At 42.4% G+C, this 72089-nt stretch overlaps 1 long non-coding RNA gene across 2 annotated transcripts; it reads left to right on the plus strand.

The window, feature by feature from the left end:
- Positions 1-6006: 6006 nt before the first annotated feature.
- On the plus strand, positions 6007-58407 carry LOC310703901. Of its 2 annotated transcripts, XR_014524451.1 has the most exons (4): positions 6007-6483; positions 33872-33991; positions 56483-56647; positions 58288-58407. It is a non-coding gene; the product is annotated as an uncharacterized lncRNA (long non-coding RNA). The 2 variants fall into 2 exon arrangements; XR_014524450.1 differs by lacking the exon at positions 56483-56647 and having other exon boundaries at positions 33872-34057; positions 58292-58407.
- The last annotated feature ends 13682 nt before the right edge of the window (positions 58408-72089 follow it).

The following is a 72089-nucleotide window of genomic DNA, read 5'->3' on the forward strand; positions in this document are numbered from 1 at the left end:
TCCCTCCCCCTTGCCGGGGAACCTCGAAGCTTTGGGGGTGGGAGGAGGCAGCAGAGCGAGGGACTGAGGGACGGCGGCAACTGAGGCGGCGGCGGCTGTTGTGGTGGTGGCGGCGATAGCGGGCGGAGGAGGGGGCGGCGGCGGGGCTTGAGGAGCCGTCGCCGGGAGTTGCTGCTGCTGTTGTTGCTGCTGCTGCCCGGACATGCCGGCCTCCTCCTCCTCCGCTGCCCCGCCGCTCGGCACCACCACCGCGGAGCCGCCCCCGGCTCGACGCGGATCCTCGCCGCCGCCGCCTCGCACCGCCCGACTCGCCCGCCTCCCTCCCACGGCACACCAGCCAATGTCTCACGGCACAGTAGTGTGCCGCGGAACACCGGTTGGGAAACACTGATCTAGTCCAAACCCCTGAAATGCAGGAATCACAGCTAAGTGATTCCAGCATGATGAAGGAACAAAGTTATGCAGATGAAGAGATGCTCAAGGGCATCCTGATCAATTTTGCAGATGACACCAAACTGGGAGGGGTGGCTAACACCCCAGAGGACAGGATCACACTTCAAAACAACCTTGACAGATTAGAGAACTGGGCCAAAACAAACAAGATGAACTTTAACAGGGAGAAATGTAAAGTATTGCACTTGGGCAAAAAAAAATGAGAGGCACAAATACAAGATGGGGGACACCTGGCTTGAGAGCAGTACATGTGAAAAGGATCTAGGAGTCTTGGTTGACCACAAACTTGACATGAGGCAACAGTGTGACGCGGCAGCTAAAAAAGCCAATGCAATTCTGGGCTGCATCAATAGGAGTATAGCATCTAGATCAAGGGAAGTAATAGTGCCACTGTATTCTGCTCTGGTCAGACCTCACCTGGAGTACTGTGTCCAGTTCTGGGCACCACAGTTCAAGAAGGACACTGACAAACTGGAACGTGTCCAGAGGAGGGCAACCAAAATGGTCAAAGGCCTGGAAACGATGCCTTATGAGGAACGGCTAAGGGAGCTGGGCATGTTTAGCTTGGAGAAGTGGAGGTTAAGGGGTGATATGATAGCCATGTTCAAATATATAAAAGGATGTCATATAGAGGAGGGAGAAAGGTTGTTTTCTGCTGTTCCAGAGAAGCGGACATGGAGCAATGGATCCAAACTACAAGAAAGAAGATTCCACCTAAACATTAGGAAGAACTTCCTGACAGTAAGAGCTGTTCGACAGTGGAATTTGCTGCCAAGGGGTGTGGTGGAGTCTCCTACTTTGGAGGTCTTTAAGCAGAGGCTTGACAACCTATGTCAGGAGTGCTCTGATGGTGTTTCCTGCTTGGCAGGGGGTTGGACTCGATGGCCCTTGTGGTCTATTCCAACTCTATGATTCTATGATTCTATTCTATGATTCTATGAAAATGGGCTATGGAAAATGGGCAGGCTGATTCTCAGTGGCTGGAGGAAGCAGGGGCGGGGACCAGGCCCCACACCCATGTTTCCCTGAACCACATCCCTTGGTCCTCCGTACGTAAATTACTGTCATTCATTTCAGTGGAAAGAGAGAAAGAACAACAACTGCTGCACTGGACAATCTGCTCTCTGCACAGAACATATAGAGAACACCCAGTCCTGGGAGGCTTTGTAGGAGAGCTGCTCCAGAGGAAGAACTGTGAGAGGAGAGAGAATTTCTGCCAGCCACCAGGCAATGGCTTCTCCACCTGCCTTGCCCCAGCCTCCAACCCTGAGAGCCTTTCCCTGACCATGACTTTGAGAACAGCAGAGGCAGCTGGGAAAAGAAGAGTTCAGGGATATATTTTTTAAAATAATTTTACAAGTTGTGTGTCCTTGTTTCTCAATTTGATCCTTTTACATGGTTTTGTATGCTTTGTGGTATTTTATGCATTATGATTTGCTGTTATTTTTATTGATTATAGATTAGTAATTCTTTATTGTAACTGATAAGTGCAAACTGTTTAATTATTATTTGCTGATGTTGAATTTTACTGTTTACTATCAGATTTTAATGGAGTATTGAATATTGCTTTATTTGATATAAGTTCCTTATTTTAAAGTAATTGTGACCTTTTTTAGTGGATCAGATTATTACTATTGTTTGATGTTTTATTATGTTTTTATATGTGCTGGAAGCCGCCCAGAGTGGCTGGGGCAGGGCATAACAAAAATATTATTATATTATTATATTATTATGTGTTGTAGCCTGCACTAGTGGGGCAGGAGAGCTGAAAATAATGGCAATATATTTCACATCTGGCAACCAATGCGCCCCTTTGCTTTCAGATAGCACATGGGTAGACGAGTCTAAATATCCTGGGACATCAATTTTTTCATCCTTCTAGTGGCTATAGCGGCTCATTTACCAGAAGTAATGTATTTAGTGTTAACTCTAGAAGTGTATACTCAATTCTGACCAAACTAAGCCTCCTAGGGCACAATATACACTTCCAGAGTTAATGCTAGAGGGCTGAGAAAATTTGTGTCCCTGGCTTTTTAGACTTGTCTACCCATGTACTATCTGAAACCAAAGGGGTACTTTGGCTGCCAGATGAATATTTTTTCAGCTCTCCTACCCCACTACAATAGAGTCCTTATAGTACGTAAGGTGGTCTTTAAGGTATTATTCACAGCTTTATACACTAGTATAAGAACTTTGAACCTGACACGGTAGCAGATGAGAAGCCAATGCAGCTCTTTTAACCCCAGTGTCAGGTGTGGTCTGTAGTCTGTTTCCATCACCAGTCTAGCAACAGCAATCTGCACTGGCTGAAGCTTCTGGGCCAGACCCAAGAGCAGCCCAAGAGTATGCTATAATATCAGAGTGTGTTATAATAATAGATTCAGGTAGGTAGCTGTGTTGGTCTGACGCAGTAAAAATTTTTTTTAAAAAATTGTCCAGTAGCACCTTAGAGACCAACTAAGTTTGTTCTGGCTATATGCTTTTGTGTACCTGCATACTTCTTCAGATACCTCTAAGGTGCTACTGGACAATTTTTTTTAAAAAAAAATTGTTATAATAATAATTTAGCTGTTTTAGCTCTTTTAAGTTTCAGAACAATTAACATGCATTATCTGAGTTAAACACTAGAATGGTTAACAGTCCCTATAGAGAGAGCAGACCACATCACTTCCACAGCACCTTGCAGCACTGAGGTTATTAAACAGCACCAAACAAATCCATAATCTCAACCACAAGCCCTTTGCTCAGCTTCTGGTTCATCTGGTGAGTTTTCTTCTGATACTAGGAGCAGGAGGTGGTTGTTTCCAGAAAAGCCATACTGGAATCTCAAGAGTTAAGCATTCTCGGCGAGCTTAGAAAAATGGCTGGAAACCTAAACTAAGCAATCTCCACCACCAAAAAAAAAGAAAGAAAGATTGATAATAAAAAAAGACATTTGGGCCATTTGATCATAAATAGTAGAGTTCACTAGCACAAGAAATCATGCAGACTGTGCAGGGAGACATAAAAACCACTGAATTATGTATTAATATGTCATATAAAAGGAAAAAGCACTAAAGAAATATTGTAGGAAAAATAAATAAAACAGCATTAAAAGTGAACATGTCCCATTTGGTCAGTTATTCCAAACATAAAACAACAAAGAGCACAGTTTGGAAGTTAACAACACTTTTAATTTTAGTACTGACTTCCCCCTTGCAAACCGTGCGGAGGTGTGGTCAGAACGTAGTTCTGAGGATTGATTTTCTGTCAGAGCTCATCTAAATCAGTGTGCATTTTTTTCCTGTTTTTTTAATACAACTTGGAAGCCGAGAGATGTATGAGCTTGCTGACATTAAATTAGAACTGACACAACCACAAAGGGGATTTCTGGATGAAAATAGCCTCAATTGAAAACTTCTGGCACCAGCGTGGAGCTTGGCTTCCCCCACCCCCGACGTAAGGTTAGCTGTGTGGGGAGGTGTTCTGAATGGGCGGGTATGAAAAACGGCATGCAAGTTTATCCAAGGCTGTCTGCACAGAGACAATGATATTAATGAGTTCCTGTATACCAGTCACAGATAAAGTAGCACTGGAATAACGGAGTATGACTGATGTTGCTGCATCATGTCTATGCTTGTACCCCAATCCAAAGCCCCACTAGTGCTTGAGTGCATATGCAGATGTTCTTCTTGGTGGATGAGGCAATTTGACAGGCATGCAAATCAGGGACGGGGTAACTTTTTTTTTTACAGCCTGAGGGATGCATTCAAGGTTGGCCAGTTCTTCTGGGGCCACATGCCAGCGGCGATCGTGGCCACAGTTGTCACATGGCCGTCATGACACAGAAGGATTACATACCCCTGTAAACCACATGTGCACACTCACCACACACTCTATACACACAGAACCAGAAACAAGACACACACAGCACACATTATCAGAGAAGCAGGGGTGTGTGTGTGTGTGTGTTTTCCTCCCCATTGCAATGCTGGCCTGAGAGAAGAGGATCCTAATCACCCAGCATGATGCTTTGGTGAGCAGGGAAAATGTTGCCTATGCCCTTCCAAGACCAATCTCTGACAAATGTGGACTATTTCCTCTGTTTCCAGTCACAAAGCAGAGACCACAACTGGGTCCCTAGGTCTGGCCTGAGGATCAAAGGGCCAGAAGCCAATGGCATAATTGAAAACAGGCTGGTGATCAGGTTTTGGATCAAGCAGATCAAGAAGACGAGGACTCATCTGACTTTGGGGCAAAAAAGGCCTGGCATGTCACAATTGGCTCATAGGCCAGCTGACAGTATTCAGACTGTATTCATCTCATTTTTATTGTAAACTTGTCCTGTGATCCTTGGATGAAGGGTAGTACAGAAATTTACTGGTAATAAATAATAATAAATGCATAATTGCATTCAGGTAAAAAATTCAGCGTCTTGATCCACAGAGCCTAATCTGCTCATGCCCTGCCTAAATCTGTTCAAGGGGTTCGCCCTCAAACCTCCAGAGCACATTTGGGGAGGGATCACCAGGAAAGCTAGTTGAATACAGCCCCCAGATTAATTTTACAAGCAACCCCCCCCATTCATGCACAATCAGTATGCACATGGCTATGTATACGTACATTGCGCTGAACCTGGAAGTGACCCAAAAATGTTACAAAAAGAGGCAGAATGGGGCAGGGCAGGGTGGAGGCGGAATGGGGTGTTTGCAGGCTTTTTTATTGGTGTTTCAAATATACACAATTTCACTAACGTTTGCAGTGACTCGGAACATTTAATATGGGGGTTGTCTGTATGTTTGGCAAGCAGTCGTCATGCAAGTTCAGTACAGTCTACGTATTAGTAGTGGAGGACCTCTGCCCTGCGAATTTCCCCAGTTTTCTGAGTGGCCAGATCCAGGAGGTAAGGTGTAAAGAAGAGGCACGGATGCATACAGACTGGCAACTGGAAGCCCTGGTTGAGTGCCCTTCCCTCCTGGTGAAGCTGCTTACTGACTAGCTCAAATCCATGCAATGAATTCTGTGAGCGGATAGGATTTTAATTCCAAATTATGGATGTACATCACCATTTCAACTGAAGTTCAGGAAACAACATTCCCTGGCCCTCTGAGTGTGTCTCTGCAGCACTGAAATTGGAAACGGAAGAATCAAATTAATTTGAACAATCTGTTCTTGTCTCTTCATCTGTTATGGCTAATGCTGAAGGTAATTTAGGCAGGGATCATTCAAATAAGGCAAGCGCTTGTTAGTTTGTGTTTCAATCGGAGTGGCACTCCTGTCTCTCCTCAAAGGGGAGAAGGTGGTGATTTATAGGGAAATGGAGATGTTCATGTGGGAGGGGCTGCTTTCTGTCACGCGTTCTCTGACTCATCGGGCTTAGGGCTGTATAGGTGGGAGGCATACAGATTCCCTTTCTAGACTTGAGCTCATAAGTGTATGTCTGCCTGGCTCTGGCATGGAGCCGGTGTATTTATTATTGCTCTCTGCACTTCCTCCTGGAAATGACTCTTATTTTTAACTTTGGCAAGGCTGACTCTCTACCTCCGGAAGCAGATATGTGGGTTGCCGAGTGCCACTGGACAGATGTCAGCATCTATTGTTATTCCACTCTAGCTGCCCCTGGGATGAGATTAGGGGCCATTTGTGGATATCCTTCAAGAGGAAGTTGCTGGCTTACTGTCTGGATTCAAGGAAAACTGGATAGGGCCAGGCATCGATAAAATAACTCGGTTGTCTTCAGTCTTTGTTCACTGAAACAGAACTGGCAGGGTTCTTCACCATATGGTGTCTTCCTCCAGTTCTTCCACTGGCCTGTAATTGTCTTTCCAAGTAGCTTCTGCTGTTCTGTATTCTGGTTCATTTGACAATCTCACTCCAGCACTTTTCCAACTCAAGTCTACAATTCACCAATCTGGGCCAAGTTCATTTAGGGAAGAAAACTAGTAAAATGCCTGGCTCTTTAAACTTGGCATTTTACACTTACAGATGGAGGACTTCCTGCAGACTGCATCTGGCTTGATACTCTTATTGCTGGAGTGAGGCCTACGTGCAGTAAGTATTACTTGGCATTCTTTCTCGCTCGTTGGAAATGTCTTTGTGTCAGTGCAAGAAAATGTTCAGAGTCTTGGTTTTGATCAGAAACAAAGCCTGGGTTTAGAAATGCCTTGCCACCGTGAGTGGCCGGAAATGGTGATTCTTTTCAGCTTGTTGTGGAAGTCCTGCAGAGGGATGACTCAATGCCTTTCAGTAGTCAGCAAGTCCTTTCCCAGTTCTGGCACCAGACTTCAGGAGCAGCCAAACTCAATGAGTAAAAAGAAGGCAGAGCCGTTGCCATGAAAACTAAGTTTGCCTCAAAAGCTGCCTTGGGTATTGTAGTGTGAAAGGCGAGAGGAAAGATGTGAAACTGAAGGTCATAAATCAATAAAGAAGAAGATAACCATCTACCAAGACCAGGGGCTGCAGAGGATATCAATTCAGGTGCGGAAGCTAGACGCTTTGAGCGCATCTATAGGGCTGGCCTGGACATTAGGACCATAGAAGACTGCTTTATCAGACTTAGCTCTGTATTATTTACAATGATTGGCAGTGATACTCGAAGGTTTCATACAGCTGTTATGAGGTGTTTTTTTTTGGGGGGGGGAATGGAAATGCATAGGCTGTATGCCTGAGCTCCCTTCTAATTCCCGAATCCAGCAAACATTCAATTCCTGAAATAGCCAGGCTAGCTTCTGGTTCAGGTTATGGCCCTCTAGGTATGGGCCATTAAGGCAACAAAGGAAGTGGCTCTGTGCTAGACAGCAATTGGGTTGGTCCTGCTCCCTCACTTCGCTGGTAGTTTAAAAAGGCCAGTGTTGAGAGCTGAGGTGTGTGTGTTAGAAGATAGAAGTGAGGCTGCTGGGAGACAGATGCATGCCTAATTTTTGCTGGAATCCAAGGCTGTGGCTATGGGAGAAGCAAGACCCTGTTGGAGTGCTCATTCTGTGAACCCCTTGTATTGTAGGCTCAGGTTGTATATATGTGCAAACAAACCATATTTCCTAAATACACCACAGTCTCCGCTGTCCCTTATTCAAAGGAAACTGAACCCTGAATAAGCACCTGGAACCCCTGGAATCTCACACCGCTCAGAGGTTGGGTTGGCATGCAACACAGGGGTCTCTTTGAGCCTTACTTGGATATGCCATTGTTTGAACCAGGGACCTTCTGTATGCAAAGCAGATGCTCTGCCACTGAGCTATGGTCCTTCTTCTAACATTGGGATGCCATGCAACTTAGTCTTCATTATGATGTATGGAAGTGAGAACTGGACCATAAAGAAGGCTGATCGCCAAAGAATTGATGCTTTTGAATTATGGTGCTGGAGGAGACTCTTGAGAGTCCCATGGACTGCAAGAAGATCAAACGCATCCATTCTTAAGGAAATCAGCCCTGAGTCCTCACTGGAAGGACAGATCGTGAAGCTGAGGCTCCAATACTTTGGCCACCTCATGAGAAGAGAAGACTCCCTGGAAAAGACCCTGATGTTGGGAAAGATGGAGGGCACAAGGAGAAGGGGACGACAGAGGATGAGATGGTTGGACAGTGTTCTCGAAGCTACCAGCATGAGTTTGACCAAACTGCGGGAGGCAGTGGAAGACAGGAGTGCCTGGCGTGCTCTGGTCCATGGGGTCACGAAGAGTCGGACACGACTAAACGACTAAACGACTAAACAACAACCACAACATTGCTTTCCCCCCTGCAGGCATTCCTTATTTTTCTCGTCCTGCCAATGCTGCCATCACCCCAGAGCATAGTTTTCTTTACTTCACCCACCACCTCACCTTTGAAAAAGCACAATGAACCATGAATATTTTCAAGAATGGAAGTGGATCAAGGTCACTCGGATGCCATCTTACTTCTGACCATAAGCACAAAGTAATGACGCAGTGGGGTTTTCATGCTTTATTATAAATTCTATATTAAAATATTTTTGGATTCATATACTTTTGGTTGTTGTTGTTTGAAAAACCAGATGCCGACATTCTTTCGTTACAATGCAGAAGTGATCACCATCATGTGACACAATTGAAGTAGTCACCCGCCAGCTGTACTGTGTGTGCTGTTCCTAAATTAGCACAAAATGTTGAATTTGCAGCATTTAATGTGCGATGATTGTATTTCCTAGAGACATGTGACGGTGGAAGGACATGCTGCAAAAAGACGCCAGCAGTCTGGAATTACAGTAAAAGCCACAGTCCAGTATCTGCAGAGTGCAGAGCATGACCTGGGCAACAGGGAACCAAAACCTCAATTAGTTGTATTGGGGAGTCCAAATTGAGCAATGCTTTAAAAATCAACAGGATCTTAAAACGAATTCCACACATAACCTAGCAGCGAGCAAGAAAAACCCTTAGACGCAGCAAATAAGTTGTTTGAGAAGCTTCAGATTGCATTAAAGCCAGGACAGCTGGATCCTCTGCCACTTTCCGTCTGCACAGGAAGGTATTTGAGCAATCTGGTAAATGCTTCTGCCTGTTTCTTTTGCTATCTTTAAATAAATATTGCCTCAGCAACCTTTTTACCCACCAATTTAATAGTCACAGAGGGCCAATTTGCACAACTACTTTCCTCACTTCCTTTTTGGGTCCAGATTCCATTTTATTGGCAGCTTGTCTAAGACAGTGGTCATCTGAGGGCACAGAATGCAATTTGGCTTGCTGTCACTAGTAAATTCTTCCAAATGTCAGTTGAGTGATGGTTTTATGCACGTGAGCGCCATCTACAGGCTAAAGATGGGGACAACCCCTATCCATGTCGTCTGGATTAGCATTTAGAAAAAATTCTAACTACCGTATTTTTCGCTCTATAACACGCACCCGACCATAATATGCACATAGTTTTTAGAGGAGGAAAATCCGTAGGCATGCCACCCGTAGGCATACCCTCCATAACACACACAGACATTCCCCCTTACTTTCTAGGAGGAAAAAAAGTGAGTGTTATGGTGCAAAAAATACGGTAACCAGCAACTAAGGAAGAAAATCTTGTTTCTCACTTTAGAAGTTGTGTAAGAAAGATTCAAATCACAAAACCATAGTGGGTCAACATTCAAGAGCCAGGATTCAAATAATTGTTTGGGCATCAAGATTAAGCAACAAAAGGGGTTTTTGTGTGTGTGTTTACCTTGTTGGAGGGCCTTAGTCTGTGCTGGTATACAGTGCATAGTACTGGGGGAAAGGCTGAAAAGGGTAACCAAGATGATTAAGAGGTTGGGACATCTCTGCAAGGATTGTTGTGGGCATCCGTCTGTCTTGGGAGACAATGGAGGAGTGCACTGTTAGGGATGAAGTCAGACTGTTGCAAGGTTCTAGCGCCTGCAGTGGCTGTAGAGACCAATAGGGGAGAGACATGTTTTGTTGCAGTTGGGGCAGATGAAGGCTTCCAATTGTGCTGCTGCAGATGCACCATGGCGTTTCTTCTCTCTCTCTTCAATGAAAGGTTAAAGCATTTAAAGAAAAGACTTTTTAGAAAGAAAGATGAGTAAGAAGGGATGTGATAGATGTCTAAAGGTTTATGCATGGTGTGGTGTGGAGAAAAATGGATAATCTTCTTCCTCTCTTATAATATTAGACCTTAGGGTGACCCAATGAAATTGAGTAGCACTGGATTTGAAGAATACGTATTCACAGGTCCACATAATTAACTTTCTGAATTTGCTGCCACAAGACAATAATGGCCGCTCCACTAGCAAAGATGATCTTGAAAGGGGATTAGAGAAATTAGAGAAATTGATGGAGGAGAGGTCTATCAGTGGCTGTTAGTGATGATAGCTGATTGGTTCAGAGTCCATTGGCCTCTGAATACCAGTTGCTGGGAGGCAAACAGCAAGGAAGGAGGCTGCCTTCCTGCTTATGGGCTCTATACCAATCTTGGTCCAAGACTGCTAGTAAATCAGGGTGGCCAGTGTTGGAAAGAGAATGATGGACTTGATGGGCATTTGCACTGATCCAGCAGAGCTCTTCTAATCGTCTGTTTATTCTTGCACAGTGACAGCACACAGGGCACCTGTCTTGGCTTGCCAGTTGCAGAGTCTGTAGTCAAAGTATGCAAAGGTTAGGGAGTACAGCAGTGGGTTCTAGCAAACTGAGGCTGTATTGCATTGGTAGAACATCTGCTTTGCATGCAGAAGTTTCAATATGCATATTCTCCAGGCAGAGATATACATGTCCAAAACATCTGTAGAGTACCAGGGCTAGATCTAGACACATCAAAGACGTGCTTCCAAAAAATGTGTTGTAACCTTTATAATGAGAAATCGTGTTGGCAAAAACGGAACTCCACAGCGCTGTCTGGTATCACATATAAAACACATATAAAGCACTTTTTCTTTACCAATCTAGCTGTGCAGCATCCCACACTATACAGCTTTCTACAGTATAACAGTTGCATACAGCAAAACTAGCCATTCTGGCTCAACATCTAGAAGGCCTTGGAATAGGTAGGTTTTTTGTAGCCCTCAGAACGTCTTGCCCATTCACTGCTTCCATGTCTCTTCCAAGTCTGCATAAAAGCTTTACATTGCCATTACCCTGCATCCAGTAATGATGACGCATGTTGGGATGTTTCACTGGCATGGTAATTCTATTATCTGACCCGGCACATTTATTTCCCACTATAAAGGCTCGATTTTCAGGTCACAAGATCTCATGCTTACTATAAAGTAATGCGTTTATAGCAGCATATGAAGTGATATATGTGCAGTTGAAGCTCCATACCCAGATTTATTAAGAGACATTAATTTTTTCTGTAAGAGCATGGAATATGGCCATAAAGGTCGTGTTCCACATCTCTCTCTTTCTCTGTGCTCTATACCCCCTGGTGATGCAGGCTTGGGGAGAAAAGGGCATAAGACACAGCAATAAATCTTTAAAAATGTGTGTGTGTGTGCATGTGCATGTAGAAGAGCTAATATATTATATTGTTTTTAAATCAATTTAAAATTGATTGAACTTCAGCTACAATTCAAAGATCCTCTATGCGAACAAATGAAATGCTGAAAAGTTCCATATTTAATGCTACAAAAAATTCACTTAAATGTGTTTGGCAGACTTTTGCTCTGTACAGGAAAAAATACATTAGAATTTGAGCACTGTTTGCTTTTAATCTCTCGGCTGAACTGCTTCAGTGACATGGCCAGAAATCACTATCTCGTTTTAAACACAAAGAACTGAAATTGACAGTGATCACGACATCTCTGTCTCCCCCTACTTACCTGTATTTTCTCAACTAGACTCTGGGGAAAACATTCAAATCCAAGGGAGAGAGAAAAGGGAAAATACTTCTCATTGATCTGCACTGTAAAAAAAATCCCTGTTGAATATGTAAGGTGCATTAGGTATATGAAGCTTCCATTGATGGAGAAGTTCTGAAAACAGTGTAAGGGTTTCTGGCATCCCACACCCTGTAAAGACAAATTCTGCCCTTGCAAAGGGTCAGATAATAGAATTACCATGCTAGTGTAACATCTTATCGTGTTTGGTCAATATAAAACATACATTTGAGCTCTCCTAAAAAATATATCCTTGATCTAAGAAAAAGTGTGACTTGTAGATACAGTGGTAGCTCAGTTTTTGAATGTAATCCGTTCTGGAAGACTGTCCGAGTTCCGAAAACTCAGTACAGAAGCCATGTGGCATGTTCGACTTCCGAGGCGAGTTCAACAACCGAAGCATCTACTTCCGGATTTACAGCGTTCAAAAACTGCAATGTTTGTCAACCGAGGTACCACTGTATATAAATATAATGAGATAAAAAATGATTGACATACTGTATCAAGTTTCTCATTTCATGGGTGGAGGAAGAATGTATAATTAATTCTACATTACTGATGTGGTACTGTGATGTACAATGATTTTGCATTTGATGACCTTTAGTGAAATTATCATTATGAACAAAACATAACTGACCAGTTTCTACATAGTAGATAAGCTTAATTCCATAAGAAATTATTCAAAGGGAGAAAATGTAGACCGTGTATTTTATTGAAAATGCTGATATTACAGTACTTGACATGCAGTGAATGTTAACAGTATGCTTGGCAGTAGTACACAGAGCAGTGAAGTGACAAATTCTCTGCCCCAGGGAGTCTGCAAATCACAAAATAAGAAATGGCACACATTCAACAAGGGTGTTGTTGAAATTAGGCAACAAGACTTCAAGCTCCAAGCAGACAGATATAATATGAACTGTTTCATGGGCCACATTGGCAAAATTTTCATCATCCATCTCAGCTGTTTCATATTGGGCTCTATTTTGCTAGCTGTCTAGTTCATTTTGAGGCCTGCTGTAGCCTAAAATCTGCTCACTCTTGGAGCATGGGACTTACGCCTAAATGCATCAGGGCAACTAAGCCAGATTGCAAGATAATGCAAAATAGATGAACGCACATCATGAGTACATGCTTGTGAAGGAATGGACCTGTACAATCAGTTAAACTGCACAATACTTATTCTGACCTTCCTTCAAGAAAGAAATTAAAGTTCTGTTAATGTACAACACGTATGAAATATACTTAATCAGGCTTTTTGTCATGCCAGAGCTGAATTCCTGAGTTTCAGGCCTGAATGAATTCATTTTTTATATCTCTGTTGATTCAGCTAATGGGTCAACTATTGAAGGAGAGTTTGGAGCTTAACTCCTGGGGGAGGGTACCTGATTGGGCCAAATCAGTGGTCTAAGTTCATATGAAGTGTGAATTAGGTAGGGTCTCATTAAAATGTGAACCAAATAGAATTTCCCTCCGCATGCCTACAGGATATGTACGGTATGTGGAGGGGCTGTTAGTAAGGAAAAAATGGCGCCATCTTGTCAGTTCTTGGAACTTTCTTAGAGATCCTCCTCCTACTTTGAGAATCACACACCAATCCTGAACTCCAGAGTATATTTCTGCGCTATTTGATCAGCATGAAATAATGTCCACTTTGCCCACTAACCTGCAACTAAACGGGAAACTGTCTTTGAAAAAAGGGGAATTTGGAATTGACAGAATTATAGGCCCCTGTGTGATTCTTTAGTCAGTTGTTCTGTGTTAAACCTTTTATGATTCTTCTGAAAAATAAACTGCACACATTTATAGTGCCATGCACTGGTGAATACTTTTGTCAGAGTTTAAAGCACATAAAGTGATGTTTGGGATCAGGTTACCGTTGTGAGAGTACCCTGATCAAGTAACCCATGTGAGAGTGTTGTGAAGCGTATGTGAGTTTCTATGAGGTGAGACACATTGATAACAGCAAGGGACTTTATTGAACTAACAGAACTGAAGAACAGGGGTAAAGCAACTGCTTATGCGTTTTTTGAAAGCCTGGACCACACTCTCTCTCTCAAGATGACTGGCTGTCTAAACTCCCAAGCTGCGAATCATAACTCAGGGCTTAAGAGCCAATGCCAGTAGCCCAAACCGTGAAATGTTCTGTGATTGGATATCATGAATCAAATCAGAACACAGGAGCTCAGAATCTTTAGTCCAGACTCAAGCTCAGGCAAACACAGACCACTGAATACATAACAAAGTGACTAATTATTGTCGACCCCCATGACATGCTCTCTGTATGAAGGGAGTGGGTGGCGCTGTGGTCTAAACCACTGAGCCTCTTGGACTTGCCAATTGGAAGGTCGGCAGCTCGAGTCCACGTGACGGGGTGAACTCCCATTGCTCTGTCCCAGTGACCCTCTTTCCCATTTCTTTTTCCAGCCCCATATGCTTTTCAAGGCTCAGATTATTTCCACTGAATCCAGCTTTTACACAGAACCCTTGGAAAAGCAAACTAAGTATGTGTGTACAGTGGTATCTCAAGGTTAAGAACTTAATTCATTCTGGAGGTCCGTTCTTAACCTGAAACTGCACTTAACCTGAGGTACTACTTTAGCTAATAGGGCCTCCCGCTGCCATGCCGCTGCCGCCACACAATTTCTGTTCTCATCCTGAGGTAAAGTTCTTAACCCAAGGTACTACTTCCGGAGTCTGTAACCTGAAGTGTCTGTAACCTGAGGTGTCTGTAACCTGAGGTACCACTGTTTTTTCTTTCTGTCACTCATGGAGGGAAGATGATTGGAGTGGTGAGAAATGCACAGAATGGGTAGTGCTCACAGCACTTGCTAAACAATCCAAATGTGTCCATGGACTTAAAAAGGTTGGCAACCATAAATGAAAAAAGACAAGCCTATGTCCAAAGCAGATCACAATCTGAATTCCAAAAGGGATGAAGAATATGACAAGGGTTGCAGATGGATAGATGTCAGCTAGTTAGATGTACCAACCTTCCTTTTGTTTGACGTCAAGGAATATGTTATAGTCCAGCCTAAGCAATGTTTGTATAATGTGTTTGTAAGACGGCTCATGCTAAATACCGTTTTTTAAAGTCCCTAACATGCATATCAATTAAGTGTTTGGGAATTGTTCCTCCTGCAAAACAAATATATCTATAAAAGTTGATATTTATTTAAGATCTAATTTCTGAATTCAGCTTCTGGTAGGAAAGAAGCTTGATTTCCTTTGTTTCCCCCCAATTATTCTTAGACTGAAACTTCCCAAGTGTATAATTGCAACTGAGTCACTGATGCATTGCAAAGTGACAGCCATTGAGGCTTATTATGGGCTAGAATTAGCCATAGGTCTCATTGTTTGAGTTTAAAAGTAACATTTTAAATGGAAAGTCCCAACTATTCATTTAATGTAGATCTAATATGACAGGTATTTCTTCATTAATGAAAAATACCCACCATTACATACCAAAACATATTGTTATGAGTGTGTGGAGAGGTTAGGCTGAATGCCTGTAGCCACTTCTAATTCCTGGATCCGGCACAGATTAAATTGCTGGAATAAGTGGACCATCCTGATAATGGCCTGCTAAACATGGGTCAATAAGGGAACAAAGGAAGTGGCTTAGTGGGAGAAAACAAATGGGTGGGCCTCCTTTCCTCCCTCAACTGTCTGCTAGTTAGAAAGACAAAAGGTCAGAGGGGGGAGTTGAGTGATGTGATCTAGAAGCTGGATGCAAAAGCCACAGACTGGAAAGGAAGGGCAGATTTCTCTTTGAATCCAAGGCTACGGCTATGGAAGAAGCAATACCCTTTTGGAGGGTTCATGCTGTGAACCCCTCCAACACAGGATCGGGTTGTATATATATGTAAATAAACCTTAAATCATAAAGACACCACAGTCCCCAATGTGCCTCATTTCCCAAACTAAACACGAATCCTGGGTAAGCACCTGGAAACCCTGGAATTTTGCACTGCTTGGAGATTCGGGTGGGGTGCAACAATATTAATGTTGTACTTCACAGAGATAGATCTACAGTCATACCTTGGTTGACGAATGCCTTGTGACTCAAACCTTTTGGCTCCTGAACGCCGAAAACCTGGAAGTGAGTGTTCCAGTTTGTGAACATTCTTTGGAACCCGTACGTCCAACAGGGCTTCCGCAGCTTCCAGCTGGCTGCAGGAGCTTCCTGCAGCCAATCGGAAGCCGTGCCTTGGTTTCCGAACACTTTGGGAGTCGAACGAACTTCTGGAACGGATTCCGTTCAACCGCTGAGGTACCAATGTAGTTGATTGACCAACTCTCCATTCACAATTGGCATTAGTAAAAACTGGTAATTGAAAACACACCCGAGGGAGGAATTCAGCATGGCAGTTGCTCCATCAGCGCAAGCATTTCTGCTTGCCAGATAAAGTGATCCCCCTTCTCCGGGGAGGGGGGGGGATGATTAATGACATTCAGGACCATGGAACATAGTAAGGTATGTGCGTGTTAAGCCTTCATCTCATCTGTGCCAAGGTCCCAATTAAAACTGCTCCTGAATTTGCTCTTTGCCCTGGGAGAGAAACCCTCTTACCCCAAGGTCAGATTCCATCCCAGAACAAATAGTTTCAGGAGCAGGGGCAGCAATTTTCAAAAGGGCTGCGGCAGATAATAATTTAATAATTGTATTATTTATATCCCGTCCAACTCCCTTTTCTCCATGCTGTGGTCCTGATCCTGACTGCCCCTCCCCTCTGTGTCTGCTATTTCCTCTTTTTAAAAGTGGCATGTAAAATTGAATCATGCTCTTGTCATCCAGTTTGACTCTTGGTCTACTCTAAGAAAGGTAAAGGTAAAGGACCCCTGACAGTTAAGTCCAGTCGCAGACAACTCTGGGGTTGCGGCGCTCATCTTGCTTTACAGGCCGAGGGAGCTAGCGTTTGTCCGCAGACAGTTTTTCCGGGTCATGTGGCCAGCATGACTAAGCTGCTTCTGGCATAATGGAACACTAAAACCAGAGCAGCGCACGGAAACGCCGTTTACCTTCCCGCCAGAGTGGTACCTATTTATCTACTTGCACTTTTGGGCATGCTTTCAAACTGCTAGGTTGGCAGGAGCAGGGACCGAGCAACGGGAGCTCACCCCGTTGTGGGGATTCGAACCACCAACCTTCTGATTGGCAAGCCCAAGAGGCTCAGTGGTTTAGACCACAGCGCCACCCGCGTCCCTTTGGTCTACTCTAATGGAAGTTAAAGAGGAATTGGGGAGTGAAATTAGGGTACGTTTTTGAGCTTGCGTCCCGTTTAACTGGCACAGCCATTTTCTTAGACCATTATCTTTCCTTGCACCTGAGAAGGGCTTGATTAAGGGAAGCATTGTGTGCTGTGATTAACAATGGCCTTGCATTTCATTCTACAGCTCCATTGTTCCTTTCTAACCCTCAAAACCTGTGAGGAAGGAAGAGAGCCAGGGGAATTGTGCAGTTTCATGCTTCCTGTCAAACATCCCCTGCTGGCCTCCTTTCCCAACTTATGCTGAGGCATCTGCTGCAAAGGGATGAGTGCCCTGCTCTGTCTCAGCAGATCAGTGAATGCCCCAGCAGTTTCCTGCCCTTGTATTCAACTTTCCATCCTGCCTACTTACTACCCAAGTTCTAAGTCAATGCTGGGGATGCACAATGAATCTGATTTGATGACATGACCATTCTCTTGTATTCTGTGAGCCGCCAGACAAGTGTTTCGCATGATCTTGCCTCAAGGGCTGCAATGCACTCTTGTTGTACCGTCTAGTAGGCCTGTATTATTATAGCTTTTTTTATCATGTTTATTTCACTTTTCATTCACATCTCCTCCAATCTTTTTGATTGTTAGCCTCTGGGCAGATTTCAGTTTTCTAGCCAAAGATGCAGCTTTACATTGAATTAATGGGTGTCTCTCTGCCAGTTAAGAAGTTAACAAAATAAAGGAGTAGGTGTCACTCTTTTGCTTATGGTGGGGAATTGACGACATGCTGAACCAAGCGCAACCACACTCCCCGAATCTTAACCAACCTGATTGCACTGTCGACACTGTTATTTCGACAGCCCTGCTCTCCCGGCATCTGGCATAATTGGAAGCAGCAGCCAGCAGGTATCAAATGTCAGTATGAATTGTCTCCTGCTGCGTGAGCACCGACTATGAAATTGATTTGCTGTCTCCACCCCCCTCTTTTTTTGCACAGTTTCGTAATGGCAGTAATGCAAAAAGTCCAGCCTGGGCAAATTTACTATGGGGTAGATGTGGTTAAAAATACCTGCATGGTAATAAATTAGAGACCAACCCCCTGCACTCAACGTGTTGTCATAATGAAATTGTCATAAACAAAAGTGGTGTTAGGATTTCTGAACATGACACATCCTTTTTGCTCACTAATAAATTGCACCAATGAACCTCCAAACAAGTCCAGATTAATCAGTACACTACATACGCTGTGTATCACAGGTGTTCTGCAAAATCCATTGAGGAATTGAGAGCTGAATGGTGAAAGAGAGTCTCCTTGCTCCTCTCATGAAAGAAAGAAAGAAAGAAAGAAAGAAAGAAAGAAAGAAAGAAAGAAAGAAAGCTGTATTGTGTTTCAGAGAACTGGGAAATGAAGGAAATAATGAGTCTAGAAACAGTCCCAAAGAGACATTATTATTATTATTTATTTATGTTGTATACCACCCTTCATCCAAAAATCTCAGGATAAAAACACAAGATAAAAACACAAAACAAGAGCAAGAACAAACCAACAACCCCCTCCTCCCACAAACACATTTCAAAGAATATAGGATCTCAATCAGCCCAAGGCCTGGTGAAAGAGAAATGTTTTCACCTTGCGCCGAAAGATATGTAATGAAGACACCAGACGAACCACCCTGGGAAGAGCATTCTACAAACAGCCAAGGTAGAAGGCACTCCTAGCCACTGAGTTAACTTGTGCATCTGGCAACACAGATGGAACAAGAATCAACCCGTTTACATATCTGTTCCTTCAGAAGGAGCGCAACCCCATTCAGGATGGGCCAACCTCCAAGTTTGTGGATTTGAGAGTCACTGTACACAGCTGCACCTGCTATGCAATTCTGGTGTTTACCGGAGTTTTTCCAGCTGTAGGCCTGGGGGAAAAGTTTACCTGACAGAATACCTCCCCACTGCACAGTCCATTCACCATAGGTGCCAACTCTCTGTGGCCCTGGGTGCCCGAACACCCACAAAGTACCCTATGAAGGAGCCGGACATCCACAAATTTTGGTGCCAGGGTCATGCACGCTGCATGGCACCCACAGTTGTGGGGCCTAGTTGGCACTCCTGCCATTCACTAAGATCTTCAAAGGAAGCTCACAACGACTAAGATTAGGGCTTTATATGTGTTGGTGAACCAGGTCCACAGTATAAAACCAAGTTGGCATCCAGGACATCGTTTTCCAAATCTCTCAGATTTCAGGAAAAAAGAAAAAAGAGAACAACAATCCAATATTTTTTTGCTACCTCTTAAGTGTTACAAATTATCAGACTTCCAGTGCAACCCAACACAGAAAGCCAGATACAGTCAAACCTCAATTGTCCGTTCGGCTTCCGAAATGTTCGACAACCGAGGCGCTGCTTCCGATTGGCTGCAGGAGTTTCCTGTATGCAAGCGGAAGCCGTATCGGATGTTCGGCTTCCGAAAAACATTTGAAAGCTGGAACACTTACTTCTGGATTTTTTACATTCAGGAACCAAAATGTTCCAAAATGGAGGCGTTTGGGAGCCGAGGTTTGACTAGTTCTTCAGCAAATGAGTAGCATATTGAAACCTTATTGTCTGCAGCTGCAGCTGCTTCTGTGGGTCTGAGATTGCCATGAGTGGGGCAGGAGGAATCCGTATTGCAACCTTAGCTACTAACACAAGGGGAGCCTGTTTGGCCTATTATGTATATATAATGTATGATGGGATATCTAATGTATCCCATCATGCCCTCATGTATTGCTTTGCAACTGATTGTTGGAGCAGAAACACAATTAAACTCTGGCAGCAAGACCCCGCTGAACACACCAGATGTTCTCATCACTTTTCTCCACTGTTCTCATTTTCTAAACTGAGAGGAAATTCAATTATCAGTGCTCACTCTCACTTTTCTGAGGCATTTTATAGCTGTTCCTGTGGAATTTGATTTGTTTCTATTTGAAGGTGATTTTTTATTTTTTAAAAAATTCACATCATTCAGAATATAACAACGCACATTTGTAAAGTTTCCACATGAACCAAATTAATGTGTTTTATACAAGAGAAGATATTGGTTTCTGTTTCTTGGAATATAAATTGGACTAATGTGTAAAAGAGTTTGCATAAACTATGACTCCGGGTTCATGTTATGTCACAAAAATCGGTGTTTTAGAAATAATGGGGATTCCCATAGTTCTCTGGCTATCCTACAGGTGTGTGCACTAGAATGTATCCCTCACTTCTTGCCCTTATGTAAGGTCTGTGTCCTGGCCATCACTGTCAGACAAAGAATTCAAACTCCCACCTGTGTTTCTGCAAAAGGCTTTAATGCATAAATCAGAGCAGCACCTAGGGAAGGCACAGGTTACAAGGTGCAGCAGGTACTTCATAGGTATAAACACATGGCTAAGCACAAGTCAAGACATTGATCCAATGCGCAGCATCTCCTCACCACCTTCCATTTGAACAGCAGGGTGGGCACAACTCTCGGCATGGCATGCAGCCAGAGTCCTGGGACTGGGCAAACAAATAGACACTCCTTGGTGTAGTTCTGTAAGGTTTGCCCATTCTAGCTGTGGAATCTCCATATCCTTGGAAACAGAGGTGGCGTCAGTGCCAGCCCAGCAGCTGTTTTACTCAGTCACATGCCCAGAAGAGCAAGGCTCCTCACTGACAGGAGAAGGCACTGATGCCCTCTCCACAGCAGGAGTTAGGGGTGGGTCTTTTCTGCGGTAGCTCCCCCAAAATTTAAGAAATAATAATCCCCCAGTTAAAACTGATTCTGGACCAGAGTTGGTTAGTCACGCAGACCCCTGTATGGCCAGTCCCAGGCCCAGATTATTGCAATGCACTGTATATGGAGCTGCCCTTAAGGTTGGTTCCAAAGCTACAGCTGGTGCAGAATAGAGTAAGCAGGTTGCTAAGTGGAACATCCTCTTGTACATATAGGACACCTGTGCTGAAAGAGCTGCACTGGCTGCCAAGTAGCCAAAACGTTTATGGGTTTTTTGCTGACATATAATGCCCCAAACATTTAGGCACAAGGTTATCTCCCCACCATACAGACCTGCCCATCCATTAAGATATTCAGAAGAGATTCTATTCGTTGTATTTTAGCCTGTGGAAGTTCATCTCACAAAAACTTGGAGCAAGGCCTTTTGTGTGGTGGCAGCTTGTCTGTGGAATGATCTCCCCTTTGAGAGATGACTTCTTGCTCTAGTGTCAGGGTTCCCAAACTGATCTGTGGACCACCAGTAATCCACAAGCTTTGTTCAGGTGGCCCGCAGCATGCCCGTTGAAATACAAAAAATAAAATAAAAATCACACCACTTCTAGCACAGAACATTACAATTGCTATAGCAGGCAATCTTTAAGTGGTCCATAGGGGAGGGAAGTTAGGGAACCATTGCTCTAAGTGTCTTTTGGTTACACTGTTTGCTCTTCAAGTATCGGGACAATCAAAGAGGGGAAAGAGGGAGGTCCTCCAGCCCTTTTCCTCCTCCTCGTCCTCCTTTGTCATAGTTTAAGGTATCCAGATCTTTTCTAAAGGGATTTATTTTAGAAGTGTTTGTTATTACCAAATGATGAAAAAGTCCCACAGCAGAAGTACAATAAGCAGCTAGGGTGAAATTTAGAAAGCAATGAAAGAAAAACAAATTTAAAAGCTCAAAATGTAATAATCCAGCAACAGCAAAAAGCAAGCAAGCAAACAAACAAACCCTGTACGATATTTTATAACCCATTTAACTTCAGTCACATCTTAATACACTTTTATTATTTGTTTCACTGGGTTCTGATTCCGGTCAGACTCGTTATGCTGCAGCTCTCTGTGAAGTAGGACTGTCAAATAAGCGACTGGTTTTATAGCCTGTCCCCACTGCTACACCAGATATTAATTCAGTAGGTGGTTACTTGCTGGTTCAGACCAACATCACAAAAGTGACTGTCAGTGCCGCTGCTCTGGGGTCCTTACAGGGGAATTCACATAAGCAAATGCTTTGATGAGAATGAGGGATGAGTGGGCCTGTGCTGGAATTAAATATGGAACAGAGCTGTTGTGTAGGAGTTTCATCACATACCCAGCAAGCAACTCAGCCCATATTTATTGTGCCGCTGAAGAACTCAAGCAGTATAATATGTGTAGGCCAAACTGTATTTATCAGTTCTGCTCTTATTCCACCCATCCTTCGGTAAATTAATGCTCATGCTATTCTCATACCAACCCTACAAGCCAGATTAGGCTGAAAATGAATGAGTGGTCTAAGGTCCTCTCAACCCACAGTAAGCTTTGTTGTGGCTGAGGGAGGATTTCAACACAGTCTGTGTCCAATTCTTTGTCCAGCATATTTGGATTCAGAGGTACAAGGAGACCAATTGCCCACACAGCCAGTACAGGCTACCCTGACAGGCAAAGGTTATATAAAGCAGAGCTGGGCAACCTGTGGCCCTCCATATTGTGTTAGACTTCAACTCCCATCATCCCTGACCTTTTGTCATGCTGGCTGGATCTGATGGGAGTTGGTCTTCAGTGATATATGGAGGCCCACAGATAGCCTGCCCTGTTCTAGAAGATCAAACAGGCTCCAGAGGCAGGGTGGTCTGTACTAGGAAAGGGTCTGATTCTATATGAGAGAGTTGTTGACATCTTAACCTATGTTCTGCTCTGTTCCTGTGTGGAACAAATCTGCACATAAAAACGGTCAACTCCCCTGCCTCAACTGAGGAGTACTTATAAGGTATACTAAGGGCTGTTCTTAATTTTTTAAAATTCCTTTAAACAGTGTGAAGCGCTTGGAGCAGCTTCAGATCACAGCACCTCCACCATGCCAGGTAAAAAAAATGCTTTTAAAAACGATGCAGGAAGTGACCATACATTACTTCCTGTGTAATTCTATGAACAAAGGACCATTGCATGTGTAACAAAATGTTGCCCCATGTTGTACAGTTGGTGGCAGCCATTTTGTTGTAGGTTCGGTGGCCCTACACAGGAGTGGCATGTGGTCACTTCCTGCACCATTTAAAAAACATGTTTACTATTCTATGAAGCTGTTCCAAGCAGCTTCACATCTATAAATACAGGAGGGGGAATACAGAACAGCCCTCAGTACATCCTGTAACTCAACGAGCTCTCCAAAAGATCTGAGGACTAACGTCACTTCCATGCCATATATTTAACGTACCCTTATACCTCATACCATAGAAAAGAAGAATCCTGGGAACTGTAGTTTGTTAAGGGTGTTGAGACCTGTAGGTCTGTGGTGTTGTCAGAGCCCTTAATAAAGTAGTTTCCAGGATTTTTGATGGAAAGCCATGACTGTTAAAGTGACACAAGAGTGCATTAAATGTATGGTGTGGATGTAACCGAAATCTCAGATCTGCAGTCCATGCTGATGACTGGTTTGACAGAATGAATCAGGGGAGAGAGGGGTGTCACCATAAAATCTGGCCTGGATTACAATTGTCTGCCATCCTTAGGTAGCTGTATTAGTACTTTTTGAGAGTCTCTCACTTGGGATGCCAAAGACTTTATTCATTTTCCCTGTCCCTGAGTGATGTCCCCTCCCTTTCACTGGAACATTTTACTAGCAGAAACTAAGTAGGTCTCACTCTCTGGAGATTTCAGTTCTATTTTAGCATACAGTATGTGGTATTTTAATGGATAGTTTAATCAGCTGGTGTTATTGGATTGCTATTTAATGTTTCGTTGCTCGTTCTAAAGCTTTTAATTCATTTATCAGATTTATATCCCACTTCCCGTCCTGAAGGCTCTGAGTGGCTTACTTAAATATTTAAAATTGTGTGTTTCTTTTTCTAAAAAAGGAAAAACAACAACCAAGAAATGGAATCTCCTTGAATATTTCTGGACACCCCCCTCCCTAAATAGCCAATGCCAGTTGAGGCAGTTGTGTTACATATTCTCAACTGAGAGGAATGTGGTGTAACCTTCCAGTAGCTCTTAGTCCTCTGACCAGTGACAGAAGCCAGCCTGTCTTTCCCCCTCATTTATAGAGCCACAGGGCAGGTGGAATTCTGACAGAATGCTATCTGAATTCTCCCTCAGTGGGAGGCTGAGAAAGCTCACAGCAGCTATTGCTCCTCTGACCAATACCCTGGGCCTGCCTGAATTTTCCCTGGCTCTAAGGGTGAAATGGAAAGCATGCCCTAAACAGCTGGAGACCAGGATAGCCTGCTGGTCTATTCCCCTATGAACCCTTACATTAATGCTCAGAGCAGCCTCCACCTTCTGAGGTAGCAGGCAACAAAGAATCAGTCTTGTGAAGCCTGGCCTCTTGACTATCTGTCCTCCATCCATTCCCCAGGCCCCCTGTCTGCCATTCTTCAGAACAATACAGGACCTGTGAGGACTTCTTCATTTCACAGAATGGACTTGGATCCCACAGAGGCTTCTCCTAACAGAACCGGATGACAGCTTTCACTGATTCCCCCATCTGTCCTCTGTGTCACTTTCCACTTAAGGAAATAAGAAGAACTTGCGGGATCGGGCCAATGAGCCCTGTCGCCCCCTGTGGTTTCCAGCAACTCGTATTCAGAATCATGGCTGCCTCCAACTGTGAAGGCAGAACATAGTAACCATCATGTGTACTAGCTTTCGATTGCCCTCTCCTCCATGAACTTGTCCTCTTTGAAAGCTAGCCAGGTTGTTCCCACACTGTTCATGAGGGTCCCCAACATTCCAGAGCAGATTCTTGTTAGGGTTGTGCGGGTGGCTGTAGGGGAAAGCGTGGATCAGCAAAAATTGCCTGCCCCCTTCCACAAATGGGAGCTTCTTTTGAACCCAACACCCTTTTGCAAATGGAGAGGCAATGTTGGATCAACCCACTGTCTCCCCCCGCAGCCTTCAATGACATTTGCTGCAGCAGCTGAATCCATATGATAACATGTCAGGTCTTTCTACTGCAGAAATGTCTGTGGCTTTATGCATTTTTATGATTCTTAGTCACCTTATGAGTCAGTATGATGATGAGATGGGGCATAAATATTTAACGCACAAAGCATTATTATAGGATGCCACCTCTCATTTCCCTCTAGCCTATCCTTGTCTCTGCTTCTGTAACCACAGATTTCTCTTCCGGGAGGGAGGTGGAAGATGCTCCCTGCAGCTGCCCCATCCTATGACCCTGGCAGGGTTTTCTTTCCTTCTCTTTATGGGGCAGCCAGTTAGAAATCTAAATAGAATAAAACGTGTTCTCTCAATGGACCTGTTCCCAGAGCACAACTGGCATTACTTTCAGAATCTCTTGCTTCCACCATTCCGTATCCCTTCAAACCTAGCTGGGTAATAATTCCACAAGCAACAAATTGGATCAAATTCAGTATTTAAATCTATCGTGGCAAGTAGAATAATTTCTAACAACAGCCCTGGAGAATCTTAATGCCTCTTGCCCTAATTCTCTCGGATGACCACTCAACTGTTGTTCCTCTCTCCCCATTGCAAGATTTGTGGAGAAGAATAGCCCTTCCTCACTTGCACTGCCTCGCCCTCTTAGATCCTTAAAGGCAGGCTGTCAAGGGGATTAGCCTTAATGGAAGTTGCACAGCTGAATACGCATCTGTGCTTCTTGCTGAAAGCTTACCCCTCAGCCTTTGTTTCTCTAGCCGTGCCATTTCTCCCAGTGCAAGGGGAGATTTCACACACACACCTTCGCTCCTTCCAGATTCTTAGTTCTCCGGGGCACATTGGCAGCACATGTGCTTCATTTCAGATTCCCCTTGTAAGCATTTGATTCCTGGTGACATAAATATGACATATACAGATGCAGAAGCTCTTGACCTTTTTCTTTGTGTCTGTGACCGGAGCGTGCAGTACAAAGAGCTTCCTGCTGAACTCCATGCAGCTGCCTTACCCAAAAACCATGCAAAGGGAGCTTTATTTGCCCAGCTTCCCGTCTAAGATTGCCTTGGAACCACCCCACAGCATTCCTCAGCAGGCTGTGGTCTATGATATCACCATTCAGGCTTCTGAAAGATCCCAGCCTGTTTGGACATGGCATCCACGGAACGGGACTATATTTCAACGTGATGTTCGTGGTGTTTGTTACTCCAAATAAATCGCTTTCATAACCGGCCATAATCTGAGCCAGTTTATTTGGGTTTAGTTCCAGGATTTATTTCTCAGCTCTGGATTTCTGAAGTGCTCAAAGCCATCCTTGAGCATGTGCAGAGCGCCTTTCGGTTAAGTGCAACAAGGTGCAGCAACATCTGAATTATAGCATCTTCCAGAATAGAAATTAACTGCTGCTTCATAATAATCTGGCTTCTGGTGTATTAGAGCAGCTTCTGTGATTTAGAGCCCCTATGGATCCTGCTGCCTGAGGCGGTCACTTCACCTTGCCTCTCGGGTGGGCTGGCCCTGCCTCAGTGCTCCAAGTGGGATGGAGGAGGGCTGTGGGGTGGTTTTTCTTTAGATTACACCAGATTTGAAAACAAGGGAGATGGTTTGGGGTCTTTTTTAAAACAAAGCAAGGCAACATTGGACTCCGTTTTGTAGCACCTTACAGACTAATTTATTATGGCATTATGTTTCATAAGCTGCATTTTCTAGCATTTTAATACAATTTAGGAATGCAGCCTCAAAGACTTGACTGTGCACTAGACTGGATTTTTCAAAGATCCACAGTAGACCTACTTCTCCTTAGCACCTGTCTTCTAATTCCCTATTTAGAGATGCTAATGAATTAGCCTGCAGAAGAGAAGACTGAGTGGCAATATGATGGCTAGGTTCAAATATCTTAAGGGCTGTCACATGGAAGATGGAGTAAGCTTGTTTTCTGCTGCTCCAGAGTGTAAGGCTCCAACCAATGGATTCAAACTGCAAGAAAGGAGATTCTAACTTAATGTTGGGACTAACTTTCTGATGGCGAGAACTGTTCAACAGTGGAACAGACTACTTCATTCATTTGAGTTTTTTTAATGGAGGTTGGCTGGTAATATGTCTGGGATTCTTTAGTTTTGATTTCGGCATTGCAAGGAGTTGGACTAGATGTCCCTTGGGGTCCCTTCCAACACTACAGTTCTATGGTTCTATGCATTTCTTCCAGGCTATGCTCAAAGAAGAAACTTGGTGCCTAGTAAAAAACCAGCCATGAACGAGGTGAGACCATCTTGGCTGTGAGTCTGGAAGTCCTGCTCCATGCCTTGCAGGCCTTTCCCCCATGTGGCCTGCAAAAGTGAGGATCTGGACTGACTCCATCTACAAAACCTGAGGCTGGTGGACAGACTCTTGGGCTGGAATGTTGTTTGCTGTTGTTGCTGTACGTTTTTTGCCTCTTTATTTTAGATCTTCTTGTGATTTATGTGGAAATGTTTCAGTTTGGCTGTGTATTGTTTCAATTTTTTATTTATTGTTTATGACTACCTTTTGTTAAAAGGGACGTGGGTGGTGCTGTGGGATAAACCACAGAGCCTAGGACTTGCCGATCAAAAGGTCGGCAGTTTGAATCCCCACGACGGGGTAAGCTCCCGTTGCTCAGTCCCTGCTCCTGCCAACCTAGCATTTCGAAAGCATGTCAAAGTACAAGTAGATCAATAGGTACCGCTCTAGCGGGAAGGTACATGGTGTTTCCGTGCACTGCTCTGGTTCACCAGAAGCGGCTTAGTCATGCTGGCCACATGACCCGGAAGCTGTACGCCAGCTCTCTTGGCCAATAAAGCAAGATGAACGCCGCAACCCCAGAGTCGGCCATGACTGCACCTAATGGTCAGGGATCCCTTTACCTTAACCTTTTACCTTTTGTTATGCTGTAGTTACACATTATTTCATGCTGAAAGCCACCTTGAGCATGGTTTGAACTGTGGAAAGGCGGCATTCAAATAAAATGATGTATGCATGTATGTACAAGTATTGGAATTCTTCTGTCTTAGAATAAAAACTGATCTGGCAAAGGGTTCTTGGTTTCTCTTTCCCTTCTCTCTCATTTGGCCTCCACCAAATCCCACACACCCTTTCCTTTGCTGATCTTTTCTTGAGTCTCAGGTTGCATAGGGAAATTATCTGTTTTGGGAAAGAACCCTGATCCATTTCTGAGGTGTTACAAGGTTAGCAGGGGAAAGCAATCTCATATCTGTTCACTGTATTGAGAAACATGATGCCTACCTGGACATTTTCATAATTGCACTCCCACTGCTGTTGTGGCAGTGGCTAGCTGGTTATATGCAAAAAAGGTATTCAAAAATTGTTTAGCGTAATTTTAGATGATATGATGTCCCAGTTTAAAATGCAGAAGGGAGCCAGCATCATGTGACAAAGCAGCTGCCTTCAGACCACAATTTGGGAACCTCTGTTTCAGGGGATTGGCAAGTAGTGCTGGAAACTTTGAGGTCAGTAGCTGAAATGTACACAGTGGTGTCATCAGATGTTGGTCTGCAAATTTTGCTAATCATTAGATGTCTCTGCCCCCTTACGCCTGAAGAGTTTGTTGTCTGGGACTGTATTCTTTTTTTAAAAAGTTTTTATTTGATTTTACAAATTCATTCATAATCACAAATAATAAAAATTACACAAGATTCTTCTGAATCTTGAGACTTCCCTCCTCCCCTCCATGGGTTCTTTAGGTAGCTTTTGAAACTGCATATTATAAGTCCATCTAATTTACAATCCTCCATTGTATCCGAGGTCAATATATCATTGCAAGAGTTATTTAAAACCTGTCAGAGAGTTCAAGTGTTTATTGTGATCTTTCAGATATGATATAAATTTATCCCATTCTTTACTGAAGTTTTGATCCTCCTGATTTCTGATTTTCCCGGTGAATCTTGCCATCTCTGCGTAGTCCAATAATATCATCTTCCAATCCACCCTGGTAGGTATCTTGTCATCTTTCCAGTTCTGGGCAAGGAGCATCCTTGCAGCTGTTGTAGCATACATAAACAGTCTTTTCAGTTCCTTCCAGACTGAAAAGTCTGGGACTGTATTCAGATGAACAAATGCAAACTGCATTAGATGCTTTTGCGTGGGGGGTGGGGGTGGGGTGTTCAGGAGCCACGCAACTTACCTTCTGTTCTTTTCACATGTGCATTCCATATACAAGCATATGCCCTACTTTTTCATCACAAATAGTAAAAGACATGGGAGTCCTGCTCCAGATGGAGCATTTCTGTGTCTTAGATATCAGAAAGGGGCCTTCTTTTTAATCTACATTTCGTGGCCTCTATCCTTTATTCTACCCGTAAAAGGCATTTTGTACAATGTTCCTTTCTGTTATATAATCAAACCCACTTTTAATTTGCTGTTTCCGCATTTCACCCCCTGTGGCTAGGGAATCTGAACACAATTCTCCATCCTACCCATGCTTTTGGTTCCAAGCTAATCTACAGCATATTCCAGTTTTTTGAATGCTTATATATACTTTATATATACAGTGGAACCTTGGTTTTTGAGCGTCTCGGAAGTCAAACGATTCGGAACCTGAAGGCTGAAAACCCGGAAGTGAATGCTTCTGCTTTCGAACGTGCCTCTGAAGTCAAACAGCTTCCGAGGTGCATTTCTCCATTTTCTCAATGGAATTTGCCAACCGCCCATTGCATCTTGGTTGTCAAATGTTTCAGAAGTCGGACGGTCTTCCGGAACAGATTACTTTCGACAACTGAGGTTCCACTGTATATACAAATGAGAGAGAGAGAGAGAGAGAGAGAGAGAGAGAGAGAGAGCAGTACATGTACACTTTTGAGAAATGAAAACTTATTTCGGGCAATTTGACTACAAAAATCACTAAGTTAATTTTGTGTAGCTGTGTTAGATATGTCAATGGCAATTGCTTAGTAAACTGACTATGGAAAATTAAACTATTGACTATGGAGGGATGACCCCACGTATTCCTGCTTTGCCTCATTTTCTAAAGTTCTCACATTGGCTTTGCAAAGATCTACCTGCTCACAGATCCTTGTCACCTTCTGTCTTTCCCAGGACTTGTAGAGCAGGCAGACAGGCATTGCCTACCATGTATGTTCTACTTATCTTCAGCATGCAGCAGTCATGCTTCTGCCTGATGAAGATGGCCAAAAATACTTCAGCTAGTGGGTTCCTTTTCTGTTCCCTGCTTAAGTATCTATCTTGTCAAATGGGACACCATCAGAAGAAATAAACCAGACAAAAACCAAACAGGTGAATTTTCACTTTAATTCAGAAAAAATACTGAACTCTTCCTTTTTTAAATTCATCAGGACTGAAATATTTTAGCTTTGAACTTTTCTTCCTTCCAAACCAAACTTTAGTAGTTCTGATTTAGGGATCTCTATTCAGTTTCCAAGAGCAGATTTAGGTAAGGGCAAGAATTTTTTTGCACCCCTTTAAAAAAGAATACATATTGGAATACCTATTGAACTATTCCACTTTGGAAGGGTTTTTTTTTTTAATGCTTTCATCTCATCAGATCTTTGGTTTCTGCTTCTTCCCAGGACCTTTTGAATTCCTGCTGTCTGGAAGCACAACCCATTATGAAATCACACAGCCTTCATTCTGGTAGCCTTTCCCAAAAAGTATTGGCTCCAAGACACTTTCCTCTTTGAAGCATGAAAATATTTAAAGAATGACTTCAGCGGGATATTTTAAAATGAAAGAGCTTGCTGAGAATCCATGCAACCATGGAAGACCATAATTACAACAGCAGATTTCAGACCAGTCAATTTTTACAATCAAGGGTCCACAAATGCAATTATTGGCAGGAGCCAGGTGTTTCTAAGAACATCCTCAAACTGTGCTCAATGCATATTCATATATATATATATATATATATGTTTTCGTAGATTTTCACGGGTACAGGAATGCAGGTTTTGGTGTCCTCGGGTGTCTTCCCGTGTAAAAGTTGGGGTGTCTAAATAAAAGCCTCTCCTATTAGTGAAGAAATCCAGCTAAGAATCATCCCCAGAGAAAAATCATCCAGATGCCCCAAACTCTACGGCCTCCCCAAGATACACAAAGAAGGAACACCACTCAGACCAATAGTCAGCTCCATAGGCTCACCTCTACAAAATCTCGCTAAATTTCTCGCTAAGCAACTTCAGCCCTATGCAGAATCCATCTCTTCACACGTTACAAACTCCTTCCAGTTCATAGAAACAATAAAGAAGCAAAACCTACATCCCGATGACCTACTTGTGAGCTTCGATGTTGTATCTCTCTTCACACAAGTGCCCATTAATGAAGCCTTGACAGCCATTCAAAACAAATACAATCCCCCCGAATACATCCTGGACCTGACCAACCACTGCCTAACCAACACGTACTTCATCCACAATGGACAAAGATACAAACAGATAGAAGGAGCACCTATGGGATCACCCCTCTCACCGGTCATCGCAAATCTGTACATGGAACACTTTGAAACCAATGCTTTAGACAAGTCAGAACACAAACCCAAACTTTGGCTCAGATATGTTGACGACACCTTTGTAATTTGGCCACACGGGAAAGAAAAACTAGATAGCTTCCTCACACATCTCAACAGCCTACACCCCAAAATACAATTCACTATGGAAATAGAAGCCAACAACCAGCTTCCCTTCCTTGACGTCCTAATCTACAAAAAACCTGATGGCTCCCTAGGACACACTATCTACCGGAAAAAAACACACACCAACCGCTACTTACATGCTCAATCACACCACCACCCTGCACAAATAAACTCCGTAGCCAAGACCCTCATCTCCAGAACCAAACGCCTGGCTGACATAGACCACTTGACAACTGAGTTACAGAATCTCTCAAATGTGTTAATCGCCAATGGATACCAGCAAAACAGGGTTAAGAAGCTAATCCAAAAAGAAACACCCCCCAAAAACCAAGACACGGAAGAAAACAATGGCATGGCCCTCCTTCCTTATATCAAGGGCACTACAGATAAAATTAGCAAAATCCTCCATAAACACAATATCAAAACAGCCTTTTGCACCAACCAAAAAATAGCCAATATCCTCAGAAACCCCAAAGATAAAATCCAGTTGGAAAACCAAGGGGTCTATGAAATACCCTGCAAAGTCTGCCCAGCCACGTACATTGGACAAACAAACAGACGAATAAATGCACGTATCGCAGAACACAAGAATGCCGTCAAAAAAGAAGAAAAATCTTCCTCTCTTTTCCAACACATGAAAGAAACAGGACACGAAATTAATTTTGCAGATTCCAAATTGCTCTTTAACATGGAACATCACCACAAGAGAATAATCATGGAAGCCATCGAGATAGAGAAACACCCTCACAACATGAACAAGCGTGACGACACGTCCCGCCTGCCAGACATCTGGAAATTAGCCCTCCCCACAAAAACCGACACCAGATCCAGAGGCACACAGAACGCCACCACCAATCAACCACACCAGACCCAAACCCAGACCCTCTCCACAGATAAATTACAGACACCATCCAGTAACCAAACCATAGTGGCAACTCCGGATGCTGCACCCCCCTGCAATCCCTACACAGATCTGGCTGGCACAGGGCACAAAACCACAGCTCGCCCCTATACACGAAGCCAAGCCAAAGCACAACTAAGTGCAGTACAGCCATCTTCCCAGAAAAACTCTTCACAAATTCAAGAGGTCAAGACACGAAGGCTTTAGCAACTAATCCACACCTAATGACCCACCTAAGTGGTACTCAGAATATCACTCAAGAAATCACTCAAGATATCCCTCAAGTAATTAAGGAACAAAAGAAGAAAAGAACACTAGCCTGGGAACTTCCCCTCTGCCCAGAACTTTTGAGGCAATACACCACACCCCTCTACAGTATTTATAGGAACTCAAACACTGAGATCCCGCTCTGTTCCAGTAACAAGAAGCCGAAAGCACCAGCCTGAAGATGACGAGTGAGACCTCGTCGAAACGTCGCCTAGACACCCCAACTTTTACACGGGAAGACACCCGAGGACACCAAAACCTGCATATATATATATATATATATATATATATATATGCATGTTTCTGGGTTTTTTTCTAGTATTTGTTTGCTTGGATAAAGAATGTCTCCATCTGGTTATTTTTGATAGCCTGATTATATTTATAGCTCAAAGGAACTTCACTTTTGAAAGTCGGATGACTTCACAATTTGCATTAATTAGAACTTGAAAAACCATCCCTTAATGATGACAATATGAAGTGATGATTTCCAGCATGTGAAACAGCTATTGCTGTTAGTGATGAACAAATCTGTTTCATCCCTTTTCTGAATCATTCTGCACGAAAATTCAAAAAATGCACTGTCTCACAAAATATGCATTCAGATATGCATTATCTTAATATATATGCATTCTTATCTTAATATATACATTCATAACCTATTTCATTCTAAAATATACATTTTAAATAACATTTTGGTACATTTTTTGAGTTGAGATCTGTTCACCACAAAAGTCAAAGAATGAAATCCAAAGAGTAATTATGTTCTGATCCACACATTAGTTCAGGAGCTATAGATCAAGTCAGTTTGCATCAGAGGTGACTTTTATTGAATTCTTCAAGCTTCCCTATTGCTAGTCAAGAGATAAAATGTCATGGCTGATGGTCACCATTTATCATCACTTCTCATTGCATAGTGATTCTCCCATGATAGCCACATTTAATGAATCAGTATCATTGGCTGGGGTTATATACAATCACCACAGCATTGTCCTCTCAGAAGAATATTCAGGAGAACCTGAATAGGCCCCAAGAGGTGAACACCACCTCTCTTGTCCTGAAAACCCACCTGTGTTTTGCAAGCTGTCTTGGTTCTCACTCATGCAGAAGGCTTTATTCTACAATCTGCTAGTGTCCAAATTTAAGTCTGGTCACAGGTTACTAAGTCAAAAAGTATGGCAGAGCTCTAGAGTATATGGCTATGCAGAGGCTAAGATGTTGACTCAACATTTCTCTCTCTCTCTCTCTCTCTCTCTCTCTCTCTCTCTCTGCCATACCTGCTGGGACCAGACATCAGCAATGACTGTTCGCCCCACACACCCATACACCCCTTTTGAAGAGCAGAGTGGGCACCTTCATACATGTGGCTGATGTCCTGAGGCTCAGATCTTGGCAAGCAAGCAGCCTGCCAAGTAGGGTGAGTGTGTGGAGGAGGCAGTCTGTGCTGGTGCACTCGTCTCCTTGTCCTTGATGATGGAGATAGGTACGATGAGACCAGCTCACTGTAAGATTTATCTTTTATATGATATTTATTAAAGTTTCAAAGAAAAGATTACATAAATAAAAAGAGAAAAATAAAAAATAAAAAAATAAAAAATAAAAATACAGAAAAAAGATAATAAACATTTTTTAAAAAACAAAAACACATCAATCTTTCCGTACCTTACATTTCATTTCCTTGCTTCCCTGACCTCCTCACACCTCCCTTTTTTGTATTCCAGTTCTATTAATTAATTCAGCAATTCCTTTCCCTCTTTGTTTTTATCTTAATCCTTTAATTTAATAAATTATGACTTTGGATTTTCATCTTTTAACAATCCATTTTTACATACACCTTAATAACATTGCTGCTAAAACCACTTAACTTCATTCAGACATCATTCTAACATTCATTAATTTTGCAATATTTCTGTAAGTAGTCTTTAAATTTCTTCCAATCTTCTTCCACTGACTCTTCTCCCTGGTCTCGGATTCTGCCAGTCATTTCTGCCAATTCCATATAGCCCATCACCTTCATCTGCCATTCTTCCAGAGTGGGTAAATCTTGTGTCTTCCTGTAAGATTTATCTTTTAGTCTCTCCACTGAAAGGAGTGATTCTTTACTGGCAGAGGGGTGGTGCTGAAGGCAGTGTTTGATAAGCTGGGATGCTGCACTTGGAGTATCCAATGACAATGCAACCTATTTGCCCCTTGCCCTGGGTCAGAGATCGCCAATGAGTTCTGCTCACTGCCCCCCACTCTGCTGGTCCCCTCCCCTGGGTTGAGTCCCTTCAGTTCTCCAGTCTTGTCCCACTCCTCCCTGTCTGACCACTCTCACCAAGGCACTTCCACGTGGCCCATGACACAAGCACTCCTTGTCACAAACACTCATAAAATCCCTACCAATCTGCTTCACAGTATTCAGCAATCTGCCAGTAGTTCCGTATCCATCTCTGTCTTTCTCCCTTTCCCCCATAACTAGTGCAATCTACACTGAGTAGAAGTTGCTCTCTGGCCTTCCCAAACCTTGCAGTCCTTTTAATGGAAGTTATCAGAGAATGAACTGGGATTTCCTGCAGTCCAGGAATGCATTCTACCGCTAAGCTAATCACCATCCCAGATGAGCTAACGGTATAGGATAGTTTACTTGCTTTAAAATGCTCTAATAATTTGTTAATATTAAGTAGCATTAGTCAGTCCTCTACACATCTTATTAAACCAAAAAACAAAACTGCAGTAATGCACAAGCCATTCTTCCTCTGCTACACCAGAAGTGCTGCTGATGGACAGAAGAGCATGTTACTGATTAGATCTGGACCAGCAACTCACAGCCTGGGATTATAGTTTCGGCAATTTGCTTGAGTTTGTACAACCCAAATATCAGATAACATTAAGGTTTACATTTTCCATGGAACGCTGTCTCGAGAATATATTGATTCCTAGAGTATCAGATTACTCCAGAGCCGGAGTAGGCCAAAAGGAGAGTTTTGCTTTCCCCCCCTGCTGACCTTTGAAAAACAGAATTGTATGACTACATACAGAGACCCGAGTGACCTTCAAGAATCCAAGCAGGGCCTCATGAATTACAGTGCACTTTAAGTGAGATTGTAAACAATAAGGTGAGGAGGGAAGAATAAAAACCCCAACAGAAGCAGAATTTTAAAGGAATTCCCCAAATAAGAAGAAACTGCAGATTAGCAGTGTGATGCTATATACCCCCACTTAAAATGAAGTCCCATTGAGTCCAATGGGGCTTACCCCCAAGAAACCAGGTGCAGAATTGAAGCCTAACAGCAAAATCCTAGACATGCTTAGTTAGAAATAAGCCCCCTTGAATTCAAGGGGGCTTACTCCCAGGTTAGTGTGCAGAGGACTGCACGGGCAGATTTTCCAACTCAGACGCTTTTTATATGCAGCCCTAGGAACAATTCAATGGGGTTTACTTTTCACATTGTTTGCAATTTTGTTAGTGCTAAGATTCTTCTTTCATCTCATGCAGAGAACCTCTGTTTTGCATGTTACCTCACATCATGATATCTTATTCTTACCTCATCAGGAGACCTTTATAAATAAAACTCACAGTTCATTGGGTCCACTTTAAATTCACTTTGGTAACTTCTCATCATGAGCCATTTGTACGAATTGCATGCTTATGTGCCAAACCAGACTGATGCACACTGTTCTGAAGCTTCAGGTAAGTTGACAGTGCCAGTGAAGAGAGCTGGATTTTTGGATGTAGTATACATCTCGTAGAGATGCCTTTAAAGGCCTACACATCTTGGGATGTAGGCAGCATATACACCATACATTTAAAGCACCTGGCTTCTCCCAAAGAATCCCAGAAACTGTAGTTTAAGGGTGCTGGGAACTGTAGCTCTCTGAGAGGGTGGACTATAGTTCCCTGGATTCTTTGGGAGGGGAATGACCGCTCCCCACTTAAAATGGGGGGCGCCCTTTGCGTGGACGCGTGCAGCCCCTAGATCTGGAGCGGCTCCAATAGCATAGGCTTGGCTTTGCCTTCAATCTAATTTCAATGTGTGGTTTGTACTCAACCTTAGGTACTGAAGTTCCTACATCAGTCTGCCCCTGTGTTAAGATGATTGGCAAAGGCTGTTCTTCAGATACCTCCACTGCCTGAGATGAGGCAGCTGGTGACCACAGGTATAGCCTTCCAGTAGTGACAAGGAACATTGTTAAATACCTAAAGGGCTCAGGGCATGAGTCCATGATGCAATTTTCCATAAAATCTGCACATCTGAACGTATATGTAAAGAAGCAAAGGAAACAAATGCATAGTCCTAAATGCTTTTGAAATCACAGTCTTGCACTGACTTAAACAGAAGCTCTCCCATAAGTGCTGCAGACCTATATTTCCTATGGAAATTCAGCTTAGAAGAGGTGCAATGCAGAGCTTCCCAAAACAGAGCCATCTTCATTAACGTGGCTTCCCTTTGGTCTGCATATGGAGAGTGTTGGCTTCTTATATTGTACACTAGGGTGTCTAGCAACAAGTGCTTTGTTTAGAAGTCACAGTGGGCTCCTTGTCAATTTGCAGCTGTGACTAGATCATGATGCAGTTTCATATCCTCCGAGTGTCCCAAATATGCTGGAATGGTCATGAAAACCCTTAAGTCATCACGGCTTCTCATTTGGTCACAGATAGCTTTCCGGTTTCATTCCCGAATAACAACTGAAGCAATGACTGAGGCTGGCTGGGGCTGATGGAAGTTGTAGATCAAAACATCTGGAAGGCATCTGGTGGAGGAAGGGTGGCCTGGAGGAATGCTCAAGCATCCAACATGTTTGATGGAGATGTTTGAAGGCACATCATGGACACAGCTCCATTAGGCATTAGCAAAACAGCTTGAGCAGTAGATACAACACCTTCCATAACATTGAAATGAATTTCATGAATTTCAATTCATGAAATTTCAAAGCATTTTCCAAATGGAAGTTTGATTTGAGTGGTTAGATCTCTAGTTCTTGCTCTTGGTGGACTGCAGATCCACCATCTGGCAGAAATACTCTGTGGGTGAGGGATGGAATTGGGTGTCACCAAATCACATGGGTCCATTGTCAAGAGCTGGGCATTTCCTACCACCACGAAACTCTCAAGATGTCTAACAACATCTCATTCCGCTTTTGAAAGTTCTGCTATGTATCATATAATCAACTGCATTGTGCAACTTGTTAAAACTAATGTGAACTCTTAAAGCTTGGGGGGGCGCGCTGTGTTTTGTTTTTTTATTAAGGCATCTCAGGGTGGGTTTTTTTTGTCATTTCAATTTATAATATTGACTTTCTACCCGTTGTCTAAGTATTTTATTTTTTTCTTCAGAGGGCTGGCACTAACTATCTCTGCAGTTATCTTTTTTTATATTATCGAGTAACTGCTTTTCCCCATAATGATGTGCTGTGTATGCCACGGCTAGGCCTGAAAATACAACAATGCCATAAATTAGAGAAAGCCAATGATTGATTTAGGAGTCCTATTATTTTTACCATAACTCTGCTAGTGGAAATCCAGGACTGCAGTCTTCCACTAGACCTTCCACTGCTATCAATGTCTTTGAGATAAGCTTTAAATAACCACGGGATAAAAGCACACACATGCACCCTGGACAGCTTTATGAAGATAATAACAGCAACTAAACCATGATTCTTTGGGGAATCTCAACCTTCCGCAAATCACTGATGCAAATTTTTAAGTGAGATATCCTTGGAAAGATGTACATTGCACAAAAAATAAAAACCAAGCTGATGAGCTTCCAGAGGACAAAGCTGTGTGTGTGTGTGGTGGGGGAACAGTCATTGCTGACGTCTGGTCCCAGCAGGTGTGGCAGACTTGCTAATCAACCTGATCACAATTACAACTCAGTCATGTCCCTAGAATTCTTCCCTCTGTTTTCCTGTTGCTTTCCGACAGCTGCTATGCTTAGCTGCCCTGCTGCTTCCCAAGCTACCGTGAAGCCCTTCTGGCAACTGAAGGTAAGCTCAGGGGCTGTAGGTCGGTGCATGAAATTGGAGCAGCTGAAGACAGCAACTGTTGTGAGGAAGCAGGGCTTTGATAGCCATGGTTTCTCAAAACTCACCACTCCCTGTGCTTGCACACAGAAAACTGTCCAGTTGATGATGGCTGGTGGGAAAAGGTCCCATATTTTTATGTTGTGAACTGCCGTGAGATCTGCAGGCTGAAGGCTGGTGTACAAATTTAATAAATAAAATAATAAAGGCAGAGGGGATGGAGAGATCTTTGTTGTTGGCATCTATCTGTCTCGAAAGACAATGGCATGCATCTCCAGGGGTGAAGTCAAACTGCTGTGTTAGCAGCACTGAAGTGATGTCCCTGTGGCACAAGCCCTGGCAGTGTGTATGAAGGTCCTGGGCTTCCCCCTTTGGCCTTGCTGATGTAGTTCAAAGGAAAGCAGAGCCATATGTTTGGTACCAGCTTGGCTGCAGGAGCTGTTGGGAGGTGGCATCCAAGATGCCATCCAACCATCTTAAGACTCCATTCCGGATTTGTGTAGGGTCTACTGCTTAGATCTTTCTTCTCCCAGAGATATCCTATGAGGCAGCAGAGGTTTAGGATTATAGTTTTCCTTCTCCTAGATTAGCCACCTTCCCGGGTTGATGACCTCATCTGCCTCTCACTTCCCTCTGCAGCATGTGTAGAAACCACTTTCTTGACCATTGGAGCCACTGTTTGTTCTGTCTGCTTAATCCTCCAGAGCTTGGGGAGTCCCTAACTCACTGAGTGTTTGAGACCCATCGGCTACCTTCACCTGGTTTAGCCAGCCAGTCGAATCCATTCCCAGGGTGTGGCCTCTGTCACATGCTGACAGCTTCTAAGAGCCACAGGTGAGAGCTGAGTGTTGGATGGGCACTAAAGGTGGGCAGACTACCCCAGAAGGAGCACAACATGTCCACTAACACCCCATACACCCCAATGGAGAAACCATTTTAAATTTTAAATTTTCTGCCTTTTTCCCTAATAGGGACTCAAGGCAGTTTACAGATAAAAACAAGAATAGCTAAAAACATAGGAAAAGCATGAGCCCTTTCATTAAAACCAATTAGTTCCCCAAAACCTGTTAGAACAAGAAAGCCTGCACCTGCTGGCGGAAGGGCAACAAGGAAGGAGTCTTGATGGAAGAGTATTGCGGACTGGTTATTTCTTCACACTTACCCATCAATTTCTTGAAGTTATGTACAGTGATGATGATGCCAAACCAGTTAATTATAACTGTTTGTAATGCAAATCTAGCCTGTTCTAATTCCCATATGTATAACGACCCCTGACTCTGAAGTTCCAGAATTGTAACAGGCTCATAATTAAAAATGAGGTTTCATGTTCTGCTTTCCTGTTTTATTGTGGCTGGATGATGGCTCTCCCTCTTTGTCTGGACTGCTGGAAGAGAAACAGATCACTCTTGCTGGAGATCTGAACCAATCACTTTCAAAATTACATCAAGGTTGCCCACCCCTCTGCTAAACACCCATCTAACCAAGGTACACTTCAATAACATACATGTGTATAAAAACCAACCACCACCATGATTTGAAAGCTAAAAAGAAAAAAAAGCACTTTTATTTTTTCATTCCACTGGGCTTGTAAATATGTCTAATTCTGAATCCCAACATGGTTCGTTATTTAAACATACTTTAGAGAGCGTGGCTGTTTGGGAAACAGTGGTCTTTGTTCCTTGTGTTATTTGTTTTGACCGTTAACTCATTAGCATGAATATATATATATCAAATAAAAAGAATTATAGCAGGCAACAGGCAGCAGATAGGATAAAGGTACAGATAATTTCAGACGATAGTTTGGTAATCTCCTTGACAGAACTAGTAGAGTCTTCAAAAGAAGTATTGAATGAAATCCTCCGCCAGTGTAGCAAAGCATCATGCTATTTATTAAATGAAACCAAATTTGAAAAGCTAGGATTGCGATACAAAAAGCTCCAGGAGACAGTCCTGTTCTATTCCATGGAAAGAAGTCTCAAATAAACATTTGGGCATTAACTTATCTGTGGATTTAAAGACTCTGAGAATAATTATGATCCATAGTAAAGAAATCAAGAAGGATATCAGGCGATGGAATGAGATGAATTTATCATGGATGGCTCAGATAGATGTAGTAAAATCTAATGGCCCTTTGAAATTGCCTTTTCTGTTTCCCACATTACCTATTAGTGTATCAGATAAAATATGTTTTTAAAAATGGAATAAGATGTATTAAATTTATAAATAATGGGAGGGGGTAGAATTGAAAATTCTTGCAAAAGAGAGATCAATATAGGAGTTTGAATATTCCTGACACCAGGAATTGGTGGCAATCATATATTGGATTAGGATGCTGGATTAGATATCATTGATCTGTGGAACAAAAAGGTAATGGGATACCCTTGGAATTCACATTCATGGTCAGAGCAAAAGAAAAGACCAATGAATATTGATAATAATCTAATACTATACTTCTTATTTTGGAACTTGGATGAGATTAAGCAGAAAATTGCTTTTGATTTATCTCTAAAAATGATAATATCTTCAATGAGCACTCTAAGATAAGAGGTAGTTCTATATATATGATGAGTTATGTGTTAAAATTATGGAATTCCCTCCCAAAGGTTGTTCATCCAGCTTCTTTTATGGTTGTTTTCGATACCTGGGAAAGGCAGCACTATTTTAGAGAATTTTGGAAGTTCTTTGGACGGGGAGAAGGGTTGTTCCATTTGGTTTGATGATTTCCTGGATATAATGCTATGTATTTTTTAAAGGTATATTGTGTACTTCTATGTTCTCAAGGCAGCTTGAGGATTCCATGATTCCAAATGTGAGGTATAAGTATTTTAATTTGTAAATAATGCCCATTGGTTTTATTTCATTTCTTCCCACAGGTCAGGGAGTGGTGGTGTTTGGAGACCCAGAAAGCACTGGATCCTTTGCATCCTTGCCTACTTTTGTTCTGCCTCCCACCAATATGCCCTCTATCTGCCCATGACATGCACCTTTTCTGCCTTACTGATGTTGATGCTCCAACAGAAGATCAAAGGCCCCTGAAAGTACCATGGTGGTAGGGAAGAGGAGACATCCAACACTGGCTGTCCTTCTCTAGAGTTTAACAACTTTTTGTCGCCTTAGAGAAGGAGATCTAATGTTTCTAGCACCCTCTGGGATGGCTGGGCCCATTGAAAGTATCTTAGGATTGAAGGCTAAATCTTTAGCTGAACATAAATTTACACCTGAATGGGGAAGGAACTGAACTATAATATCATGTTGGATATATGTATATATTTACTCAAGAGGGTAAAAAGTATATAGCTATTGCTTTAAGAGAAAAATAATTTAAATGATGAAAAATGAAAGTAAATGAAACAATGACCAAACAGATCTTAGCTCGAGAAAGATATGTATATATCATCAGCCCTTTGGGGCTCTCTGCATTCGTTGAAAAGCAGTAAATAAAGAAACATTAATTATTATAATCTTATACAAAATAATCCTTGTTGAAGATTTGGACAACCTCAGGCAGACAATGGTTATATTTGGTGGGCCTGCCCTAAAAATGTCTGGTTTCAGCAAGCTATAACTGTGATAATAAAAGACAGACCAAAAGTTCTCATTAAATCCAATAGTTCTTCTATGTTATATGAAGGAATCTTTTGAGACAGTAAAATGAAAAATAAATGATTAATTTGTTCCTAAAATCCAGGACTGAAACAGAATCTAAATAGAATACAGTGGTACCTCGGTTTACAAACTTAATCTGTTCCGGAAGTCCACTCTTAAACCGAAACCGTTCTTAAACCCAGGGGCGCTTTGCCTAATGAGGCCTCCCACCGCCAGTTGCCTTCCACAATTCGGATTCCATTCTTAGACCGAGGTAAAGTTCTCAAACCAAGACACTATTTCTGGTTTTGCGGAGTTTGTAAACCAAATAGTTCTTAAACTGGACTGTTCTTAAACCGAGGTACCACCGTACTGGGGAAAGGCCATAGCTCATTAGTAGAGCATCTGCTTTGCACACAGAAGGTCCTGGGTTCAATCTCCACCATCTGCAGGTAGGCTTAGAATAGATCCCGGTCTACTGGAAAGCTACTGCCAATCAACACCAACAAAACTGAGCTAGATGATCCAACTCAACAGAAGTCAGCTCCCCATGTTCTTATGTTTTATCTAGTGAAGCTTGGCTAGGAAGATGATGAACTACATTGCTGGTGGCAAAATTTACCCATTTATGTACTCAGATATAATCCCCATGGAATTCAATGGGCTTACCTTAATGTATATAGGATTGTAGCCTTCCAGAGGGAAGGGAAATAAACTCATACATGGAGAACTGGATTTAGTTTTTAGCCCACTGGAGATTCAGAAGAATTGTTAACTAGGGTGAAATTATTCTGTTGATTTTCATCAAGGGATGTCCTTGTTTATGTACTATATGTACACATATGGAAATATTTGAATAATTTTCAAAAGCATGTGAACGATGTGGATGGGAGAAGGGAGCTAAAATCAAGTGGGCGATGCCTTGTGAATGGCATTGAAACATGTCTACTTCTGAACAGCCTGCACTGAGTTCTGTGAGGTTGTCCCCCACCCACCCAGAATTAAGATGAGTAAATAAGAAACGCTTCATTGGATGAAAAGGTATTTATGTGTCCCAATCACCTCTGACAGCTACAGCCCAATCAGCTAGGTGCTAGCATCTGAAACTAACTTGCATTAGTGATGCTCAGTGGGTGGCAAGTCTTACAGCTGGTGCTCTGCTTGAGGAAGGAAACTAGCAGTAAAAACACTTTAAGCATCGCAGGAACGTAGCCCACAGGAGGGCTGCATGTCCCAGGTCCAACTGTCTGGTCCCATCTAGGACTTTATTAGTGGCCACCCACTGAGTATTGCTAAGGCAATTTTGCTTTTAGCATTTTGAAACTCTTTGGCTCTTTGTTCGCCAGTGTGTTGATTCAGCAAGTCATTTGAAAGAATAGGGCAATAGTGGTGAGGAAATTAAGAGTTCAGTGTTTGGGTTGAATAATTAGCACAGTTTCCTTTGTGATCTTTTGGCAATCGATTATTTCCTGCTCTTCATCCCTCTTGGGGACCCAAACTGTAGAGTGAAATGAAGGGTATGGAGGCAGCTTTGTAGCACTGCTAATGGTGTGAACCAGGCCTGATCTACATTTCATTCCACTTCTGCCCGCTTGATAAAGCAGCTATGTACTGCCCCATAGATAAACATAGCAAATTAGCCCCTAATAAGCTTGAAGCAAATATTTTATGTCTGTATTTACACAATTTATAACCCTCATAATCAACAGCTATTTAGTGTCACTATTTAGCATCTACTGATAAATACAAATATACATAAAAAATACATATATCCTCTGCAGTGGTCCCACTCTGGGTTGAGTTCCCCATGCCTGCAATTTGCATTGGGAGAAGAAGCTCCCATTGGAGTGAATAAGCAAATAAGTTGGCTGTACAAAGCTGCAGGCGCCACTCTGTTGTGTTCCTCATTAAATCTGACAGGATTCTTGGTCTATCCTGTAAATCTGTTCCTACATATTGCTACTGGTGTGGAAAGCCCCAATACATTGTGTCCAACACCCCCCCCCCTTGCATCAGCGCTGCATGACTTCCATTTATGACTCACGTTCTTTAATAGGCCTGTCATGTTTCCACTCGCAAACTCTTTCGACAGCCTCTTCCTTGGATTCTGCTTCATGCTTCTATGGACTCACTATGATCTCACCTCATCAGGATAAATGTAATATATACATATATATTTATTTTAAAATTGTGCTAGTAGTAATAAATACAGGCAATACAGTTGACATAATGATGGTTAACAGATGAGAAAGAAAATGCAATTAGATGCAGCGAACCTCATGAAAGGATAAATTGTCAAGAGCATTTAGAAGAAATTAGCTGTTCACATGCCTCAGAGTGCAATCCTGTGGTTCCTCAGAAGGCATCTCAGGAACCAAAGAGATTTTGTTGATCTCTCTCCCTTTGGGTGGTGGTCTGCCCTAGGAAGCCCCCTCCTAACTGTTGAGGAAAGTATCTCTGCTGCTAGTGTCCCACCATTAGAAAAGGTGAAAAGAGGGTAGAAAGGTGGCAATCCAGGGGCATGTCAAGGACTGAGAGTTGTTAAGAGCCACCTGTTCCCCTCACAAAGCTACAATTCCCAGAGTTCCCTGGGAAGAGGGGTTGATTGTTAAACCACCCTGAGAACTGTCATGCTATAAGAGGAGCAGGGATCTCCTAGCAATTTGCAGAACCCTTAGCAAACTCCATTTCCTAGTACAGTGGTACCTCGGGTTAAGTACTTAATTTGTTCCGGAGGTCCATTCTTAACCTGAAACTGTTCTTAACCTGAAGACCACTTTAGCTAATAGGGCCTCCTGCTGCTGCCATTCCACCGGATCACAATTTCTGTTCTCATCCTGAAGCAAAGTTCTTAACCCGAGGTACTATTTCTGGGTTAGCGGAGTCTGTAACCTGAAGCATATGTAACCTGAAGCGTATGTAACCCGAGGTACCACTGTATTATTTGGGGGAAGCCATGGCTGTCTGAAGTAGGATCATAGAATTGTAGAGTTGGAAGGGACCCTGAGGGAATATCAACTTTACATGGATAATGCAGATATGACCTGAATGTGAGGTTCATCACTTGCAACGTTGCACTGGACTTTGAGGCTTAATTTTTTTCATTTCACTTTTAATTTGTATACCGTCTTTCTATTTTACAATACTCAAGGCAGTTTCCAAGCTGAAGAAACAAAGAATGTACACCTTACAACAATCTAATCCAATACAAAAATGTGATAATAAAACAATTGTTTATGGAGTTTAATTCCTGCCCCTACAGGCTATGAATATTGTAGACCTTAGGATACCTGGGTGATCTCTCTGTTTCCTGATCTCTCTGACGCAGCATAAACATGGCTAAAAGACCTATATGGTCTGGAGGGATCAGAGAATTTAAGTGAATCCTGGCAAAATGAACCGAGTTCAACACAGGATAATGTGGAACTTCTGCAAAACAGGGGTTTTCCCCCCTGAATTGAGTATTTCCACCACATTTTTCACTTTTATAATATTCAAACCGGGCTGGGCTGAAAGATCCATGCCCCTTGGTATTATAAGGTCACTTGAGAAGACATTTAGAAGTTTTAAAAAGAGACTTCCAATATGACTAAATAAGCAGGAGAAACTTCAAATGGGTCTTTCAGGGTGGTGATGAATTACTGTTATGCGTTTGTAGGGATGAGATGCTGTCTGTTGATTAATGACCAAGTGTGGTGCATCAGATTTAGTTATTGGAAGGACTGCTTCATAACCACACTCCACTCTTGTAGAAACGGGCCTTGTTTTGCCCACTTATGAGATGAATTCATCCATCAAGAGGTTCTTTTTGTCAAAAACTTAAAAGGAACATATGCCAAATGGCTGTGGGAAAGTGGTAAGTGCACTCTTTAAACTGATTTATTCAGTCCCGTGCATAATCAATGCAGTGGACATTTTGTTCTAAGTGTGCCTAGATGGGTGACTATGGATTGCCAGGGTATTGAACTCTGGTATAATAAGAATTTCCCCAAAAATAAATTTTAAAAATAGCCTATTAAATCTTCCCGTTTTCCAGGCTACCACTGAGACGCGAGATCAGGAGCATTCAATTTGTGTCAGAATCAATTCCAATCAGCATTTAGATGGCTTCGGCTGTAGGACAGTGAGTGGAGTATGGAAAGGATTCCCCCCCCCCTTTTATTGATGACTTGGTTATGAAACATGGGCTGAGATCCTAAGTACACTTGCATCAGGAAAAGCATTCTCCTGAAATCAATGATGTTGACTTCCAAGCACTGGCAGGAGTGCCAGAATATTTAAAGCTAGGGTAATAGTACCAGTGCCTCTTATTACATCCAGTAAAGTCAACAGTGCCTCTGGATAATCCATTTGGACAGTAAATTATCGTGCATGTCAAAAGTACAAATCTAATACAATTTCAAACCTGTTTAAATGTTGTGTTACAAATTGCTGGCATGCAGCTCTGTGCTGGGGTTAGAAACCTCTCAAATAAATGCCTTAAAATTCAACAGAACTACAGCAGGTAAAGGTAAAGTTAAACGACCCCTGGATGGTTAAGTCCGATCAAAGGAGACTGTGGCATTGCGGCACTTATCTCGCTTTCAGGCCGGGGGAGCTGGCGTTTGTCCACAGACAGCATGACTAAACTGCTTCTGGCGCAACAGAACACCGTGACGGAAGCCAGAGCACACGGAAACGCTGTTTACCTTCCCGCCACAGGGGTATCTATTTATCTACTTGCACTAGTGTGCTTTCAAACTGCTAGGTAGGCAGGAGCTGGGACACAGCAACAGGAGCTCACCCTGTTGTAAGGATTCGAACCGCCAACCTTCTGATCAGCAGGCCCAAGAGGCTCAGTGGTTTGGACCACAGCGCCATCCGCATCCCTAGAACTATAGAACACACACACACAGAGGGAAGGAGATTTGGGGGTGGGGAAGAGAACTTTTATTTGAGAAGGGTGCCAACTGCTCAGTATATCCCATGAATAGGAGTCTTACTAGCTCCGAGGACAAATTTGGGAGAGATGGTCAGACAAAAGATGTGTTGGATTTGATAGTGCAGAACATTGTCTTGAATTTTTCTAAAGAGCTTTTTAAACTAAACCAAATGGTCCCACTTAAACACAAAATGAAGAATCTCAGAGTATTTGTGCCTTTGACAATACAACATAAATGATCTTAAACAGATTATTTCCAGCTTCATTTTAAACTTTCTTGCATTAAGAATTGTGCCAAAAACCCCTCATATCAAAACAAGGTTCTCCTTGTCCTTTGATTTACTGTTGGTAAAAGTGTTTGTCAGAATCCAAAGATGTGGAGAGGGTACATTTTCCCAAGGCCTAGAGATCTTGAAAAACCAAGCTGCCACTTCACTACAATGGAAGGAGAACTGAGGGTGAATGGTAGATTAAAGCAACCATATAATTTGTCTTACATTCAGTTCAGTCCTAATATGTGTGGCACTAGAGGCTGGGGAAATGGAAGAACCTTCAAGATATATACTTTGCAAATATTCTACAGCTCTTTTAGAGAAGTTTCCATGTGAAATATTAAATTTTAAAACAAAATGAAGTCTACTTTGGAATAATATTTGCAAAAAAAGAAAAATAATAATTACAACTATTTTTTTTTAGTGAAGTGTGCATTACCTACCGATCTTTTGCACACAGCCAGTGTTTCCGGCAGAAGCTAAAAGGAGTTTTAGCAAACTAGAAATCATCAAATACTACAGGAGATCTACTATGGGCAAGAGCAGTTAAGCTGTCTAGCTATTTGTCTATCAAATCTGACCTTGTAAGGAAAACTGACTTGGGGGGGAATAATCCATGAATTTGCAATGAAGGTCAGAAAACCCAAGCCTTACGGTGCATTTGTTTATTTATAAAAGGTTCGCAGCTGCAATAGTATATATTTTTTTATTTAAAAAAATCAAAACTTTAACAGGATAATCATACCTTTATTAGGAGCAAACAAATTGCAAGGTAGTCTGTAAACTCAGATTCAGGCTAGATGTTATGTTAAACTAAAGTAGCATGAGAGAAAAAAAGTGTATGAGAGAGAGACAGCAGGGATGTGTTGGAACATAATAGAGAAGCCCCAGTAGCTTTAGAATTAAAATAGAAATTTTTCTTTCAGGACTTTTGAGATTGAATGTGTACAGAATGGCATTGTGGCAGGCAGCACTGTCTTTAGGATATAGAATCATAGAATTATAGAATCATAGAGTTGGAAGAGACCACAAGGGCCATTGAGTCCAACCCCCTGCCAAGCAGGAAACACCATCAGAGCACTCCTGACATATGTTTGTCAAGCCTCTGCTTAAAGACCTCCAAAGTAGGAGACTCCACCACACTCCTTGGCAGCAAATTCCACTGTCAAACAGCTCTTACTGTCAGGAAGTTCTTCCTAATGTTTAGGTGGAATCTTCTTTCTTGTAGTTTGGATCCATTGCTCCGTGTCCGCTTCTCTGGAGCAGCAGAAAACAACCTTTCTCCCTCCTCTATGTGACATCCTTTTATATATTTGAACATGGCTATCATATCACCCCTTAACCTCCTCGTCTCCAGGCTAAATATGTGGCACCAGGGTGCAAAGATCCGCCCAGCACCCCCAAATTTAGTTTAGCCCCCCAAATTAGCTTTTATTATGCTTATGTCAGACACCACGCTTACACCTTATCTCTTGTTTGCAAAAGAAAGTTTATTTACAATAACACCACCACACTTAAACTTATAAGCATTGTTTAGGCACTTAGGAGAAACATCAGTCATGTCAAAGTTGCTGCTGACCCCACTGCCACATAGCAGCTCAAAAAAATTCTTAACATAATAGTTTGATGTAAGAGTTAATTTTGTGTGCATGGTGCTGTTGTGAATGACAAGTGTCGCCATTGTGAATGACGACTGGTGCGGCAAGTCTTTGGTAAATGAGTGCACAAAGTCAAAAGTCCTTTAGTGAAACAGTAATTATACATTTCGGTAATACTTAGGTATATATGTATTTTGTTTTTCTAGCTTGATCAAAATTATTTATTATTTCATAACAGGTAGATAGCTAAGAGCTTAGGTGGCTTCAGCGGCAGGCGCCCAGCGCCCCCCAGGATTCAGTACCTGGGTGCCCCACACCTCTTGCACCCCCGGGTAAAGCCGGCCCTGGTGGCAGGTCCAGCCCACTGCCTCAAGTGGTAGAAACCTAAGGGGTGGCACCTCCCTTGCCTCCACCACCTGCCCTGCAGCCTCCGCTGCCAGTGGTGAAGCAGCGGCAGCAGTAGCGCCGGTTTATTGTGAGACGTCATGAGACTTTGGCAAAATCTGACGAGATCTTGCCAGAAGCTGCTGTCGCTGCTAGCACTTCACGGACAGGCGCTACCTCCACTTCACAGGTGCCACCACACAATGCAGTCGAGAGAGCTGCATTGCCAGCAGTGGGGTGGCAGCAAGGGGGCAGGGAAGCAGCAGGGGGCACATTCCCATTTTGTCTCAAGTGACAAAATGGGACGCATCCCCCTGTGGTATGTGTGTAGGTTGGAGCTCATGATACAAGTTTGTAAGGCCCCTGAAAACAATCCCTTAAAAACTGATGTGTCAGTGATGATGAGTCAATTTCCTGATTATCATTTTTAACTTGAATTGAAAGAGGTATTCATCAGAAGTAAAACACAATCTAAATGTTATTCAAGATTTATAACTGACTGAAGTATCCTTCATGAACCTTGTTCTTTAAAATGATTCTAAGTTTCATGAAAAATAAGATGGAAAATTCCATGCTGAATTCCACCCTGGAGAAATCAGAGCGAATAACAATGATAAAGAAGGTAGCTGAGACAATTTGGATTACATAATCTTTCTTCTTTTTGCTACACTTTCCTTTGGCTCAGGCAAGCCACAAATACACTTTCTCCTTGCATTCGTTTAGCAGAGCAATCTCTGTGCCGCATTGATTTTCAGCATATAAGTAAAAGCTTGGTAAAATATCACCGTCTCTATTAGATCCAACATTTTGGCTTCCAGTCTTGATTAGAATGAATTTGTGGGTAAAAGAGGCATCGTTGCTGAAGAGATGGAAGAGATACTGTATTGGGGTCTGGTAATAATGGCGTGGCGATAGAGATCATTACTGCAGAGGTGATGAAAAAATACCAAAATTGGTATGAAATTAGAGGAAATGAAGCAGAAATTCTAATTTATGTAGGAGCGATCTCAGATGGATAGGAGAAGAATGAGTTGTTGCTGCAAGTTCGAACATGAGTTACAGATTTTCAAAGCACAGTCAAAAGACCCACAATAAGTGTGTGTGTGAGAGAACGAGAGAGAGAGACAGTTCAGATGTAACAATGTTGGTATGATAAATCAGGTATCAACATGCTAACCCTTTGGCTCTCTGTATCCTTCCTCTACTTATGCGCCAACATGGGAGTCTCCTAACAACTGTCAGCATCCTTAGCAAACTACAGCTCCCAAAATCCTTGGAGGGCTGTTTAAAGCAGTATCATAGTGCTTTAAGTGTATGGTGTGTGAATGTGGCCAATGTAAACTCAAAACACAATGGATGGAAGTTAAAGGTGGTCTTCTGTTCTCCAGAGGCGCCCATCCATTCATAGAAGGTTCAGTTCCATCCAGGCTTTGATGCTTTAAAGTTTTTTGCAAATGAGAGGGTATGAGTGAATGTGCATAAATCCCCCCCTCTCTGTGTGTGTATTTTCACAATTCCCCCCTTCTTCCTGAAGCTTCCCCACCTTGGAGGAAGTGTTCAAGGGCTGCAGGGGCTGCAGAGACAAGGAGGAGCTGAAAAAGGAGAGAACCCTGTTCCATGAGTTGAATTCCCCTCACCAAATGGATTGATAGCCGTCTATATCACTTCATTTCTTATCTACTTCTGATTACTCTACCCATGAGCCCCTTTCAGGTGTTCATTCATGTAGAATGAACATGCTGATTGGATTTATTTATACGGCCATAGACCCATTGTAAAATACAACTGGACTAACAGACCCCAAATAACATGGAGTGTTTGCTTTTGGTGTGAAGCATAATGCAAGCAAGACATACAAAACTTTACATCTGTTCACTCCGACTCTCCCTTTGTACAGAATGCTAACATAACATCCAACAGTCTACCAGTGAAATGCATTAAAAGTGGGAGGATCAAATCCTTCTTAACTCCACTATAATATCTACTATGTATTTTGGGAAATGGTTTGTCTGTTTGTTCTCTGTAGGTTCAGCCACCACACTTGGCATGAACTTTCCTGAGGTAGTTACAGCTCGTGGTTTGGGAGAGCTAAACCACAAGCTTGGGTTTAGATGACACGCTAAACCAAGCTGTGACTTAGCTCAGGGCATCCCCGCAGCAAAACGACCGCAGAGGAACAAAGTGACCACGATCTCCTCCCTGAGAGCTAGCATGCTTGTGCGTTAATGCCAAGCGTGCCAACTCTAGGGGGTTGAGGTGTCTTCGGCCCTCTCAGTAGCTATTGGAAGGGGGCAGACCCCCTCAACTTTGAGGGGTCAGTGGAGGGCAAGCATGGAGCTGAGCGCAGTGCAGCTTCAGTGGCTGGCTCCTCCAGGGCGCCTGGCCTTCTCCAAACAACAAGACAACACGTGTGTATTGCACGTGTGATGTCACACACATGTGCCACATGTCACTCCCCTCAATCTAGGGGGAAACTTGGCGCCTCTGGTTCACACTAAGCCAATGTTTGGCTTAGAGTAGGCCCCTGCGTTTCTTTAACTTTGCCTTCATTTCTGTACAGCTGGAGGAAAAGAATGAGCACAGAGCTGACTGTTTAGCATTCATTTGAATTAAGCTTTGGCAAATGCCAGATGTCGACCTCCTGCTTTACCTTTGTTTGGGGAAATGAAAAGGTGTTTCCCTTATGCTCTTCTTTTGATTTTCCTAAGATAATAGGTTTTATTTTTGTTCTGTGCATTGCACCCAAGAACTGTGGTTCATTTGCAAGAAGGCTGCCAGGCATCTCTCTCGCTCTCTCGCCTGACTGCAGGAAGGGGTTGTTATTCTCTCCCTCCATGGAAAGCCCAAAGGCTACATTTGTCATGCAGTCACTTTGTTGTGAGTGCGTAATTAAATGTACAGCACTTTGGGATGTTCGGAACTATAAAAAATTACCATAGAAATTCAAGTTGTTGAACTTCCTCCCCACTTCCAATAGAGAAACACAAATGCAAACAAAGCAGACCTAAAAAGGTTCCTAGGGATAAAAATGTGAACATTGGTATATAAATAAAACATTAGAAGGAAAACAAAATACTTCCGGAAAACAAATCAATAAAGAAAAGAAGTCATTTGGGGAAGCTGATCAGAAGAGAGAGGATTTTTCCTGCTCCAATAAAATAAGAAAAATATGCCCATTAAAGACAAACTCCCCCATGGAACCAAATTTCGGTGCCTCAACTGGGTTGTTAAAATCAGGTGTGTGCCATGTTCACCCTGGGGGTGGCCACAAAATGCTCCATCTATAGATGCCAGTGCTAAAGCTCTAATTGAAATTGTTGGCACAGAGTTTCCTGTGAATGACTATATTGGAGAGACTGGGCAGAATCCAAAAGAAATTTCTCTGAAAAGGCCTTGTATGGGACTTGCAGAAGTCACTCCCCAACCAGCTGCCCAGGGCACATATGCCCCCTTGCAGAAAGTAGTGGATGTGCTGGTGTGTAGCTGCTGATCATTTCATGGCTGCTATAGCTCAGCGACAGAGCATAAGATTTGCAGGCAGTGGCATCTGTTGGAAACATGAGAATAACTTCTGTCAGGGTTTAGGTCCTGTTTAGGCACAGGGTTTAGGTCAGGTTTGGACCCTGGCATCTCCAGGCAGGATAGGGAAAGTCTATTGTTTGAAATCACCGAGAGATGCATTAAGAACATAAGAAGAGGCTGCTGGTTCAGGCCAGTGGCCCATTTAGTCTAGCATTCTGTTCTCGCAGTGACTAACCAGATGCCTGTGGCAAATTCACAAGCAAGATTTGAGCACAAGAGCACTCTCCCCTCTTTTGCTTTCCAGCAACTGGTATTCAGAACCATTGCTGTCTCCAACTGTGGAAACAGAGCATAGCCAACGTTCCTCCACCAATTTGTCTAATCCTCTTTTAGAAGCATCTAGGTTGGTGACCTCACTGCCTCCTGCGGGAGCAAGTTCCATACTATATGAAGAAGTGCTTTCTTGTTATCTGTCCTAAATTTTCCCATGTGCATCTTCATTGGCTGAGTAGTACTGTAATGAGGGGGGGGGGGGAGAGAGACTTTTCTGTATCCACTTTCTCCAGGCTATGTATAATTTTATAAAATTCTGTCAAGCCACCTCTTATTCATCTTTTATCAAAAGTCCCAGACACTGCAACCTTCCTTCACAGGATCATTGCTCTATCCCCTTGATAATTTTGGTTGTCGTTTTCTGAACCCTTTTTCAACTCTACAATATCCTGTTTCAGCTGAGGTGACCAGAACTCTACATACGTAGTACAGCCATACCTCAGGTTACAGACGCTTCGGGTTGCGGTTTTTCGGGTTACAGACCCGCTGAAACCCGGAAGTCCCGGAACAGGTTACTTCTGGGTTTGGGGGGTTGCGCATGCGCAGAAACGCCAAATCGCAACCTGTGTGTGTGCAGATGCTGCAGGTTGCAAACATTGCGGGTCTGCTAACGTGCATCCCACACGGATCACGTTCGCAACCCAAGCATCCACTGTATTCTAAAGGTGGTCGCATCACAGATTTGTAGAATGGCATTGTGATACCAGTAGTTTTGCTATCGATTCCTTTCCAAATGATCCCTTGTCTTTTTCACAGCTGCCACACGCTGGGCTGACATCTTCATCAAGCTATCTATAACCACCCCAAGGTCGCATTCCTGGTCCATCACCTTCAGTTCAGACCCCATGAACGTATATGTGAAATTAAGATTTTTTTGTCACAGCATACATCACTTTACACTTTATATTTTGAAGCATTCCCACCCCCCCACCCCCCATTTTCTGACATAGTTTGTTTTAAGCTGGTAATGTGTACACATCCTTGGTTTAAGGCAGATTTCCATGCTCCTATGAGTTCACTGGTACTTACTCCAAAATCAGTGCACATGATGGCAGCCTTTAAGGAGAATACTGATTTAAATCCTTCCCTCGGCTAAGCTAAAGTACTTGAATTTAAGTGGAATTAGTCCCATTAAACTGATCAATGTGATTGATTGGCTTCAGTAGAAACACGCTGGCATAATCGGTTTGTGGATTGCAGGCATCAACATCATCTCTTATTGGGGGTGGGGGCGGAAATGCCCCTAAAATTACCAGGCATTGCACACCAGGAATTGAAAATCACATGGCCCTTCCCACAGGTTTAAAATCTAAAAATGACCTACACATACCGGGAATGAGGTACAGTAGAGATTTAGTAAAATGTTTCCATTTAACGATAATCATCCTTTGGACTGGCTGTTTTGTTCATTGTGCATTGTCACCTGACTGTTGTCATGACTTTGTTGTCATGACTACCATCACTCTGCCCCACCGTCTTTAGACAATGGACCTTACGAACTTAAGGCCTTGGAAAATGCAACAGAATAAATTAAGCATTTCATTTGTGATATCTGGGAAGATGTCCTACACAATTACCTTACTGGAAGGCAAGGCAAGGACATTACGGTGACTGCTACCCCAAAACGGTGTGTGTGGAAGCATCTGAATAATGGATTCCTAAACAGTTTCTCCCCTGACACCCACACCCACACTGCTTTCCTTAAAAGTCTTAGAGTGTCAAATTTCAGCCCTTTGATCCAATGGAGTAGACAGACCATGAGTTCTCATGTGACCCGACTGATCTTAGGTCATCAGATTTCTCATCCTGTCATGTGCCAGCTTTAATAGGCATATCACTGCTGTTGCCCTAAAGGCTCAATATGTGCTGTCATTTAAAGCACAGAACAAGTCAGGTAAACATCTACATAGTTTGACCATTTGCTAATGCTGCTTGTCAGAAGAGGTGGTTCAAGCAATAATAGGTGTTTTTTTTCTCTGCATCCAGTATGTTTATGAGATTTTAGTCACATCATTTACTGACTTGTTTCATACAAAGGGTCCCACAGCTCGTGTTACAGGCCCATGAAATCCCACAGGTGCTGTTGTGTGTAAGTCTGGATTTGCATTTTTAAAAACTTGTTTTATACAAGGGGTCGCATGAAATCCCACAAGTAGTGAATGTGGGGATGTGGAGGAGAGCACTGGCCCAATACATTTTTGCTGCCTGAGGCAGAGCAGCAAATGATGTCCCTCCCAGTACAGTGGTACCTCGGGTTAAGTACTTAATTCGTTCTGGAGGTCCGTACTTAACCTGAAACTGTTCTTAACCTGAGGTACCACTTTAGCTAATGGGGCTTCCCGCTGCTGCTGCTGCGCCACCGCCGCACGATTTCTGTTCTCATCCTGAAGCAAAGTTCTTAACCTGAAGCACTATTTCTGGGTTAGTGGAGTCTGTAACCTGAAGCGTATGTAACCCGAGGTACCACTGTGCTGGAATTAGGGTGGTACAGGAAGTTCCCCTGCACACAGTGCCAAGCCGAGGGGGCACATAATAATACTAATACTACTAATAGTAACAATAATCATAACAGCAACAATAAAGCAATTTATATTTATATTTATATTTATATTTATATTTATATTTATATTTATATTTATATTTATATTTATATTTATATTTATATTTATATTTATTTATACAGGTGCCTACTGAGAAGATGCAGGAAAAAGCAGCTGTACCAAAAGGAATTATTGTGAAAAAAAATTGGGGGGGGGGAATGCACCAATTTTTGCCCTTGCTCAGGGCGCCATTTTGATGTCAGGGACTGGGCAGATGAGGGGGACTGGTGGAGACGGCCACCTCAAGAGCCTTCTAGAGAGGAGGTAGTGGGAGAGAGTATGGAGTGGTGGTTTGAGACAGGTCACACCCCAGAGAAAAAGGAGGAGCTGGGAAATAATGGGTGACGACAAACAGGAGCAAGGTAGTGGTGAACAGAGACAGGAGTTAGATGTGTTAGAAACAGTGCATCAGCCAAGTGACACATTGTCTCTGGAGAATTTGCCAGAGCCACCTCTTTCCCCCAGGACAAGACGTGTACTGTGTGTCTCAGAGCAGAAAGCCCCAAAGAGACTTGTCCTTAGCAGGCAGCAGGAGGGATCTGATTGCTAGTAAGTATTTGCTGGGGATTGGAGCGGCACTCTGAGCAATGTCGGCTCAAGTGAGAGGGTGTATTTTCCATGTCTTCCTGTGTACCTGTGGATTAAAATTAAAGAACCGAAAAGCTCTCTCTGCTTCTCTGATTTCACTAGGCAGATAGCCAGTGAACTGTTGACGGCACGCCTGACAATTACCAAAGTCCGTCTCTGCCCCTACCAAGTCATGGCACATAATACTCAAGGTCATGTTGGCACTTGAGGCAGAAAACCCCACAAGCACCTCTCCTCCTTCCAGGCAGTTATCTAACAAGAAATCAAGTAAGTAAAAATTTGCTGCCCTATCATGACACCCAAAATTTGCCACCTGAGGCATATGTCTCACTCTGCCTGCTGGTCTCTAGTCATGCCTATATGGGTCTCCAGGCAATAGTGGATAATTGTGCTTATAATGATGATGTAAATATGAAAGCTTATACCCAGAACAAACTTAGTTGGTCTCTAGGGTGCTACTGGACAATTTTGTATTTTTTTCCCATTTATTTCGACTGCATCAGACCAACATGGGTACCTACCTGAATCTTTATCTGCTTTTTGCTACATATCAATAGGATGCCAAAAGTATACAAGCAGGCTTTGATAATTCCCCTCCATCAGTTGGCAACCCCAATGTTTCAGTGGAAAGTTCCTTTGTGGGACTGGGAAGGAAGCAGAGGAAATATTTGTGGCATAATATTTGCTGTGATGGACAATTTAGTAGTAGTATACTGTATATTATAATCAGGATCATTCAGTCTCCACACAAAGTACTAAATTTATTCCCATGGAAACTGGTGTTTGGGTATGAATAAATAGACTGCCTCTTGACAGTTTCCTTTCCTTTCTTTTTTTGTTAGGATGTTTTGTGGCTCCCATTGAGGAAACCAAACACACGCGCGCGCACACACACACACACACACACACACACACACAGAGAGAGAGAGGGAGCTCTTTACCTCAAAGCAGCTGCTAACACTTTTCCTAGTCATAAGTTTGCAATTAATAGAACATCGAGTATTTGCCATTTTGCCAAGTTGAATCTGTTTAAATAAGAGAGTGATCAAAACATTAGATGGAATTATGTAGTGTGTGTATGTGTGTTAAGCATAAGATGTTTTCTCTTACCAGCATAATATATTTATTTTTAAATGATTCTTATCCTAGGATTATGAGTGTCTTTTTGCAAGGGGGAAAATATGTTTGGCATGTGAGGAAGGGAGAAGGGCAAGGAAACAGATTTAGACTACAATCCTAGGCATTACAACTGAGAAGCAAGTCTCATTTTGTTCTTTCCTCTGCAAAATACACGGATGGGGAATCTGTGGCCTTCCAGAAGTTGCTTGACTGCAAATCCAGTCATCCCCGACTACTGACCATATTGCCTGGGGCAGATGTGTAATGAAGTCCAGCCAGACCTGGAGGGCCACTGATTCCTTCCCATTGCCCTAAGGAGCCCTTCTGGTTTTAAAATCTGGCTGAACCCATGAAGCATGTATTGTTTTCCTTTTATTTTATTTTAAAAGCAAACATACTGAGGGAGAAAAAACTGATTTGGGAGGGGGATATTATTAGTTTATTGTTCTTATTTTTACTATGAATTTTGTGGTTATTATATTGTCATTTTATATTGTGAACCACCCTGAGATCTGAAGATGAAGTGTGGCTAACTACTACTACTGAAAATGTAACATGCCATGTAAAATTTACAAACTGGCAAACTTTATGGTATTGCTTGCACAACTCTTCAAAGTCTCCTATTCCCATTTGGATTGAGGGCCTGATCCTGAAGGGTACAGAGCAATAGCTGCACCTGCTGTATTAGTTAGATATGGCAAGCATCCAGCATCTTTCAGCTTCTGTTCCTTTATCGGCTACTAGCAGGTCACAGAAGGGTTTTTCTTCCTTCCTTTTTTGAACTGCAGTTAGTGGAATGGTTTCTCCTGAAGAAAAGTGAAAAACTGCAGTTCTCTTTCTGAAGAAAAGGAAGAGAGGAGCATTCATCTCACCAGACTCTCCCTAATCAGCTATCCTCAACATATGCAATGAAGTGTGGTGTAGTCATCTATTAATAAATAAAATAAAAATAATGTTTTCTCGGTGGCCTACCAGTCATTCAAGTCTGTTCAGTCACAGAGCCGTATCCTTTAGATCCTAACTTGCTTCATGTTCTGAAGGACAGACAGCTGGTTTTGCATTTGGAATATTAGACGACACTGCAATGCATCCATTTTGCTCTGGGCTGACTCACCAAACTTTCAGCTTTCTCCGTGAGGAAAGAATACATTCCCTGTTTTTTACTGCTCCGTCATGAACTTGTATGTTGCTGGATTCTCTAAAAGAAAGTTGGTGCCATTTGGCAGTCTCAGTTGACATTGATTACTTACTAATTTTAGGTGGGGTGAACATTTCTCATCATCAAGCCATAAAAGGAATTAAATACTGATTACTATTTAATCTTTTCTCAAGGGCTGTTTGTTGGCTTTAGATCAAACCAAAACACAATAGGAGCCATGCTTGTGACCTGTGTACAAAAATGTGTTGTTGTTTTTCAAAGGTCAGTAAAATGAAAAGAGAGTAACTCATTGAAGCAGCTTTCCTTTAGCAACAAATCACACTGCACTCAAAATATTGAGTGTGTGACAAATGTATTTATTTATTGTATCATTTTGTGAGGTGCTGATATGACCTTAAACTTGAGAGACCTTTTTCTTACAGTGGGAAATGCAGTGGTGCCCCGCAAGACAAATGCCTTGCACGACGGAAAACCCGCTAGACGAAAGGGTTTTCTGTTTTTGAGCTGCTTCGCAAGACGAATTTCCCTATGGGCTTGCTTCGCAAGACGAAAACGTCTTGCGAGTGTTCCGATTTTTCCCCGCTCCCCCCCTTTTCTAAGCCGCTAATAGCCTTTTAGCCGCTAAGCCGCTAAGCCTTTAATAGCCGCTAAGCCGCTAATAGGGTTGCTTCGCAAGACGAAAAAACCGCTAGACGAAGAGACTCGCGGAACGGATTATTTTCGTCTTGCAAGGCACCACTGTGTATTCATTCTAACAGTTTTCCTTCATGTGGTGTTGGGGAGGGGCACTGAAATGTCACCTTAAGTTAAGCTTGCTATCTTTTTTCTTCTTCTGTCAGGACTACTGTGCTTTTCAGAGCTGTGTGACTTGCTGAAATTTCTACCCCATTACTGCATCTGCATGCCAGGATAAGATTCAGCTGTTGAATTTCCACTTGCCATGTAGCTATTAAAGTCACACAAACCTTATTCTCCCTACCCCTTGCATTTAAAAACTGACAAACCCTTAATTTAATGATCTTTAGTATACATTAACTTTTGAATTTTCCAGCTTTCCTGCTCTGGTTATTTTGGCTTCAATCCTGCACTCAATTATCTGCACTCATTTACCTGAACAAGACTAATAAATGTTCAGATATGCTCTATGATATATACAAAGTTGGAAGGGCTGCAAGCATATGGACTAGACTTCTGGACTGGCTAGAGATGCACCTGTCCTGGAAGTGGCATATTCAACATGGGAAGTAAACTTTGCCCTTCAAATCATAAACACATTTCAAAAAGAAGCATTAGTTCAATAGTTCAATACTCCTTTCCCAGGCAGATGTACACAGAAATACCGTCCTAGCAAATTCATTTTATTTCCAACAGTCAGGCTGAGTGTCACTGCCTACCTAGCCAAAAGGTACCACCCACACAGAATGTTAAAGGCATTAGCAGATTTGGAGGAATGCCAAATTAGCAGAAGTGTGAAAAACTTTAGGGGGAAAACAGACCAATGAGGACTGAGCATGCTTGGAGGGCACGAAATGCTGACTGACAGGGCTGAGGTGAGAAAACTAAGTGGGAAGAGAAACTACTGCACTCCACGCCGCAATGTTTTGTTGCTGGCCCTGCTTGTCGCAGAATTAACTTTGAAGGAATGGATGTGGAAATGATGGTTGCTAAATGTTGCTGCTGGATGCTCCACTACAAAGTTGGTGCCATAGTCGCTGCTGAAGCTGCTTGTTCTTATTCACAGATGAGAAAGATAAATAAAATGCAAAAGGTGTGACTGTGACAGGTCAAAGTCTTTTAAGTATCCTTGAGCCACATGCTGAGGTTTGTCCCTGTGAAATGAATTATGACTGCAAGCAGTGGGACACTGAAACTATAAATAAGTGAAATTGATATGCATTTTTAGTTCCCAAATAGGAGCTCTCTGGTGGGTAGGAGGTAGACCATACAAGAATGAAGTCAGTCCATCTCTCCATGGACACATATCTGCCCCCAAGGGAAAGGTCTGGCATATTCTGGGGTGTCAAAGATGAGAGAGATGCCAAAACACTATCAATGATCAAAAGGGGAAAGTGTACTCCTGTCAATTGGCTGAAGATGAAAACATGGTGTTGATTTGCACTAACAACTCTTATTACAGGTTACTGAAGCCGTGGGCTAGTGCCCTTCACACATTCAGAATAACCACTTTAAGAATGTAGTGCCAAGTGGTGACTTATGTGAATGAACCAGGACAAATAAAGGGCCACAAACAGAAATTTCATACCCACTCACCTTCCATCAAACACAACAATGTTCTACAGATTCACAAAGGTATCTGAGGGTCCTCAGGCATGGGCATGATCAAATGATAAGAAATTGTGGTCCTCGTGCACCAGCTCTGTATGTTCACACAGACCAAGGACTCGGTGTATAGCTGCAAATAAAACATTTTAAGTGTGTTTTAAGTCCAATATACAATGTGACACTAGATGGCGATTGCGAGCCTTATGGAAAATTCAATGTATTTTTTTAAAAAAACACACACTAAAAAAAGCATTTTCAGAACGGTTTTTTATATGTGTGTAGATTCCATCCAAGTCATTGCATGGATGTAGTACTGTGCTGAAAACTTCTCCCTGCTCTACACTGATTGGAAGTGCCTAAGTAAAATTTTATTGGCAGAAAAGCCTTGCAGAATTCACAATACATGAAATGCAATTCAGATGTTCTGGGTGTGTGACAAAAACAGTAGCAAGAATAGCACAACATAGTCCACTCATATTGTGTCTTCACCACCGATTCTGAAACTGCAGTCACCATGCATAAAAGCCATGTGGGAGGAGGAAGCGAAGGAACTTCTATTTTCTGTCCTAAAGCTTAATGTTTTACAATTTCCTGTTTTCCTTGCTCGAGAACTAAACAAAACTGCTTGCTGTTTTGCCCTGAAATAAAAGGGATCTGCTTGGCTAGAAATACCATGATTCATAAGCCTCTTGCACCTGTCACACTCCCTGTTTTGCACCCAGTGGGAATACATTCTTTTCCTAAGCTGGCTTCTTCCTCTATAACCAGAGCAGAAGATAAAGTTACATGTGTCAATTAAGTCTTCAGTACTGCTTTGATCTTTGCTGGTTATTTTTATTACAATGATCTTTTCAAAATGTTTTAGCTGTGTGATGTAGCCTTAAATCGAAGCAACTTAGTGGGTGGGTGGGTGGGTGAATGAAGAGTTTTTCTTTTCTTAAATCCATAAGGAATTGAGAAACAAAACACCATTAAAATGAAAGATGGACTAAAATCTATGCATAATGTGGAAGTCAGGTGTGTTTTGTGCCAAACCAGGCAACTTAAATTACCTTAAAATAAAAATATAGGATTGATTTGTTTGATTTATTTACATATGAAGAATTTATTCAGTTGAAAATTAATGTATTAATGTGCTAAAATACTTTCCCCCCCATTTTTATGGAGCACAATTCCAAATGCTAAGGCAATCTAAGTCCCCTTGATTCCAATAGAAGAGATTTATGCATGTGCGCTTAACTCTGCCATAGAAATCAATGGGGGATAAAAGTAATTAACTTTTGCTGGATTGTGGCCATTGAAATATTTTTTTTTGAAAATTTAGTTGGTATATTTGCTCCGAGTTCTGGTATTTGTGTAGAAAGATAGCCATGCTTGAAAATCGCTAGTGTTGATTTCAGTAAGAATCTATGGTCCTTTCAGCTACTGATTATGCCATCTGTCAAAAAGGCTATTGTGTTCTGAATTTCCACACAGCAAGGAAATATTTTAAAAATTAACAATACTTTTTGAAAAAAAACGAGTAGCTGTTTAATACACATATATTTTATTCTAAAGTTATATCACATTAAATCTGCAATCCTATATCTAGCACAAAATCCAATTGAATAATGGGACCTACATCTGCCTAGATTGGTCTGCTAATATTTTGGGATTTGTGTGCAATACATTAAAATAAACAGATTTTGTTAATGAACTTCTTTCATTATGTGAACGTTTAATGTTGTAGTTTTGAGATTTCAATGTACGGATAGCAATCTCAAAGCAGTGGGAGGTGTTCATTAGTTTCACTATCATGCAGAACATGTATGGAAGTACAACCCCCATCACTCCTGACCATCAGCCAGGCTGGCTGGGGCAATGAAAGTTGGGGTCCCATAATATCTGGAGAGTTCCCCACTCCTGCTGTAAAACCCTATGCACAAATTTGGTTTTGTACGTAGAATTGAAACTCTTCATTTTGGAGGTCTACAGCCCTTTGGATTAAGACATCTCTGTCTCTTTCTTGAGTATGTAATGTGATGTAGTTCTCACTGGTAATCAAGTTACAAAATATTGATGCTAAAACCTCAGTTGATAAGGGCACTAAACCCATTAATCATGGGTTTCCCTTTGCAAGCTTATTTGGAACATATCACTTCATGGTGACTGATCTATGCCCCATATCTTCATTGAGGCAATCACTCCAATGCAATATTTTCTTACTGTTATAACAAGCAGTGATATCTGCTGGTGCAGCTAACAATAGTTGCTCCATTTTGGATTTGTTAGTGAACACCCCCACCCCCATGCTAATTAATGACTATTCTATCATCTATCTATCTATCTATCTATCTATCTATCTATCTATCTATTGTGGCTGGGGCAACCCAGCCAGATGGGTGGGGTAGAAATAATAAAACAACAACAACAATCGTCGTCATCATCTCCATAGCATTGACAGAAGTTGGCAACTGCCAAACAGCTCCCTGCATATCAGGGCTTCTTTGGCCTCACCTGATGAAATGTATGGATAATTTCACACTCCTTCCCCCCCCCCCCTGCCACGGTTCCTGTTATGTCAGCACTAGGATGACACCATAGTTTTTACAGTGTATAATGGAGGGGAAGAGAAAAGACGGACATTTCTGATGACATGACTATTCCCTCACTGTTCCCTTCTTTCTCACACTAGCAGCAATTACAAATGTGAGCTCTTTCGGCCTAGAGACGGGCCATCTGCTAAGTCTAGTTTGGAGGCAATCCGTTGTGAGTCAGAGCCACCCATATGATGGCAGTCAGGAGGAATCCTGACAATTAAAAATACTGAGAAACAGAGTAGGTGGGATGAGAGTTACAGAAAAAGGCATAAAAACCAGGGGATCTGTGTCTTTGTCCTATGGTACATTTTGGAACATGTCCCATGTAAGAGAATTTCTGCTTCGCATCAGGAGACACCTTCCCTTCCATGTACTTTGAGGATGCTATTTAAAATTAGCACGAGATAAGATTGGTGGGGCTATGTTAAACCTGTCATATTTGTAAAGGCTGGTCAAATACTGTGGTGTGTTCTCTTTCTGATAAATGCCTAGATCAGCCTTCAACGACCTGGTGCCCTTCTGATGTTTTAGGACCTCAACTCCCATCAGCATCAGCCAACAAGACTTGTCAAGGCTTTGCTAGATAGATACAGGTCTAGGGATACACAATCAGGGTTTGTGAAGAAGCTTTGAAGAATGTTTAATTGTTGTTTGGATAACATTGTCAAGTGACATTGTTGGATTGCATTAGCATTCTCCACCACGCAGCCGAAGAGGGAAGAAGTGATGTAACGCGATACGCCTGCCAAAAATCTAACACGCTTCTTTAAAAGTCAGAAGGCATTAATGCACTTACTGAATAATTGACCCACGGAATTTATGTCAAACAGCACTAAATTATTCACTGGCCCCAAACGTGCAGGCAGTGCCCTTAAAATGTACGGGGAAATGTCAAAGAAGCACTTGCAATTATGTACAAATGACTTTATTTATTCAGCCTGCCTGGAATTTGTCTGCTGGGGAACAAAAGTGGGCTTGGGATAGTTAAATAAAAGTCCTAGCTGTATTCCAGTCTCCTGTCCCAAACATACGTAGGAAGTGAGAAAGCCAGAGGTAATTTCAGTTTGGATGTCATGAAACTTAATTTTACATGTTTAGTTTGTCCAGGTTCTCCTCCCCCAGTGTTTAATGAACTCGTGCTTAGATATTTGTTTTTCTTTTTCATGTTAATTCCATATCAGCATCAAGTGGCTCAAGATTGGGGTATGGCATCCCATAATGCACTGCCAAAGTTGTTAAGGGCCCTGATATTCTATACCCCGAGGCCTCCAAGCATCTCTCTCTACGTGTGCATTATAAGATAACAACCTTGCAGGATCAATTTTGGTGTGGAAAATAGGTTTCCTGAAGAGCGGGGCACCCCAGTAGAAGGAGTCCAGACCTCCCAATTACTGCATCTGGCTCCTTTCTCCTTGAAGGGCAGCACGCTGAACAGCCACACCATGTGTGTATTTTTAGATGGTTTAAAAAGGATGAGGACAGGTTTGAGATAGCTTACCTTAATTAGTCCCATTCCTTCCCCCCTTCATGTATTTCTATCCCCTAATTATACTGCATGCAACCCCAGGAGAATAAGCCAGAGCCCAGAGATTAATACAAAGCCACAGGAGGAAGGCAAAGACCTTTGCGAGCTTAGACACATTGGCAAACCTACTCCGATAGGCTTTGGATGCTAATATTTTGATACATTCATCAACTCCTCAGCATCTGTGGCAAGCAATATTTACACTTTTCAGGCTCTACCAGGAGCAAGTGCTCCTATTACTCCTATTAGTCCACTCAATTTTCCACCTGAAGTACCACATTAGTTTAGCTGTGGGTTTGACATCTATTTTTCAGGGGGTTCTGCCTTTTAATCACGAGTTTTATTTAATTGTATGTTCTCATTCTCTCAAAGAATATGCTAGGCAATCTGTTATGCATTGTCAATCAGGTCCGATTCACTTGGCTGCCCTCCTCGTGTTTATTATCTCGGGCCTGATAAGAAAGCATTTCTGAGTGTGCATCTGGGTGTGTTGAAGTGTAATTGTTTATCTGTTCCACGGCAACTTTATTTAGACTGGAACATGCTGTGATGCCCTCACAAGTACAGGAATGTTGTACAGATTGTATGCAAGCACATGCTTTCAGGGAAATGATTAGCATTTTTCACAAGGGTGTGCTATTCAGAGCTCTCCGTCTTGCCACTGTTGCAATAGACAGAGACAGTGGGGTTTTTTTACACACAGCAGCTGAAAACATCTTTAAATCTCTTCTGCACACTTCGTATGCCTGAATGTGATCATTTTGGGATAGAAAGTTTCATATTTTTTTTGGTAGAAATGCTTTATTGAAATTTTCATATGACATATATAACATATACTGTACATCATCTTACATATACAAAAATCCCAACCATATAAACAAAAAACTTATACCATTAAGATATTTACAGAAATTAAATTAAAGTTGTATTTTGATATCTCTTATATTCTTGTCTATTTGTTTACATAAATTAAACAGAAAGAATAAAGTTATACTTCCTGTCATTTCCCGATGCTTCTTCTCTTTCTAATTGCGAATGTACATATCGTTATTAGCTTGCTCTTTGTATTTTTATTAATACATTCTTACAACCATTTGTGCCTTTTATCCTTTTTCTCATATATATATCTTTAAACAAGGGTCCACCGAATGCTGCCATAGACATTATACTGCTGTTGTGGTTTTGTAGATATCTCCTATACTTATCCCACTTCTGAACAAATATTTGCCTTGAACTGCCCCTCAGGCTGTTAGTCAATTGTGCCATTTCTATATATTCCTGAAGCTTGCTTTGCCAGTCCAATATAGTTGGAACATTTCCCCCTTTCCAATTCATTGCCACCAATGTTTGGGTTGCAGTCGTGGCATATATATATATATATAAATTCTCTAAGGTTTATGTCATTGGCTAAAATGCTTAACAGAACTGAATGTGATCAGTTTGGGATAGAAAGTTTCCTATGTGGTATAGCTGACATAAGGACAGCCTTCCAGATTTTGTGGGACAGCAACCTGCCCTGACACATGGCATAAGTTTTTGAATCCGTGTATTGTATACACCTACATAGCCATTGCCAACATCAAAACGAACACTCAAAAACCTCTAAAATGTGAGGAAAACCTGCTTCCAGATCCATGCGGTTTTCTTCCACTCCCTCAAAGAAAATCAAGTTCACTTTTCGTTATCAAAATTACCTTTCCCCCTCTAAATTAAATGAATAAAGTATTCCTACCAACAGACAAAAAAATAAAAAAAATAAAAGATTGTTTCATTTGAGTCAGGGCACATCAGAGCACAGCAGAACATATTTGTAGTGCATACCTTTGTCCTAAAAATGTGAAGTAATAATCTCTGTATCGCACCAGTCTAATCATAACCAGTCTCTGTTATGTTGCCTGAGATTAGAGCGAGTATCTTTCCAGGTTTGGGGAAGGATCAGAAGTCATAACCAGACAGGCACAGAGCCCAAACTTTTCATTTTAGAAATTCACTGACAAACTCACAGGAAAGCTTGAGCTGAGATTCCTGCCTTGCAGGGCGCTGAAATAGAGAATGCTTGGAGTCCCTTCTAAGTCTAAGATTTTATGATTCTAAGTAAGCTAGAAATAATAGTGATAGCATTTTTCTCTGTATTTGAGGTATTCTCTGAGTTTAAGCTCGGGAACAGCTTGTTGGAAGCAAATCTGCACACCTTTCCTGGAAATACTCTGGAAAATAGTCTGGAATTGCATGTGGCTCAGATCCACCTGCTCTGCCCCCACCCAGTAGCTGCTGCAGCTTTTAACGAGTGAATGTCGGGAAATGGTTAATACAGGTTGTTGCAACACACACACAAGCCACCCACTATTTCTCCTCCAAATAAATGAATGAATGCAAAGCATAACAAAACAAGGCCCCTCAAAGTAGGAAATGCTCCCTTCTGCTACCTATGGGGAATCCCAGCCTTCAAGGAAACGCCTCTGAGCATGCTATAGTTTAAAGCAACATGGGTCTATTCTTGAAGCAGTCCTAATTTCTCCCATATCTGCTCTAGTGGCTGTGCTGGATAGGCCTCATAACATCAGATGGAGTAGGAGCCTTCCTAACAGGGCTACAATTCAGGTAGCCCATTTAATCCCATGCCTTTTTCTGCTTCGAGGTGCATAGGAGAGACCTCTTTCACATACCTCTACTTCAAGATTGGGATTGGCTGAGAGGGGCAGAGAGCTGATTGGCAAGAGAAGAGGAGATTAACAGAAATACCTCTGTAACTTTGAGTAAATATAAAATATATGTGGGACAGGAAAGAGAATGTCACTTTGAGAGTTTAGGGAAAATTTGACATTTTCTGTGGGACGGTTGTGCCCCATTAGCCCCAGTGAACCAGTCTCCACTATCTGATGGGCCACAGGTTAACTACCCCTTGTCTAACTGAAAGGCTGTCTGGCCAAGTCTGGTTTAAAGAGTCATAAGGAAGACCAGAAGTATCAGGTTACCTGGTTACAGTCTTTCCTACTATGATGAGATATAATGCGTTTCTATTTAAATTATAGTAATTATTTCTAAATGTGCATCATTGCGTATCATGTGATATGGAAATTACATGGAATTTGATATGAAATTATATACATTATCATAAGGAAGTTTTATGGAAATTTGTGCCCTCTTTTTTACGATGAATTTCCTCTTTTTGATGTTGCATAATTGGCCATCTTTTCCACTGGTCTCTGGAACCTTTAGAATCCTCTTGGGGCTATGGGTTCTTTGCTATGGGCCCAAACAATGACTTGGACTAAAAATAAGCATGACTGAGAACTAGATCTGTGCACTGGATCTGGCTGCATTCCAGATCCTGAACCAAATCAAGGCTGATTTGGCTGGATCATGTTGAGACGGCTGCGAATAGTCCTGGGTCACCCAGAACTATCCAGTCTGTCAAAAGAGTGAGGCAGTGTGGCAGCAAGGAAGTGGGAGGGTGAGATGTGCAGGCTGCATGCATTTCTTTATTCTTTATTCACACAGGGGGTGATGGACATGTTCATTTGGGGACCCTGTGTGAAGCTGTCACAAAATGGTCACCCCCAAAAGGATCTTTAGCTGGAATTAAAACAAGCACTGTTCTGTGTGCTTGTTCCATATGTGAACCCATGCAAAGACAGAAGTGATGGGCCCAGGAGTACTCACCTGGTGCTTCTCTCTGAATATGGCCCTGAAGGTAAGACTGGAAACACCATAATATGGTGACTTGATACCCATTCCACTGAATCAGTCCTGAAAGACAGTCTATGGTATCAAAAGTAGCTGAGAAATTAAGCAGAAGTGACAGGGTCACCCTTCCCCTGTCTCTCTATCATGATAAAAACCACCCATCACGGCAACCAAGGTCGATTCAGTTCTGAAACCAGATCTGAACTTGTTAAGCAAGAGATGCCTGCTTAGGGTCAGTCAGACATTAGGAGATATAATATTTGGGCCAACCCGAGACACACTGGCACCCAAGATGAACCACAAAATGGTCGCCCTCCCCACTGGGGAAGAAGGGGAGGAGTGAAGATTAACATCAGGAACTAAGGGAGAATAAAGATCTACATCAGGATCTGCTGCCTGAGGTGGTCACTACATCTTGCCTCCTGAATGGACCAGCCTGTCTTATATTACTATTCTTCTCCATGTGCCCTTCTGTTTACTGAAGAAAGTTTATACCTGGCCTTTCAATATGAATTCAGAGATGTGTTCATGAAGCCTCTTACCACCCTAAGAGCAAAAATTACGAGGGGTTGATTAATGATCTGAGCTCCTGAAAAACTGTAGTATTTTTCCTTTGCTCTTTCTTATGTTTGCCAAACAGTCAGTAGTAGCCTGTGGCCAGAATTGTGTAATACCTGCTCAGGTTTTTTTATTTAACAGAAAGGGCTACAAAGCAAACTGGAATCTAGTGGGAAAGCTCTGGAAACAGAGCAGTTAATATAGAAACAAGCCAATAAATCATGCAACATGCATGGAGTTAAACAGAGAAAGCCAAGTAGCTTTTAAAAAAATAAACAAATCGTAGCAATTTGTGAGCATGCAGCTAATTCCTCCTTGGCGTCTTACTGACACCTCATAAAATGTTCAAAAAGTACCAGCTTCACCTTCAAAAGCCACGGCCCCAATTGTGTCTTGGTCATGACCAACACAACCCAAAGAACCTCCATAAGAGCTGGCTGGCTCATCTAGTCCAGCTTCCTGTTCTCACAGCAACCAGCCAGGTGCCTATGGGAAACCTACAAGCAGGAGCTGACTTCAGCACCACTCCCCCCAAATGCGATTCCCAGGAACTGGTATCCAGATGCATATCAGCTCCCATACTGGAGGTAGAACATAGCCATTATGGGCAGCCACTGATAGCTTTTCCCTCCCTTGACTCCCTTAACTTTACCTTGACTTGGGACTGTCTGAGTTCTTTGCTGCATTCTCATTATGATATTCATATGTTGGTCGACAAGTTCCATTTGATATAATGGAAGATATTTGACACGGTTTACCCAAGCACAAGGCAAAAATCAAGGAAGGAGCACTAGAAGATTCACACCACAAGTAGATGAATGCATTGTTGTGTCCATTTTTATTTTTTTTTACAATAATATTGATGGAAGATACAATGCAGTGGACTGGCTGGCAGTTGGATTGGAAGGAGGTGTACCTTCACCAATCCCTGCCAACTTCTGCCTGCAGATGGATGGAGCATCGCTCTTCCAGCATGGCGCTCCCTCTTCTGTTTGCCAAACATACAGGCATTTGGCAGTGATACCTGCAGGTTGTCCATTAGAAAGCCCCCAAATAGATCATTCTGGGGGTAGCAGTGGCCTGAAGTGGCCTAAGATCCATTGGGCCCTGAGCCAGTTCCACTACCATCATGCGATTCCATCAGGCCCAATCTGGGTCCAATTGCTGTACCAGCTCCAGGCTTACAGAACAATTTGCATCTTCCTCCCCACATCTTTGACCCTGGCCAGTGGGTGCAGCAGGTCTGCAGATGCAGTGGTAGTCTCATTGCCCTATTAAGCCCTACTAGGCAGCAACCAGGGTTAGGATTGCACCATTAAAGCAGGAGTTTCTTACTATCTCTTGATAGATTCTTTGTATTCCGTGATCACATTCTTCCTTGCAGATCAGAAAAACAGTAACAAGAATACATTAGCTTCATTGGGGGGGGGGTTGTTTAAAAAGCTAATATTTAAATGGATATTGCATTGGTTTTGAAGAATTACAGAGGATATTGTATTTTTAATGGCGGGCCATTCAGAACACTAGTCATTGGTTCTTGTGCAATAATTTATTTATTTTATTACTCCTTCAAGATATTGTAATGCCAGGTATTAGCAAATCTTTTCCACCCAAAAATGAGTTGCAGGTGTGGAATTTACTAAGATGTAATACCAAACATCAAGTATGGCGACTTTTAAAAATGAATTTGTTGCATTCTATCACATCTTGCTTTGTTAAAGGCCAAAACCGGTTGTTCGAGTTCAAGCTGATCTTCTGCATGAAAGCATTCTTACAGAACACTAAGTACTGTAGACCTTTTCATTGGTGATGGAAGTTCCTGGAAGGTAAGAGTCATCGAAGATTTTGAAATAGCAGTTACTTTGAATACCTGCAGGACAGAGTTCAGGGAGCACACCCATCTTTCTAAAGCCCCCAGATGCAGGACCAGAGACCATGAAAGGTAGGAGAAGGAGGTGGAGGAGGATTGAGCAAAGGGGGGAGTCACTGGGCAATTGGCAGTTTTGGCAGGTCAGTGGCCTGCTCCATAGGTTGGTTTCTGTTGATTCTGAGCGAGAACTCCTCACAAGTCATATGCTACTCAAAACTAAAGTCCTACTGTTGAGCAAGGCAAAGGAAGCAGGAAATGAGTGTGCCTGATCCACCACTGAGCAGAGGGTTGGACTAGATCCCTCACAGCTCTAAAATTCAATGAAAACAATACATACACATTCAGAACGAGAAAAGGGCTGAGTTGTGGACAGATCCATGCAAGTCTCCTTTCCAGTCTCTGGGCATTTTCGATTTGCCAGTTGGATTTGCTATATTTTTCTATCAGACTCGAGGATGGCAGCATGTCAAAAAAAGGCAGTTTGGTGTCCATCACCACATATAAAATGAAGCCTGAACTTCAGATTTCAGATGCCACTTTGCATGAGCATTACTAGGGAGGGAATGAAAGGCGGCAAAATGGAGGCTGTAACGAAATGTTACTGACAGATGTCATCACTGCAGTAAGAGCACGTGATCAGCTCTCCTCAAGTAGATGAATGGTCCATCTAGTTCATTATCTTGTCTGTGACAATGATCAATGTCAGTTGTTTCAGGGGGTGGAAAGCATAAATACCAAAAGGCCTTAGCTATACAGAAGGGCCATCAGAGAGATGGATTCCTGACCCTAGGCTAATGATCAGCAAATGCCAAGCAACAGAAGGGGAAGAACAGCACAATTGTATGTCTGATGCTGAAAATAAGAGAACAAAGGTGTACAATCAATCTCTGTTGTTATCTTGCCTTCTTCCCATCCAGCCCCAGTATTGT

Source organism: Podarcis liolepis (genome assembly GCF_965112155.1).
Source record: "Podarcis liolepis genome assembly, chromosome: 3".
Classification (NCBI taxonomy): domain Eukaryota; kingdom Metazoa; phylum Chordata; class Lepidosauria; order Squamata; family Lacertidae; genus Podarcis; species Podarcis liolepis.